The following is a 72,089-nucleotide window of genomic DNA, read 5'->3' as shown; positions in this document are numbered from 1 at the left end:
AATAGCCTACCTATAAAAAATCAAGTCATTGACTACATCTTAGATTTCTTCGCCTGTCTCTTGTACAGCTGTTCGGGAGCATCTCTGAGGAGTGTCCAGCAGTAGTCAGCCAGCATTGTAGTGGACCATTTTCCCTGGTATCTTTGTTCCATTGTTGCGATATCTTGATGAAAACGTTCGCTGTGTTCATCACTAACAATACCACAGTTGCTAGGAAAGAAATCCAAATGGGAATGAAGGAAGTGAATCTTTAGAGACATATTGCAGCCAAGTTTCTTATACTTCATCAACATGTCTTCTACTAGTTCCTTATAGTTTTCTGCCCTAACATTTCCGAGGAAGTTTGTAGAAACTAGGCGAAAAGCATTCCATGCTTGTTTCGCGTCACCTTCCAGCAAGTTGTTGAACCGGTCATCTTTGAAAAGCTCTCGAATCTGAGGACCCACAAAAACTCCCTCTTTAATCTTTGCTTCGCTGAGTCGAGGGAATTTTTCATGCAGGTATCGGAATGCTGGCAAAGTCCGGTCAATGGCTTTCACGAAGTTCTTCATCAAACCTAGTTTGATGTGAAGGGGTGGTAGCAAGATTTTCTGAGCCTCAACCAGAGCTGGGTGTTGGATATTCTTCTCTCCAATGGCTACATTCTGCCTGTGAGTCCATTCCTTCCTCATGTAGTGCATTTCCCTTGCTCGGCTATCCAACTCGCATAAGAAACACATGTATTTTGTATATCCTTGCTGCAGTCCCATTAAAAGGGCAACTACCTTCAAATCACCACAGAGGTGCCAGCTGTACTTGTTATACTCAATGGAATTCAGTAGCTGCCTTAAGTTATCGTATGTCTCTTTCATGTGGACAGCATACGCTACTGGAATAGATGGAAGAATGTTTCCATTGTGCAAAAGCACAGCCTTGAGACTCAGTTTCGAAGAGTCCACAAATAGTATCCATTCTTGTGGGTCATGAGTGATTTTTAAAGCATTCATGAGGCCCTCAATATCGGAACAGAATATCAGATTACTTTCCTTTCTGAAGAAAGGCTCCAATTGCTGGTGGCGCTTTCGATATGCAGTAATTGTGACATCTTCTTCTAGAAGATTCCATTGTTGGAGTCTTGATCCTAGCAATTCTGCCTTGTTCTTTGATAAGTCCAAATCACGAATCAGGTCATTTAGTTCTTCCTGTGTTATTCTGTGTGGGGTTGATGATGCACCACAGTGAAAATCTGGATCACTGCATGCTGATGGACCAGGAGAAGAACAGGTCGACTCACCTTTGTCTTCGTCAGATGAATCAAGAGAATATTCTGCTGGAGGTTCTGGAATAGGAAGTCCCTCACCATGTGGAACTGGTCTCAATGCAGACGGAATGTTTGGGTAGACTATTCTCGACTTCTTTCACTTCGTTATTCCGCCGGAAAGAGGAGGAACCAAGCAGAAGTAACAGTCATTTAGGTGGTTGCTTGGCTCTCTCCACACCATTGGGACTGCAAACGGCATTGATGACCTTTTGCAATTCAACCACTGTGATAGCTGTGTTGTACATGTAGCACAGCATATATGCGGAGCCCAAGGCTTGTCTTGGTCACCAACCTTGCATCCGAAGTAAAGATGATATGCCTTCTTCACTTGAGAATTGATACTTTTCTTCTGGTTGGCAAATGTCACTTCCCCAGAAATATAGCAAAAATTGTCCGCGGTATTAACACACTTTCGAGGCATTACTGTTCTTTATTGTACGTAAATGGATAAAATAATAAGTTTTATGTAACAGTAGCTTGAACTGTCTCGCACAACGTCTAAAATATTTTAAATGCTGAACCTATCTGATTGGGCTTTATATAGTACACTGCTTACGTCAGCTTCAGCAGCCGCCTGGCATTAGTATAATAGGCCTACACATGTATAGTACACTGCTGACGTCAACTTACTTCAGCAGCCGCATGGCATTAGTATTGCATTGCATCAGAAAATGATGCAATCAACTGTGGATGATGTGAGCATGATGGTATTATGCAATGTTACATCATTATTCCGGATGTTGCTGCAGTCCTACTGGAGAAATTTACACAGTGAAACATAGAAAATGAGGTATATGAATATCTTCAAAACGAGAGCCAATACAAATTTTTCACGGTTATATTCGTGTTCGGCACACCAAAATACTACAGATTAGGGCCTTTTCAAGTCAGTAATGATTTCACTGTTGACCAGTGATACCTAATTAGCTCTTCTCCCAGGAGAATGCTATGGTAATTCCCCTAGTCCGCAAATTCAGAATGCGACCCCTTTTTCCCCAAAGGCAGCGAATAATATCTTAGGTCCGTGCTTTAATTTCTTACAATCCTATTATGACAACATAAAAGAAATGGCAAGAAAATTCCATGCACTTATCATATAAAATGCACAGTCAAGGGTGAATCTCACTCGAATCGATATTTTCTTCACGAACGCTAAGAAATTATTAATGTTGGAGAGATCACATTTTATTTTATACTTGCTCAAATTTTTCACTTAAATAAATTGTCTTAAATCGACGGACAAGCACCAACGTTGTGACTCGGTAGTGGTGGTGGTTAACGTTATCTAGAGGATGACGGACCACGGTGATATTGCCTGGAGCAAGTGGATAACAAAATGTATGTAATTAATGGATCGAATAAATAGTGATATGAGAAAGATATGGGGTATAAAAATAAGAGCCCACTTATATAAAATATATCACTTTAAAGCCACAATGCCGACAAATCTAACTAATGTTTATAAGAATGGAGCTAGTTTGATTTTAAAAAAGCTACCTGACATGCACCGTTCTTTGAAATAATCAAAATATTAGGTTTAAACGATATTCAAATAAGAATTAAGAGGTGCCAATTAAGTCAATTAAGTCGCTAGTAATTATGGTCTTTTTCGGGATTGCTTCAAAAGTAAGGATGTGACACAGTCGATAAATTCCGTTAGTGATTACTTTCATAACAACAACATTCAGACGTAGCGCACAAACTGATTCAAGAGAGAATGGAGAGAGATAGAATCGTATAGTTTGCTGTATACCTAACTGTGTTCAATCACATACGCAAATAGTTTATCGTAAACCGGCGCGTACCGACCAGTAGCTTGATTTTGACTCGTACAATACATTAGATCAGAAATTCAGGGTGGTCTGAAAATTGTGTCAAACAGCGAACGTCGTTATATCTGACCCAAACGATTTAAGACAAGAACTAGATCGTGTCAATGCTGCCCTCAAGAGGTCTCATTATCCGGAATCGGCGATTAATCGTCTTATGACGGTTTCCAACAAGCTCAGCCCTAGTCCCAATGACACTACGTGGAAGCGTAGACTAACTGGGAGAATATATTCGAAAGGTAACATCATTCTACCATATGTAAAAGAGACTTCCGAATTCCTGAAGCGCGTTTTTCAACGACACAATTAATGTGTGTTTTACACCGTACCTGACACTAGGACAGATGCTAGTTCACCCAAAGGATAAGTTTGTTAAGAGAGATATTGGTGGACCTATCTATCACAATCAGTGTGACGTACAGGGTGAAAGTCAGTGCCATCACGTCTATTTTGGGCAAACGGAAAGTACATGAAAGCGAGATTTAATGAACATAGAACGCCAAGTTCAAGCTCGTTTGAAGTATCAAGGCACATCTACAATGTTTGTCCTGGCCATACTGTAAGTTGGAACTCAGTGAAATCCTTAGATCGAGAACAAACCTGTTTGAGCGGGGGGTTAAAGACTCGATCTACATCCGTGCGCACATTACAGCCTGCCGAATATCTGGGACAATATGTTAACGTCGCCCAAGATAATCCGACGTATCATAGTGTTAGCTTCTTATGTTTACATGGGTGATGTTGACAAACGGATACCCCTGTTCAACATAGGAATAATTCCTGCACATATGAAAAATGGCCGGGTATCTCATTTTGAGGAAGATACTACAACGCTCATAATGTGATGAAACGTCGATATGATCTTGTTTTAATGGAACCGAACGATGTTTTGAACTAATATCAAGATTCTGTATTATTCAGACTATTTGGCGTATACTTAAATAATAACCAAAACGTTTCTACAAAATGCAATTGACAGTTCCGCTTACACACATATGACTGTTTGCGGGTCACTCCAGATTCAACACCGTTAGTTGGTTGGGGTTGATTTATCACTCTGACTCCTCATGTGATGCGGCCCACAATGTTCTCTTTCTTGCATCCAGCTTCGTAGTGGTCTCAGCTACAACATGGCTCCCGTCTACTCTTTCCCTTGTTCTATTTTTCCCATTTTTCAGAATCATCTTTGAAGACTTCCAAGACTCGTCCCTTGGACTTTTATTTAACTAGACAAAATACATGGTATTTTCCATGAATCACGGTCCGAGCTAGACTGGCTGATTTCGGGATGAATAACATTTATAAAACATGAAATTTCAGCCGGGAAACCTACCCCTTATTTAGCTTAGTCAGGCAAAATTAGATTTGTCTAACGGCACTTATTTAATTCACACCCATCGAGATCTGAGTAATTCCTCAGATTTCTGCGCTTTCTGAATGAACCGATTTCTGCATTGTTTCGTCTTACGAAACCTATTTGAACAGTTACAATAGTTGTCTCAGCGTCATTTCAACTCGTGGCATTTCCCGATGCTTAAAACCAAATTCACCTCGCCCCGGCGAATCATCCTGACCGTTATCAACTGAAAATATATAAAATGTTAGTAAGATTTTTGTCATTTGTTATTTATATTTAATTTGTATTGTTTGTTTGTAATGTTTGAATGATTGTATGCTTTGCAAATCTGTATTTTGTATATGTCCTTGTCCAAAACAATATTTCACACATAATCGTCATCAAACAGTCAATTAAAGTTATGTACGTCTGCGTGTGCCTGCCTGAATACTGTGTAACGAATGGTTTAGGATTTCAGTTTTGGCATTGTACTTTGTGGATGGGGGAAGGTGTTATGGCTAGATGAATACTTGTACTAATACCGTAACCTTACTTTATATTAACTAGTGCATCTCCCTTTTCCTAACTTATATTCTCTCTTTACTCAGACCAGTTGGAGATCAGAGCAAAACGATGATATCATTGAACTCTTGTTATACTTTAGACACGTGAAGATTGAGGCGCAATAAAAATCACGCATCTGCTCAGAGATCCAGAGCATGTTATTCAATATGACAAAAAGTTAAACAAAACCTATGTTGGAACTCAGAACTAATCTCGATATAAAAGTGAAGTTTCTTTTAATCTCTGTCAAGATGAAGGTCATTGGGAAATACAATGTTAATAACGCATAAAAAGAAATTAGTTATTGTAAGAACTGAAAACCGAGGCCCAGAAGCAAAAGCCACAAGTGTTATGCGTATCAAGAGCAAGGACAGCGAAAGAGATGAAGGAGGAAAAGGAGAAATAGAAGATTCTAGAAATAGAAAAAGAGAAGAATACTCTTTCAAAGAAAAAAAGAGAAGTGATTGACATGTATTATTATTATTATTATTATTATTATTATTATTATTATTATTATTATTTATAGTAGAAGTAGTAATAGTAGTAGTAGTAGTAAGAAGACAAAGAAGAAGAAGAAGAAGAAGACACACTCCCTTTCTTTTGTGGGGTTTGGTTTTCAGTTTAGATATGATTAGGAATCACCTTTTGCTGAGTGATATTAGTGACCATAAATAGTAGCTTTTGATTAGAAACGATTACTTCAACTTTCTCTCATCAGAGTCACACTGCTGCTGTTCCTGCTGCTAGCTTATTTAGTAGTAGTAGTAGTTGCTTTCATGGAATGTCTCTTGTGAGTGATGAAATATGCTTCCTTCAACGATCATATATGCTTCAGTTCATCAAGAACTATGTATCAGACTCGCGGGTTCAGACTTTTCAGGTACCTTCACTCTCTTCACCATTCTTGTACAAAAGAATGTTCTTATCCACATATAAATCTCACTGACTGTTCTTTCTTGTTCTTTTAAATGTCTTATACTGGCTAAGGTTGTGCAGTAGGATGAGCTGTCAAAACTCATGCGATGACAGAACATCTTCAGAAATCCAAATCCAATAGATTCTTAGGAGCATAAGATATTATCGAGTGCGTAATCGTAGCAGCAGGTATAACGGTACCAATTGCGCAAGTCCATGTGGGTGGAGCTTAAAGTGTAGGGAACATTGCATTCAGAAATAAAGAAAAATGATAGCTGTGATTGGTGCATTAAGTAAGAGTTGTACTTTCTGTTAGGCTTAAAAAAAAACGTTGCGCCTCTTGGCAACATGTGAGATTATGTTAGTTCATATCTAGATCATATTTTGTATTTTTTACTATTTTTTTAAAATATGGTATACATGGCTGAAACTCAGTCTGTTGTGACGAGATAACTCTTACCCCTGTCTAGTTCCAGCAGAGTTATCTCTCTTAAATGCAATGGAGTACCTGGTTTTGTCCTTGTCAAATTGACAATCTAGCATTGGTCTCTATGACAGTGTGTGACATGCATGCTGATGTAGGACAGAAAGTATATTTATTTCACAAAACATTAGTATTGAGGTATATGGAAAAACAATTGGTACCGTGATACCTAAAGGGAAGAACAGGCTCACATTGTATCCATAGAAACGGATACATGTGGGCGGCAATTATGAACTGTACTAGTTGTGATGTAGGAAAACAAATGGATGCTGAACAGTTCTGGTAAAATATTAAAAGTCTTTTAAGAATAACATGTATGAAATCTTCAGAAAATAGCACAAGTTGGCTTTGGATGGGGACTTTTGATAACTATAGCTATGACAGATATAGACTTGTGTTGCCTGATGCCTTTATGTCTGTGTTGTCTGCTTCTAGACTGGAATACATGCAACAAAATAAGCTATGTAAACATAATATAGTTCCTTTGGCCAAATATTGAATATTTTACATGCAAAAAATGAAAAATCATGTGTACGAAACAACTATCTTGTTCCTTGTAAGGCATGCCATAAACCAGGATAGAGAACATTCAAAGTACACCTGTAGATAGATCACTTGTACCATGTAGGATGTTCTGGCATGAATAATGTTAGGCAATTTATTAAAGATATGGTATTCCTTCCCACTTTGATTTTAATTGTCCTTCTCTAATTGTCAATTTTTTGTACACTTTCCTGCCTTGAAATTGTTCATGCAGTTTATTTAGAGTTCTTCTGCATTCCCTTTTGTTGAAGAAGCAGGGAATGCCAACAGACAAGAGCAGTTTCTTTAAGTCACCATTTCCCATTGACACTTTTATAAGCCCAATTATAACTTACTATTGACTTTCAATTAATTCTATTTATCTCTGTCCAGCTGTTCTTGTGGAATTTCCATATTAGGTTAACATTCCTGATAACCATATTAGTCACAGATGACCCATTCCTTCTATTCAAGTCCACACTGTTTTTCAAACTTTCCATCCCATCGCAAGAACCTTTCATGGGACCATATCTACGGCACTGTAGAAAACAGTAAATATGTGATACAATAAAGTCACATCATATCACAAAGCATAATTACATCAATCTTGAGGTCTCCGCTACATACAGAAGCCTGAATGTTAGGTTCTCACTTTATCAGTAATGTATTTTTGGATAATTTAATTGCATTGAAGTTAATACATGTTTTCATGAACTTATCTATATTACATGTATAATATTTTGGAGTAATTAAAAATATCACACCCTATGTATACTATTCAATTATCTCTCTTACACCAGACATAACATTTCAAGAAATAAAAACTCACATTTTCAGTGATTGGTCATGAAAATAAAGAGAAGATTTGTGAAGTATTGTATTAGCCCTCAGTCTTGATGCAAATAAAAGTAGAAGCAACTTAATAATTTCTTACAGTAAAGTTTACAAGTTAACAAATCTGATAAAGCATGTTTTGTTTGGTTTAGGTATTTTTTTTTGCATATTATTATTTATTTCTTATGTATGAGAAAGATAAATCGTATGCATCTATATTATCTACATTATTCACCCTTTTATATTAGATCGGAATGAACACCACTTCATCTGAAATGTTGGTGCCTGTAAAGGATGTTTTAGTACAGGGGCGTTCGCGCTGTCCTTTGATCTATGGGGCACTGCCTCCATATATTGTCCAAGGTAAGGTCATCAAACTTTCACTTCTAATTTTTCTAATTGCTGCTTTTGTCTCCTTTAATTCCTTTATCATCAGCTATATCTCCCTTTTACATACACACTTTCCTGTTTTTAACTCTATTTGACGCGCTGTACTTATTGTTTAGATTTGGCATTTTTCTGTATTTTATTCCCCATATTTTACCCCCAATCCAACCTAACCACTTAGAAGCTGTGATCTACTAAATTTGGTGACTGATTGGCTTACTGAATCAATTTTATTCACAACACAAAGGGGGTAAGCTTTCTATTTGTGTTAAAAGAAGATAGGTAGGTAGACCTTTGCGTGAGGACTGGGGATTAGGGACCTCATGTATCTGCAGACAGTGTAAAGTGTTCAAAGCTTATACTTTATAATAAGATTGGGTCATGTCCATCAGTCTCTAATGTTAAGTTCTGCATCCACGAAACAAATATAAAATCCTTTCTTTTAGGTGAATTGCACTTTTTGAAGTAGGAAAGGTAAATACTATTTGGTACATTGACCTTTGACCTAGTTATTACATAATATGATATAATGTGATTTATTCCATATCACCCATGTGAAGTTCAAAAAGAGCTGATATGAATTAGACACAACGCATAGTTAAAAGAATTCATTTTATTTCAAAAGGTGATTTTGCTAGTGAAGCAAAAGTATGAAAACAAGAGTTCAAACAGCTCAATGACATTTCTATACACATTCATATAAGACATAGCATAGTACTTCAAAAAATTGTTTTTCACGAGTGAGACTAAGTACATTTGTTACTTATCCGGTCCTGAACTATTTCACCGATTATTGGAAACTGTAAGGTTTTCTTTAGGTATAACTGTTCCAATTACGCAAGTCCAGGTGGGTGGAGCTGAAAGTTTAGGGAACATTGCATTCAGAAATAAAGAAAAACACTAGCTGTAATTGGTGGATTATGTATGAGTTGTATTTTCTGTTAGGCTTATAAAAAAAGTTGTGCCTCTTGGCAACATGTGAGATTATGTTAATTCATATCTAGATCATATTTTTATGATTTTTGTTTTAAATGTGGTAGACATGGCTGAAACTATGTCTGTTGTGACTAGATAACTCTCACCCATGTCTTGTTCCAGCAGAGTTATCTCTCTTAAATGCAATGGAGTACCTGGATTTGTCCTTGTCAAATTGATAATCTAGCATTGTTCTCTATGACTGTGTGACATGCATGATGAGGTTGGATAGAAAGTATATGTATTTCTCAAAGCATTAGCATTGTGGTAAATGGAAAAACAATTGGTACCGTGATACTGTTTGGCCATCTATATGAATATACTGCTTGCGAATTCAAACACAACAGATTGGTCTTTAACTCAGCAGTGTGTGTTGTGCTTTAGCTGTAAATCGCTTTTACAATGTTGATGGTATAAATGCTCTTTTATTCATCCTGAGTAAGCAACACCACATATCCTCCAACGTTCCCATTGATTGACGCAAAACACCCGATAAATTCATTGTGTAATACTTGTTCGGATTGAGTGAGTCCAAAACTCTGTCGATTAGTGTTCCACTGAAGACCATTTCTTCGTCGGTCTTGTCATCCGTTCTCAAGACAACCATAAAGAGGTGGAATGACGTGGACTCATCAAAAATTTATATTTTGACTGAGTTCATGTGAAGTTATCTATCGTTCTATCTATCTATATAACTATCTATCTATCTATCTATCTATCTATCTATCTATCTTTATATCTAACTATTTATCTATCTACCTACCTATCTATCTATCTGTAATAAACTGACTACGAACAGTGCAAAGCTAGTATCTAGCTAGCCTAGGCGCTTTCGACTCTTAATGAGTATTTTCCAAAGGCAAATACAAAACATGGACAAGATAAACAAATAAAACTGACAAACCGTTGTCTTTGTAAAACTTTATATGACTTCTGGGGTTTAAACTATCGGAACAGGTTATGATGACCTTTGACAAGGTCATATTTAACCTATCATGCTGAAATATGTCATTATACCCATAAAACCAACAACAAATCTATGAAGTTCATAATTAGAGACACTTCACATTCAAGACACCTTAAATTATGCAAGAGTATGTTCCCAATTAATGTTCACATTACCTCAATATTTCAAATAGGTTAATAATAGGAAACAGAATAGTACACTGACACCATGAAATTAAACTTTTCATAGAATATTGTAGTATTTAAATGTGTCATATTGAAAAAGAGGCTTTTCAGACTGTCTTTCCTTTAGCTAGACGTCAAAATGTTTTAACATTAAAATTTGTTGAAAACATGCTTCAGTCTGGCGCGTAATCGTATGTACGACCGAATACGTATATGGACCAACGTGATAAGTATGTCAAGCTTATATTATCTCAGGCTCGATATAACCATGCATTATAAAGCTCGTTGAATTGAAAACAACAAAAGTAAATATGCCATTTTACAGTTAACTTGATACACAAACTCCCCTAATACTTAATCACCAGTATTGCATTCCATCCTAGTGACAAAACGAAAACAATAGTAAAATTTGTGTAGTTAGGAAAGAACGGCAATGGTTATTATTTTATAATATACGCAAACCTTACTCAAAAGTCACATTAGCGATGAAAAATAACGAACAGCAAAACAATTTAGTTCATTGTGTCATGTTACATGAATACTGAGTTCCAAATATAAATTATTTTAAAACTAAATTAGATTGCGTGTCGCGTACATCTTAATCTGTATTTCCTTGTATATATGTCGTGAAATATAATTAAAGGAGGAAAGAGTGTATAATTTGCAACAGTCTCGTTCAAAAGTATCTAAAGCTCCACATATACCCACGATAAACAGATAATATATAAATAAGCATACAACGATAGCTGATCCTTATTAAGGAAGCAATACATGTGTATAAAGTTAATGGCATGTTATTTATTCAAGACGGTCTAACAATGACAGCTTACGGTGTTTTCGTTCTGATTGAGATCAAACGAATAATGAAAGACGGTTCATTTCATCCATAAGCATCATTACTTGTTTTCGATGCGTCTCTCAGGCCCTGTTTCTCTTACCATTTCATGCGTTAGATAATAGTTCCATTGCAAGAGAGAGACAGCCCCTTCATTCATGTAGCAACCATTAACTTCGAATCGCCTCTCATTCACACTAGAACATTGTTTTTCGTAGTTTTTTTAAGTGGATCTACCTATTCGATTTAATAATCTACTGCCTCAGTTAGTGATTGTAATATTCTTTTCACTTTATTCTCTGAGAGAGCTAGAAATATATCATCATTATATCATTCGTTCAGCATTTATTATGATTGTTGTTTAGAATGTTTTTGATACAAAGAAATGATTGAAAATAGATCGAATGTTGATAGCAACTCACCTTCTGCTATTCAAATCGTTTAGAGTATGCAATGACTAATTTTGTTAGAATTCTTAATAATTTAGAAAATGAAGATGGAAATGAGATGAGAAAGCAAATTGTTAATGAATCAATCAACCTTATCAGTAAATAGTCTCTTTGGTATATTATCCTAAAATAGTTTACTGGGCAATACTTATTTCCGTAGTGTTGTAATACATTCGTTCTATAAAGATGGTCACGTGAAGGAAATACACAATATAAGATTTAAATAAAGACATTGACTTTGGTGTAATCGTTACGATGACATTCAGATCATTCCACATTACAATCATATTAAATAAGCTAATGGTTATTGACAACATAATGTCTCTTCACCATACAGTTTAAAACCGCCAGCTGAGGCGGACGGTGGGAGACACATCGACTAATCAGATCTTTGCACTCTTTTCCCCAGTTGCCTATCATTTTATATTGTGTCGTCCGATGTTTTGATTCGTCTATACAAATATACAAGCAGATGTAGCATTGACCGTGAAGTCCCGTATGATAACGTATACTGTATGAATCTTTGTATTGTTCAATAAATCGTATTAGCAGCGGAAAATGCTCCTTATAGAAGGGATTCGTTTATTATCTCAGATTAGTTTCGGTCATTTAGTTACTTGTATGTTTGTCATGGGCTACATAGAAAGTAGGTCATACTTTTATGTTTGTCATGGGATACATAGAAAGTAGATCAAAGGGAATGTGTAAGCCTATCAATGGTGTCTTTACAGTGTTCATGATGGCGTTTAAATGTGAAGAGTCAATATAGTGGATTTTCTTTATGAGTAAGGAAATTCTTCATACATTTTGAGAACTGCATCTCACAAATTATCATTATATAACGGTTAGGTTAACGTTAACGTTATATGTGTCTTTGTGTGCGTGGATGAGTGTAACAAATGATTTTAATTCAGTTCTGGCATTATATGTGGTGGTGGCATGATATTGCTGGTGGAGTGATAATTGTATATATAAAAAAATCCTTGATTCAATATCGGATTGCTGCTTATTCTATATTCATTAACTCCTCGTCCTATTTTCTCCTGCTAACTCCGTTCGATCCAGGCAATTTTCTTCATATGCAGTACAGCGGGTTGCGGTACGTGATATATTGACGTCTGCTGGTAAAACATTTTAGGCTGAATTTGTGAAATTGGCTGGTGGAGATGGAAAGAGTACGCATACTATATTGTACGTAAGCTGTGATCAGTTAAGTTGTCGAAGCATGTTTTTTATTTATATCAAAATATATATTCATCAGCTTATGATGTTTGGTAATGTGGGTCAATCAAACTCACAACAGTTAGTATTGATATATATAACTGGCAACTTCAGTTTGGATAGTTACAAAGGCCAAACATTCATTCCAGTTAGGATCAGGAACAATTTTCCCTAACAGCAGCTACATTTAAATTGAGCCCTGTTGAAATCGTCTTTCCTTTCCATTGCAGTATTATGTATATACGTATTGTGTTTTTACGTTGTGGCCATGAGTTTTGATTGTAATAATCATTTGTAAATAGCATATTACATATATATTTTTGTATATAATTGTATATTTTATTTTAAGATAATGTTTTTATTTTGTACGCATCACACGTACTTAGATTTAAGTTTAGGACATTGATTTTTCCCTTGGAAGAAAACAAAACACGGTTTACATGGTGTATTTTATGCCATTTACAAACATTTCAGTAAACAAACCTGACTTTGTTAACAAATTTGATGGAAAATCCCATTTAAAACGATCCATTTGCAGTGCAATTTTTTGTTACGTACGTCGAGTGACAATCTGTATATAGGTTTGAAGGAATCAGTATTATTTCATTTCTTTTTTAACACTAGTCTTTGTTCAAAAATGTTTAGTTATTTTCAGTTATAATTTGACAGAAATTAGTTTTTACAAGTTATTGTTTGAAATTACAAAGTACTCGTTGACAGTTTGGTCTAAATTCATTATATTTTGGTGCATTCATTGAAGAACATTCTGGATTATATTAAGACTATTGCCACATCAGCACATTCAAATCTGGAATTAATTCTGAACTTTTGAACGTGTGATAGAATGTTTGTGATTATTTGGGATTTTATTCCAAATAATATACTTTCCTTTTTAAATTTTAATTTTGCATTCGTTGAAAATAAATTATGTGTTTAATGTTACTAAATTTGTTAGTTTTGGTTTTAATGTTACTTAATTTAAGATCCTAGAGTCGTACATCTCTGGTGGCCTAGTGGTTAGAGCTTCCGCCTCAGATGCGGTACGTCGCGGGTTCGAACACCGGCCGAGGTATACCAAAAACTTATACTAACAGCTGCCTCGCTAGGCGCTCAGCATTAAGGGGTTAGTGTTAGGACTGGTTGGCCTGGTGTCGGGATAGTGTGACTTGGTGGGGCATGGTGCTATATGTCTGTGGCATGATTCCCCAGTGTTAAACATCACTATAAACTGCTATGCTGCAGACATCGTATGTGACTGAAACATTGTTAACGCTACGTTAAAAGTCCAAATCACACAAACAAACACACACATACGCACGCACGCACACGCACCCGCATACACATACACACACCATAGAGTCGTAACAGCAGTCGCGATCTTTAACATATATTGGGTTCATGTTGTCTGTCCATCGTCCATGTACCTTCTGTAACACCGTACTGTAACAATTATATGTATGTACATATGTACAACAAGACCTAATTGGATATGTATATTCCCAGATAGGGATTTAAAGATTTGATCGAGTTCCGACCTAGTTTTTAGGACTTCTTTCTTTTTACCAAGGAAAGCATGTTTGGATGTAAGAAAGGTGTCTTTATTACTGTATGTAAACAGGACTAAATTTGAAGTACCTGTCTACTGAGGTTTCATAGGCCTGAATAGGGTCTGATGACCTTTATCCAGTTTTAAATCAACGACACGCATTATGAAGGGAGTGGGGGTGAGTGCTCTGCAAATATTATTGATGTTATTGTGTCGGATTATGTTGACTTTAATCATTGAAGGTAAACAGAAGATGAGACAATGGCTATTTAAATCGCCTCTTCAAATTAAGGAATGCAGACTAATGAGATTAGTTAACACCTACCAAATGACTTTGATACAAACAGTATGGATCTTTAGACAAGAAATTCGGATGCGTGGGATGATTAAAACCTGTTTGCTTGAGTATCAATTTGAAATTGGAAATTCTAGAATGACCTGGAACATTGCAGATATATATATATATATATATATATATATATATATATATATATATATATATATATATATATATATATATATATATATATACAGAAACACCACAAAGATTTTGGCCCAGATTTTAAAAGTTTAATGGAATTACAACAATAATGTAAAAATGGTTTGAAAACGTGCAACTTCATCTTATACTCTAAATTTAAGAATTAACTTCTTAAAACTGTCAAAGGAAACAAACCAATAAACATTCATATCATGTGTTTTCGGACATCCGGAGCCACATATGATTTTGGTTTTCAACCTCGCTTTGAAAGATATTCTATCATCAGCTTTAGGAGAAAAGGAAACCATTATGTTAATATAACACGACATTAATAACAATAAAACAAGTGTGTTGAATAATGGACAATAATTACAAACGATAGAGGTCATAATGACATCCATTTCGTATTAAACAGGCCGTTATATAAAAACAACAAAATTCCCAATACATTTCCATATCACCGCATACGTTTAACTATATTGAAAAAGTAAAAACATCATCGACACTTCTCACGTTCATATGCAACATACAATGGGTTCCAAGCTTGCAGAACACTGCACAGACAACAAAATATTACTATAATACAACATATATTCCTGAATATTAGAGACACCAGCAAATTAAAGGGTTAATTGAAAGTTATTTTCCTGAAAATGTAATGCAACAAAAAAAAAACAAACTGAACCAGTCCTTCACGACAGTAATGAAATCTTTCTAAATTTCAATTCATGATATGTAAAATGAACTATAAGAAAATGACCTATTACGTCATGTTATATATAATATTTTTACCATGAAAATACTCGTTAATATATTAAAACATCGAATTATTACATGTAACATACATACATGCATGCATACATACATACATACATACATACATACATACATACATGCATGCATGCATGCATACATACATACATACATATATACATACATACATACATACATGCATGCATGCATACATACATACATACATACATACATACATACATACATATATATATACATGCATACATTCAAAAAGATTACAGGCAATTAAAAGTGCCCAAACAAATATTCTCATGGTTTTATAATATCTGAGTACATTTAAATTTATAAAGCAAAACAAAATTATTAACTTTTCATTGCGTTTTGACATTAGGACATTTCTTATGAAATAAAATATACCAAAAGTTAAACCACATGGATAGTACGTCATATAAAAGTTAAGAGAAAACTTGTCTACATAGAAAATGATAGGACTTTTGTACATCGCAAAAAACACAAATCAACAAGAAAATCTTTTCTTGTCGAGACGCTCTATCTTAACATTGCGGTATTGACTGAAGTAAAGACGCAAACACAAACCAACGCCAAATTGATTACTATATTAAACATCAGTCAACAATGTCTCCACAAAATGCAAGCCATGTAAACTCATTAAAGAAAACATGTTACAAAAATATATATCATGCTACGAATAGCTTCATATACAACATATCTAAATATTAAAAAACGTCACCCGTATGTTCCTGTAGATCTTACTATATACCAGTACAAAGCTTTAGTAAAATGTACATGTGTATAGAAAATGTAAGGGTTTTTATTTTATTACATCACGTTTAATCCTTTAAAAATAGCATGTCACATAATCGGCGTTAAATAAAGAACAACAACATCTCTTTCCGTTCCTTAAGTTATATATATATATATATATATATATATATATATATATATATATATATATATATATATATATATATATATATATATATATGAACGAGAAAATCAGCCATTGTACAAAGATCGCAACCGTTTGAACCTCATATTTTGTCCTCTTTTATTCATCTCAGTGGCTGATTCCGAGGAATATTTTCTCGTTTAAATGGGACCTGGATACCGACTGAGTTAATCTGAGTAATTATATAATGGACAAAACATATACTTGGTCCAGAAAGCCTTATCTCTATGAGGGTCCCCATACTCCTGAAAATCCGCTTCCATAAACGTCACGATGGGAAACTTGGCTGCATATAGGGGTCAGTGACGTTAGGACAAACAGACAGGTGTGACTGAAGCTGCCTCCAAAGAATTTCCTTTTCTTTCCTTAGCTCTCGTATTTGATTTTTCAAGGATGTGTTGTTAGATTCAAGTGTCTGTGTTTCCTGAAAGGAATGGTGTAAATATATATATTGGATTGCATTCTACTACTACTGCTACTACTACTACTACTACTAATAATAATAATAATAATAATAATAATAATAATAAAATCAGCAGCATCAGCACAGACAGATTCAGAAGCATCAGGATTATGCGCTGTTAGCAAATGGTATTTCAGGGCCCCGAGTCGCCGAGTGGTCTAAAGCGCTCTCTGTTACGGATCACTGCCATCTCACCTCTGTATGCGTGGGTTCGTGTCTAGGATTCGGCCAATGTGGGTATGCGAGAAAGCTTGCCAGTAGCTTCTCGTGGGTCGGTGGTTCTTCCCGGGGTTTTCCAGGGTTCTTCCTCCACCATTAATACTCGCCGCCATGCATAGCATATCTAGTGCTGAAAAAAGCGTTAAACCCAACAACAACATCCACAAGCTTTTGTCTATAGAGGTAAATCTCTGCTTAACTTGCTTAATGTTGAGCTTTGTTTCTGCAATCCTAGTCGGCGTACATGTTTCAACAAATGTTTCCCTTACAAATTTGGATCATACCCAAATTCGAGTTTATGTTACCTGCTTTTCTTTTCCCTTATGTCCATTAAAGACTCCACAAAGACTATCCAAGAAATCCTATGTTTTTTGTTTGTTTATTTAAATTTTGTTTTAGTTTACCTTCTGCAGTTTCGTGCCCAGTGTATTCTGCTTCTCGCGGAATCTTCTTGCCGCCATTCTGTTCTGTTCTCGTCTCCTTTGAACTTTCTCCTTCTCTTCGACTGTCAACTGATAATAAGATTAATACTAATATCAACTATTCAAATAAAATATTTCCATATGCCGACATCAGGAACGGACTTAGAAAACGCTGATCCCGATTACATCCTTTTGGCTGGGCTCCCTGGATTTGCGCGTGGGCCATGATCACGCCATTTACAAATAAAATTTAAAGAATTGTTATATGATATTGAATTAAAAATGTTCTTCCTTCGCTTTAAAATTACATGCTCTCTCTATATATAGTTTTACAAATTCCTAACGCGCGCGGTCTCTGTGAGCCCGGGGCCCGATTTGTCAAAATCGGTCCAATCTGCCTAAGGGCGGCCCTGGTCGACATTACTTGTGCGAAGTTGTCCTTAAACCCTTCATTTAAAAGAGATTTGTAAACAAATGTTGAACACTCAGACAATAATGGAGAAAATTTAACCTGAACCCATATACACTCAACAGAAGCAAAAGGCTCAACTGTGTAATTGTATCAGAATGTATTTCGATTACCGCTGCTGTACATTCGTGCTCTATGGACAGTTTATGTTCTGAAATGCGGTCCCGTAATGTTTGAAAATTCATAGCTGAGTTTTTCAAACCACTGTATCAGAGGATGTAATATGGTGAAGGAGATGATCTGTTGATATATGTAAATGTTTATATTAAAAATTGGTATCAAAACTTAAAACTTAAAACGGTCATAAATGTGCAGTGCAGTGATAACTTTGTAACTAAATGTTAAATAGAACGGAAACATAAAATACCATAATATCGTAATCAGAACAATAATTATTTGATTAACATTGTACAAAAGTTGAGGTACCTCAGCTTTGGGCTTTTCGGTGAAATCATCCATCAGTTCTTCTCTCCCTCCTGTCATCCTCTTAAACTGAATTTTGTTTTTTAATTCCTCTTTTATAATTGGCAACATATTGTTGCTTTCTATCGCCTTGACTGCTGCGAGACTTAGACGGGGATCAATAGTGCTGAACCCCGAAAACTCGGGGAATTCGTGCAATGTTAAGGTCAGTGCACTTGCTGCCGATGCTTCGCAATCAGTCCTACCGTCCATATAAAGGGTCACGTTGACAACGGAATTAGATCTTTCGTACATAGTTCAGACTGAAATATATAAATAAAACATTATATATGACAATCCACCAAGAAAAATATAATTTGTCACTACAATCACTACTATTACTACAATTAATACATCTGCAACTACTACTACTACTACTACTAATAATAATAATAATAATAATAATGATAATAATATAATAATAATAATAATAATAATAATAATAATAATTATTATTATTATTATTATTATTATTATTTTATTACTGTTTTTATTGTTAATATTTTTTAAATTATTATTATGATTAGTAGGAGTAGTAGTACATTATTTTTAGGGACCCCGAGTGGCCGAGTATTCTAAAGCTCTCACCGTTACGGATCACTGCCATCTCAACACTGTCTGCATGGGTTCGAGACACGGGCTTGGCCAATGTGGGTATGTGAGAAAGCTTGCCGGTAACTTCTCGTGGGTCGGTGGTTCTTTCCGGGGTTTTCCCGGGTTCATCCTCCACCATTAATACTCGCCGCCATGCATAGCATATCTAGTGCTGAAAAATAGTGTTAAACCCAACAACCTGTCATGTATAGCCAATCTTGTGCTGAAAAAGAAAGCGCTAAACCATATAACAACAACAACAACACTGTTTTATTCTTTTCCCATTTCCTCCTTTTCCGTATTCTTGATTGTTTCCTCTATTGCATCCCAACCGCTATGTACATACATGTACAAAATTAATCTCTACCTATAGTGTTTTACCTACAATAGAAACTGCAATCATGTTGATTCCCCATGCATGTTTTAACTCAGACAATTCGTAATAGATATTTAAAATAGATCTCTTCTCACAGGCACATTAGGTGGCAGGGGGCAGTTTCACATATTGGCCCATGGCGAATTTCTTAAGTTAAGGGTAAGGTTTTTTAGCTATTTTTGTGTAATAATTAAAGAGGTGGATATATTTATGAATTAGGTGTTTCAGGCTTGTTTTGTTCTTGAAAATGATGTGAGGCATGTCCACCTCTCATAGTCACTGCACAGTATGTAACCAATGTAATACCAATAGTCGGCTAGAAAGCAGAGCTAGCCAACTATAGCAGTAGACGCGTGGGTTCAATTCAATTAGAATGTCTCAATAACGGCGTGGATTACAACTATTCTGAATTGAATAAAACTCTTTAGTAGACAATGTTGTTCAAAAGTATCACCCAGGAAAAGAGCTTGCGTTTGCACTGTCAGCACAACATGCTGTCAAAAATTACCTTCGGATCTGAAAAATGCATTTATACAAAAGGAGGTGGGTGGGATAAACATTTTATTCTAAGAACTTCACTAGACTTGTCAGGTCAAGTGTGTGATATGATTATATTGTGCTTCATAATGCCTGTCCAAACATATTGACCTTTATGACCTCACTGATGTATTATTTTCTTATGAATTTTTATATTAGGCAGGTGGATGCGATATTAAATTTGTACATAAAATATGGCTCCTGCCCCCTTAAATAATAATTTTTTAACATGCAGCGTTATGATCATTATTATATTTTTGTGATGTGTACATTGTGTATACTCTCATTCACACTCTCTGATTTTTTGTATATCTCTATATTTGTTCAACATAAACACTCTTCGGATTAATTCTACAAAAGTCAAAGTCTAGATGAATAAATTTACAAAATTGATCTCATAAGATTTATTGTAACATTCACCTTTTTCTGAATTTTTTCTTGCTGTAGTTTTTTTCTAATAGGTCTCAGTTCGCCTGAAACAGATTTTTGCCGAGAAAGCACCAAGTGTTTATAGCTGTTGTGAATTACTGTCTAAACTACGTACATAAAATACAAATACAAAGTGTAACAAGGGTAGTGCTCTATTCCTCTTAGAAAAGCAATCCACAACGATGAAAGGTATTAAAGTAACAATAATTATATACATATCTAGAAACATATGTAACTTTTTTTGCACTAAGTATGCTTTCTGGCCTGAATTCGAGTATAATCTGTATAAGCCCTACTAGACGGACTTAACATGTCTGTTTTGCAGTCTAGTCTTTTTACTTAAGTTTAACTTTTATTCCTCTTTGTCCGATGTGTACTCATTGATTTAACACTATTTTCATCAGTCCAGTGAAGTGCTACATAAAAATGAACACTCTGCAGCACCTGTGAATAAAACACAACCTTCTTTGAATTTTGTTTTGAATTTAAAATTATATATATATATATATAGTGTAACAAAGAGTATATACAACAAGTCCAGTATTGTTTTGTCATGCAACAATTACGGTGACGATATTGGTGGCATCACACCATTTCTAGAGAGACAATGAAAGGGTATGGGTTTTGACGGGCAAAAATGAACATAGTATTCCACAATTCATACCAGCTAGCAACTTCTCCTTGTCCGTGTAAATAAACACGTGGATTATACCTGACTTCTTTTCCATCTTCACCGTAGAGATGTACACAAATAAATAAATAAATATATGTTCCTTATTAATAAACGAAAGTATATATAACTGTTCACACTTAACTGCCCAAGTATATACAACTGACCCTAAATATATCAGTAAATTATTACAAAATATCCCCATTTATAAAAGAGTTTACGTCATACGGGTTATTCAAACTCTGAACAATGAATAAACCCACTAAATTAATCCTTGATTTGATCTGATTAGTTCCAAGTAAAAAGAGTCAAAAGAGCATTGTTCATCACAATTATCTGTTTTAATCGGATGAGTCACGCGAGCTTATTATTTAGTTTGTCATTGAGAAAGGTTCAGTTGAACAGCGAGGCCAGCACATTATCATTCATTTCCTATCTCCTATCATCATTTTTAGATTGTTTGATTGTTTTTAAGTTGACCTAGATACTCTTTTAATTTTCAACTTACTATGGTGCTTATGCTGTTGCTCCACAGAACCAGAACTATATATACAACTAACATATCATTTGCTTGGCAATTGTCACAATAGATGCAAACACATGAATGTTTAATGTAACGATTCGAAAATTTCAGTTTCCATTTATTTCGAGTATATAAATATCAAAATGGGTAACGTGCCCAAGTTTATTAAAACTATTATCAATTTAAGAAAGAAAGAAAGAAAGAAAGAAAGAAAGAAAGAAAGAAAGAAAGAAAGAAAGAAAGAAAAATGATTGACAAATTGACCAACCAACTTACCAATCAACTTACCAAACAACAATCAAATCAATCAGTCAGACATTGAATAAATCAATTAATAAATTACTGTATCATATATTAGTAGTCTAGCTGGCAAATTAATTGATAACAATAAGTATTTCTATAGTTTTATAATTCATCGTATTTCGAGGACGGTTACATGAATAAAATGCGCAGGGCAGGATTAAAAACTACACTATGGACTTAGAAGAAAGCACTGTTATAATTTTGACATAGCAGTCTATATCAGTACAATACTGATGCATGTGGACAGTGCTCTATGGTCCTGATTTTTTCATTTCTATGCTCCAAGGACTGAAAGTGAGAGCCTCTTCAACTAATCGGTGTTCCATTATAGAGTAGACTACATCTGACTGTTCAGAATGGTTTTCAGTATGGCCCAATATTTTGACTTATACCACATTAATGTTTGTATCGTTCATTCACGACACTCGTATTAGCGGAGAAAGCTCGCATTTTCTAAGGTCAGTTCAGGGACATTTCAATATATGTAACGTGGTCAAGCTCTACAGATGTATTACAAAATATTGAAGTGTACAGTTCTAAAAATGCGGTCCAGCGCTTAACATTGTTTTAGAATGTGTAAACAATGTGAAGTATCAAAGAAGTGGACTTTTCTTTGTGTGTAAGGAAATGTTTAATACAATTTGACAAGTACAAATAAGGGTCATTGAGTAAAGATCATAGCTGTGTGCAATCCCGAGGTAGAGTGTCGGCCCTCCCCTTATTCTGTATTTAGTAGATCTTGTCCAAACCCTCTATTCAGAAACCCGGCCTGTCCATTAGTCTTCTCTGTATCACGCGGGGGAGGGGTTGTGCGTGATACATTCATAAACTCTGGTAAATCCCTAATAAACATCCGTGGGAATAAACCCTAATGTGTATTAAGTATGTATAGTCTCTATCAGTGAGGAGAGAGAGAGACAGACAGACAGACAGAGTGAGAGAGAGAGAGAGAATGAGAGACATAGGGTGAGAGACAGAGAGAGGGAGGGAGAAAGAGCGAGAGAGAGACAAAGAGAGAGAGAGAGAGAGAGAGAGAGAGATAGAGAAGGAGCGAGATAGCGGATTATAAGCAATAATACATTTAAAGATGAAGACCAGCTCCAGTAAATCGGTTAAACACTCGAGATACTAACAATTCATCGAGAGTCAACATTCAATTCCACGACACTGTTGGACAATCTATTTGCCGGCTATAATGCCGGTGAGAACATATGGCGTGTAAGAATTGAAGACGTACGCGATCACCTACCTTAACAGTGTTACCTCCAGTTAATTGTAGGCAAAGAGATTACGCGATGTACAGTATTGCATGCAGATAAATAAATCCCACCTGTGAACTTTAACAATCTTTTTAGTGAACATACATGTAAAAGGTATTACCCCGCTTGATTTTCTTTCTTTATTTCTCGCCGAATATTATAACTCGAAACTAATATTTCCTGTTTAATTGTAGCCAACTATGTTTTAAAGCACCACCTGGCAGATTTGCAAACAAATTTGACCTCTTTGTTTGAATTGTTCTTTACAATTGTAATGCGGTTGTATTCCTTTTCAAGTTTGACATGGTTTCTTTTGAACTTCCTGGCAAACGATTTAGGGGACCAAGTGAACAAGGTTAAGAGAACAAATGTATGTGCTTTTCTTGGAAAATTAGTAATGTCTCCCATCTGTCCTCTAAAATATCGCATTTATCAAATCAGGAATATTTATTGAAAGATTAATTTCCTTCCCCACCATATAAATAAACATCTCTCTCTCTCTCTCTCTCTCTCTCTCTCTATATATATATATATATATATATATATATATATATATATATATATATATATAGAGAGAGAGAGAGAGAGAGAGAGAGAGAGAGAGAGAGAGAGAGAGAGAGAGAATGAGTTAGATAGAGAGAGAGAGAGAGATAATGAGTTAGAGAGAGAGAGAGATAGTGCACGGCAAAAACAGTGGTATTTTTTAAGGTGATACGTACATCGATTCCTTTTCATACTGGTACTTCAATAGTTTCCATTAGCAACTAATGTTCGGAAATTCCTTAGTAATCGTGTAACGAAATTAATGGTAATAACAGCATGATATTGTTCGTGACACAATGTTTAAAAAAAATGTCGGATTTAGCTAGTGTCGTGTTTTAGATATTTTCTCGCGTATGCTAATATGTAAAATACAAATATTCCTTTCTAAGGCTGCGAATTATCCTAAGACATCTAAGATTTTCCATTTGAAATTTAAATAATTTCTCAAGTCCTCAGAATATGTTCCCGTCTGTTGATTAAGTGATATATGTTAACTAGCCCTTTATGATAAATATCTTGTCAAGTTCCTGGCATCCCACTCAAAGTTTCCATGCCTATTATATCCAGAGTATAGCTAGTGAATTGTAAGCTTAAGTGTCAACACTTGATAAACAAGCTCTTAAATGTCAACACAGTGTCCTGTGCAAGTTTAATCATCCCACATTATTTAGTTTTAGTTTAATGATTACAACTTATACAATAATTAATACACACTTAGTAAATTAATTCAACTACAAAAAGGAACATTTGGAGGAGGAAAGGAAGAAACCACGAATATGAAGTTAACACGGACAGGTAGTTTCTTTGTTTCAGAATCGGTCTAAAGCCGTATTATTATATAACACGTATTGACATTACCCAAAGTACTTTGAATTACGAATTCTATCGGAAGACATTTATAAACCTGAAAAGGAATTGTTAACAAATTTCTTCACACAACGTGACACACACACACACACACACACACACACACACACACACATATATATATGTATATATATATATATATATATATATATATATATATATATATATATATATATATATATATATATATATATATATATATATATATATTCTTTAAGTTATCTCAAACACGGATATTAGAAAATGTAAATGGCCCATTCTATATTGCGCTCTCATTCCTTGTTAATTTCTGATGGCTTCGAAAGCCATGTGTATTGGCCAATGTTATTTCAACTTTAGGTTGTAATTTTTCTGGAACTTGATAATAAAAAAAATTGGGGAGCGGGGGCACCAGACAGATTCCCTCCCAATTTTTCCCCAAAAATAAAAGTGTTTTTATGTGTTCATGTATCCCGCTAAGGTGTGTGTGTTTGGAATTTTTATTCACAAAGAATATTGATCAAAAATTTAGTTAAAACTAAAAGTTTTGATGGGGTATTTTTGTCCCTAGTGTATTCTAAAGGGTTGTTCATCCGATTCTGGATTCAATCTCCAAGAACGGAATCTCTTCCCTTTTATAACTGAGTAATCTTTGCTAAGGATCTCCTATGTCCTGTGCATGCTACGTGTGTCTTTGCTATATTGTTTATGTGCTATAGACGTGTATGTAAAGACAGAAATAATACCAAGGTTACTCTCCAGTTGTCTTACCACTGAATACATTTTTCTGTTATTTGGACATTATCAATTCCTTAATTTGTCCAAAATTTAATTTCCTGTAATTTGGTTATTTATTTTTGAATTTGAATGAGAAACAGTTGCATTCTACAAAAGAAAAGAAATAAAAATTCCTTTTTCTTATATGTGTGTGCATTGTGAGACGTTTCTCATTTTTCCTCAACATGTTTCAAGGGTGAGATGACTATGCCCTATTTAAGAAGCCGGATTTCCGTTTTCTTTTTTTTAGTGTTTTTTTTTTTTTAAATCATGCTTCTCTTACTCTTCGGGCATAGCCTTGCCTGTCGTCTTCAAAGTTATATTTAGTTTAGATTTATTTTCTAAAGCAAGAATGGCCCGAAAGGGCCTGAAATCAAAACAATTTTAAAAAATACGTTAGTTATCAACTAACAGATTAATCTGGGTAACCCTTTATTGTTGAGGTTAATATATATATATATATATATATATATATATATATATATATATATATATATATATATATGTGTGTGTGTGTGTGTGTGTGTGTGTGTGTGTGTGTGTGTGTGTGTGTGTTCTGTTCGTCCATTTCCTGTATATGAGTTTTTCTTAGACTCTTTTGCAGGCCTGTTCACTTCGCGTAGCGCCTTGTGTTTGTGCCTCATACTTCACCCATATGCAGAGTCCCTGTTTTCCTCAAACATTTCAAGGGAAGAAAAAAAAAACACAAGGGGAAAGAAGAATAATGTTAATTTATTAGTATATTAATATTAGTTAAGTTACCGATTTTTCCTATAGTTTGTTACGTTTGTTTAGTTTTGTTATTTTAGAGGCACCGGAGGACTCGCTTTTATAAATATATTGTGCTTAGATGAATGGTCAAACATTCCCATGAGGTGAGAGATGAGGGCAAGGCTCGAGCTCATGCTCAGGCCGGTGCATAGCAATAATGGACTGTAAACCGAAGTCATCCCCCATCCCCCATCTACCCCCCTTAGTTATGATATCTTGTTTATCAGGTCACTTCTTAATAACAATATTATTCCACATGTGTGTATCTGACCTGTATTTACCGCCTGGTCAAACACGATATGGCGTAAAGTGGAGAGAAGGAAACTAATGAGCATCAGAAAGAAAATTTGTAAAAATATACCAAACTGAAAACAAAGTTCACTGAAATGTGGAATGAGTAAAAGAAAAAAAGACACCTCAAAAATAAAAATAAAAAGATTTTAAAAAAAAGAAAAAGGAGATTAGTATTGAGTACAAAAAGGGTTTCTAAAATGGTGGTAGGTCTATATCACGAGGTTATATAAAATCAGCAATGCTATTAGGAAAAGATAAACCCCGTGAATTCATAAGTTTTGAAGTGACAAAAGTGTTGCTGAAATCAGTCGTGTCTAATTCGCAGTCTCTACATTGCTAGCGTAATTTCGCGCTCCCAAGTTCTTTTCTCATCTTGCAATCTGGCTAAATTGAGCTCTTTCTCCTTTTTCCCGCTCTGCTGCCTGTTTTGTCTATCTCTCGCTCCGTCGCTTCTTGTTCCTTGTGTTTTCTAACACTTGGCTCATCAAATTCAGCTAAATGGGCCACTTCATCTCCTAACTCTTTCTTCCCAATCGACTTAAATTCCCAAACTAGTTATTTGTCAGTATCCATCCTGGTTTACTTGTACGGGGTCACATAAACTAAGTTCTCAGCCTACGCTCTGGTCTTACTATAAACGGGCAGTACACAGCCTGACTTTCTTCCCAAATTCAGCTTAACGCTTGCACACCAAAACAAGGTGCAATTACTATCACATGAGATACCTAATTAGATCTTTTCCCAGGAGAACGCTAAGGTAATTCCCCTAGTCCGCAAATTCAGAATACGACCCCATTTCCCCCAAACGCAGATAATAATATTTCATAGGTCCGTACTTTAATTTCTTGCAATCCTATTATGGCAACATTAAAGAAATGGCAAGAAAATTGCATGCACTTATCATATAAAATGTACAGACAAGGGTGAATCTCACTCGGATCGATATTTTCTTCACGAGCGCTAAGAAATTATTAATGTTTGGAGAGATCACATTCTATTGTATACTTGCTCAAATTTTCCGCTCAAATAAATCGTCTTAAATCGACGGAAAAGCATCAACGTTGTGACGTGGTAGCGGCGGTGGTTAACGTTATCTAGAAGATGACGGACCACGGTGATATTTCAAAACAATTCAGTTTATTTTGTCATGCTACATGAACCTTGAGTTAGAAATATCAACTATTCCAAACCTAAATTAGATTGCGTGTCGCGTGCATCTTGATTTGTATTTCCTTGTATAATTAAAGGAGGCAAGAGTGTATAATTTGCAACAGTCTCGTTCAAAATTAACTAAAGCTCCACATATACCGACAATAAACAGATAATATATAAATAAACAGACATCGATAGCTAATCCTTATTAAGGAAACAATAAATGTTTATAACATTAATGGCATGTTATTTATTCAAGACTGTCTAACAATGACACCAGCTTACAGTCTTTTTGTTCTGATTATATGAGATCAAATGAATAATGAAAGACGGCTCATTTCATCCATAAGCATCAATACCTGTTTTCGATGCGTCACTCAGGCCTTGTTTCTCTTGCCATATCATGCCTTAGTTAACAGTTCCATTGCAAGAGAGAGACGTCTCTTCATTCCTGTAGCAACCATTAACTTCGAAACGCCTCTCACCCACACTAGAACACATTGTTTTTTGTAGTTCTTAAAGTAGATCTACCTACTCGATTTAATAATCTACTGCCTCAGTTAGTAATTGTAATATTCTTTTCACTTTATTATTCTCTGAGAGAGCTAGAGAGATATCACTATTATATCATTCGCTCAACATTTATTATGATTCTTGTTTAGAATGTTTTTGAATCAAAGAAATGACTCTTAGTGAAATAGATCGATATTGATAACAACTCACCTTTTGATTTATTTCTGCTATTCATATCATTTAGAGTATGCAATGACTAATTTTGTTAGAATTCTTAATAATTTAGAAAATTAAGATGGAAAGGAGATGAGAAAGAAAATTGTTACACCATCTAACCAAGGAAAAAATAAGCGAACAAGTTAATCAATCAATCAACCTTTTCAGTAGATAGTCTGTTTGGTATATTATCCTATAATAGTTTACTGGGCAATACTTATTTCCGTAGTGTTGTAATACATTCGTTCTATAAAGATGGTCACGTGAAGGAAATACACAATATAAGATTTAAATAAAGACATGGAATTTGGTGTAATCGTTACGATGACATTCAGATCATTCCACATTACAATCATATTAAATAAGCTAATGGTTATTGACAACATAATGTCTCTTGACCATACAATTTACAACCGCCAGCTGAGGCGGACGGTGGGAGACACATCGACTAATCAGATCTTTGCACTCTGTCCCCCAGTTGCCTATCATTTTATATTGTGTCGTCCGACTGTTTTGTTACGTCAATACAAATATACAAGCAGATGCAGCATTGACCGTAAAGTCTCATATTATAATTTATACTGCATTAATCATTGTATTGTTCAATCAATGGTATTAGCAGCGGAAAATGATCATTATAGAAAGGATTCTTTTATTATCTCTGATCAGTTTCGGTCATTTAGTTACTTGTATGTTTGTCATGGGCTACATAGAAAGTAAATCATACTTGTATGTTTGTCATGGGATAGATAGAAAGTAGATCAAAGGGAATGCAAAGGCCTAACAATGGGGTTTTTACATTGTTCATGATGGCGTTTAAATGTGAAGAGTCAATGTAGTGGATTTTCTTTATGAATAAGGAAATGCATCATACATTTTGAGAACTGCATCTCACAAATTATCATTATATAACAGTTAGGTTAACGTTAACGTTATATGTGTCTTTGTGTGCGTACATGAGTGTGATGTGTAACGAATGATTTTAATTCAGTTCTGGCATTATATTTGGTGGTGGTATGATATTACTGGCGGAGTGATAATTGTATATAACAAAATCCTTGATTCAATATCGGTTAGCTCCTTATTCTATATTCATTAACTCCACGTCCTATCTTCTCCTGCTAACTCCGTTCGATCCAGGCATTTTTCTTCGTATGCATTACAGCGGGTTGCAGTACGTTATATATTGACGTCTGCTGGTAAAACAGTTTAGGCTGAGTTTGTAAAATTGGCCGGTGGAGCTGGAAAGGGTACGCATACTACATTGGACGTAAGCTGTGATCAGTTAAGTTGTCGAAGCATGCTATTTTTTTATATAAATAAATAAATAAATAAATAAATATATATATATATATATATATATATATATATATATATATATATATATATATTCACATTCCTGTGCTTATGATGTTTGGTAATGTGGGTCAATCAACCTCACGCCATAAACAGTTATGATAGATATAACTGGCAACTTCAGTTTGGATAGTTACAAAGGCCAAACATTCATTCCAGTTAGGATCAGGAACAATTTTCCCTAACAGCAGCTACATTTAAATTGAGCCCTGTTGAAATCGTCTTTCCTTACCATTGCAGTATTATGTATATATGTATTGTGTGTTTACGTTGTGTCCATGAGTTTTGGTTGCAATAATCATTTGTAAATAGCATATTACATATCTTATTTTTGTCTATAATTGTATATTTTATTTTAAGATAATGATTTTTATACGCATCATACTCACGTAGATTTGAGTTCAGGACATTGATTTTCCCATTGGAAGAAAACAAACACGGTTTACATGGTGTAGTTCATGTTATTTACTAAAATTGCAATATAAACAAACCTGACCTTGTCAACAAATTTGATGGAAAAATCCATTTTAAATGATCCAGTTGCAGTGCAATTTATTGTTACGTACGTCGAGTGGCAATCTGTAAATAGGTTTGAAGGAATCACTATTATTTCATTTCTATTTTAACACTAGTCTTTGTTGAATCAATTTTAGTTATTTTCAGTTATAATTTGAGAGAAATTAGTTTTAAAAAGTTATTTATTGAAATTACAAAGTACTCGTTGACAGTTTGGTCTAAATCACTATATTTTGGTGCATTCATTGAAGGATGTTCTTGTATATTAAGACTATTGCCACATCAGCACATTCAAATTTGGAATTCATTCGGAACTTTTGAACGTGTGATAGAACGATTGTGATTGTTTGTGATTTTATTCAAAATAATGTACTTTCCTTTTTAAAATTTCATTTTGCATTCGTTGGAAATAAATTATGTGTTTAATTTTACTAAATTTGTCAGCTTTGGTTTTTCTGTTACTTAGTTTAAGATCCTAGAGTCGTACAGCCCCGGTGGCCTAATGGTTAGAGTTTCCGCCTCAGATGCGGTACGTCGTGGGTTAGAACCTCGGCCGAGATATACCAAAACTTATAAAACTGATATTAACAGCTGCCTCGCTAGGCATCAAGGGGTTGGTGTTAGGACCGGTCGGCCCGATGTCAGGATAATGTGACTTGGTGGGGCATGGTGCTATATGTCTGTGGCATGATTCCCCAGTGCTAAACAACACTATAAACTGCTACACTGCAGACATCGTATGTGACTGAAACATTCTTAAAGCTAAGTTAAAAGTCCAAATCACACAAACACACACACACGGACACGCACACACATACACACACCATAGAGTCGTAACAGCAGTCGCGATCTTTAACATATATTGGGTTCATGTTGTCTGTCCATCCGCCCATGTACCTTCTGTAACACCGTACTGTAACAATTATATGTATATACAAATGTACATCTCACCTGTCATCTCATTGACATCACCATCCATCACAAGGAGTGGAGCAAATTTTCCTCCAATTGTGGCTTGGAATGCCTTGCAGATGTTAGGGTCCTTCAGTTGTTCATGGTTAAATTTGAGCCTGATGTTCTTTGGCTTGTTAATTTTCTTCAGCCTCACTCGGAAGTTCATAATCACGAGGTAATGATCACTCCCAACATCAGCACCTGGGAATGTCCTTGTTTTGGCTCTGTTGATGCCAGATCGGTAACGGTTTTGAACCAGCATGTAGTCGATCTGGTTGTGATGGGTTCCATTTGGTGAGTGCCATGTCCAGCATCGTGAAGCTTTATGTTGTCCCAGGGTGCTGGCTAGTACCAAGTTGTTGTAGCTTGCGAACTCGAGCAACCGTCTCCCTCTTTCATTGGTAAGCTCATTGCAAGAAGGTCCACAATGTATTTCCCAGTCTTTTAGAGCATCTTTGCCAACTTTGGCATTCCAGTCTCCTTGGACAATGAGGATATCTTTCTTACTGACCATGTTTAGAATACCCTGTAGTTTGTTGTAAAACTCCTCTATTTCTTCATCATCATGATCGGTAGTTGTAGCATAGACTTGGATAATTGTGATGTTAAAGGGAGATGCTTTCAGACGAATGGAAATGATTCTGCTAGATATGGGGCAGCATTCAAGCACAGATCTCTTGATGGCTTTGTTTACAAGGAAGCCTACTCCATTTATGGACTTGTCACACTCTCCACTATAGTATAATATATGCCCATCTTCGGTTTGGTGTTCTCCTAGGGATTTCCATCTAACTTCACAGAGTCCCAGAATGTGCCATGTGTAGTGTTCCAGCTCATGTGTCAACTCTTGGAGTCTTCCAATTTGCGCCAGAGTTCTAATGTTCCAGGTGGCGATGGCAATGTTGTCTCTCGCTCTGATTGTATGCATAGTACCAGTAGCACACTTGTCACCTCCGTCCTGGTGGACAACGGCAGGCGCGGTCCTTGTTGACCCTGGCGACGACCGATCCGGTATTGTAAGCTCAGATTTGTCCAGCATTATCAGTGTGTCTTGGGCAAAAGTCGTCTGGCGGAGCCCATCCCTCTCCAGACCAAAGAATTGCCAGAAGGGGATGTAATACATCGTCCAGCTGCCTTAGGGTCTCCACTCCGGATTTTCTTTTAGGATTTACTCCCTTAGCCTTTGGCTAACCAAAGTCGACCTGCAAGGCCGCAGGAGACTCGTGGATGGGCGGGTGCGTCCATTTCCCGAGCAGATAAAGCATCTGCCACTGCCCAATGACAGACACCTTCAACACAGTCATGACAGCAGCTGCCAAGGACATCATTGGCCTCCATCGCCCGAAGAAAAAACCCTGGGTTACAGAAGAGATTCTGAAGTTGTGTGACGCCCGAAGAGAACTAAAAAGCACCAGACACACAACAGGGGCATTGAAGTACCGAGAAATAAACAAGAATATCAGAAAAAACTTGAGCAAAGCAAAAGAAAATTGGATTGGACAAAAGTGCACAGAAATGGAGAACAGTCTGATAAAGAATAACAGCAAAAAGGCATTCCAAATTGTGAAAGACCTCACCAGACAGAAACAATCAAGGGTCAGTACCATTCAAGACAAAAATGGAAAATGCCTCACAGAAGCGAGTGACATTGCAGAAAGATGGACTGAGTATTGCAAAGAACTCTACAACCATCATTCCACAGGAGACCCAGAGGTGCTTGAAGTTCCAAACTCCTCAAATGATGATGACTTCCCAATTCTCAAAGAAGAGGTGGAGTCAGCAATAAGAGCACTGAAGAATGGGAAGGCAGCTGGAGTAGACAACATCCCAGCTGAACTTATCAAGAATGGGGGAGAATCAGTGAAAGAGCTATTAACAGAAATCTGCAACAAGATCTGGCAGACAGGTGAATGGCCAACACAATGGACCCAGTCACTGATTATAACATTTCCATAAAAAGGCAATCTCCAGCTGTGCCAAAATTACAGAACTATCAGTTTGATCAGCCATGCTAGTAAGGTAATGCTGAAGATCATCTTGAACAGACTGAAACCACAAGCAGAAGAAATAATTGCTGAAGAACAGGCCGGGTTCCGGAGTGGAAGAAGCACAACAGAACAAATATTCAATCTCAGGGTTCTGTGCGAAAAGTACTCGCAGCACCAACAAGACATCTATCATGTGTTCATAAATTTCAAAAAGGCCTTTGACAGAGTGTGGCATGAGGCATTGTGGACCACAATGAAGAAGTATAACATGGGTCAAAAGTTAACCAATACCATCAAGCAGCTGTATGCCAAGGCTACCAGTGCAGTAATTGCCCAAAGTGCTGTGGGGGACTGGTTCCAGACAACAGTGGGAGTGCGTCAAGGCTGTCTCCTGTCACCCACGCTTTTCAACATCTACTTAGAGCGCATCATGAGCGAAGCCCTGGGAAACCACTGTGGGACAGTCAGCATTGAAGGGCGTAACATCACCAACCTCCGCTTTGCAGACGACATTGATGGGCTGGCAGGCAGTGAAGACGAGCTAGCCACCTTAGTGAAGAACCTGGATGAAACATCTTCCAGATTTGACATGGAGATAAGCGCTGAGAAGACAAAACTGATGACAAATAGTGGCAAACAAATCTCAGCCAAGATTAAAGTCAGAGGACATGAACTGGAAACAGTGAGCCAGTTCAAATATATTGGTTCCATAATCACTGAAGAGGGATCAAGAGCAGAAATTTTGTCAAGAGCAGCACAAACAATGGCAGCTATGTCAAAGCTAAGACCCATCTGGAGAGACAAGAATATCTGTCTGAAACTAAAATCAGACTATTGCGAGCTCTAGTCATCTCAGTCTTTTTGTACTCATGTGAGGCATGGACCCTGACAGCAGAATTACAACCAAGAATCCAGTCACTTGAAATGAGATGCTACAGAACTATCCTTGGCATCTCTTACATGGACCACATCACAAATGAAGAAGTGCGTAACACCATCAGGCGCGAAGTAGGCCAATATGAGGACCTCCTCACCACCGTCAAAAAGAGAAAGCTGAAATGGTATGACCATGTCACTAAAGCCAACAGTCTATCCACAACAGTCCTGCAGGGCAGCGTCCAGGGTGGCAGAAGGACAGGTAGACAGAGAAAAAAGTGGACTGACAACATCACAGAATCGACCAGGAAAGGTTTTGCGGAGACACAGGCATTGGCACATGATCGAGACAAGTGGAGGGAACTGGTCAGATGTTCAGCAACACAGTGCCTCAACGACCACATTAGGTCGTGAGACTGATGATGATGATGACATATGTACAACAAGACCTAATTCGATATGTTCATTCCCAGATAGGGATTTAAAGATTTGTTCGAGTTCTGACCTAATTTTTAAGGACTTCTTCCCTTTTACCAAGAAAAGCATGTTTGCATGTAAGAAAGTTATTTTTATTACTGTATGAGAACATGACTAAATATGACGTACCTGTCTACTAAGGTTTCCAAGGCCTGAATAGGAGCTGATGTCCTTTATCCAGTTTCAAATCAACGACACGCATTACGACGGGAGTGGGGGTGAGTGCGCTGCAACTATTACTGATGTTATTGTGTCGGATTATGTTGTCTTTAATCATTGAAGGTAAACAGAAGATTAGACAAAGGCTATTTAAATTGCCTCCTCAGATGAAGGAATGCAGACTAATGAGATTAGTTAACACCTACCAAATGACGTTGATACAAATAGTATGGATCTTTAGACATCAAAGTCGGATGCGTGGGATGATTAAAACCTGTTTGCATGAGTATCAGTTAGAAACTGGAAATTCTAGAATGACCTGGAACATTGTATATATATATATATATATATATATATATATATATATATATATATATATATATATATATATATATATATATATATATATACAGAAACAACACAAATTATTTTGGCCCAGATTTTAAAAGTTTAATGTAATTACAAAAATAATGTAAAATGGTTTGAAATACTAGAGAAAACGTGCAACTTTATCATATACTCTAAATTTAAGAATTAACTTCTTAAAACTGTCAAAGGAAACAAACCAATAAACAATCATATCATGTGTTTTCGAACATCCGGGGCCACATAAGATTGTGGTTTTCAACCTCGCTTTGAACGATATTCTATTATCAGCTTTAGGAGAAAAGGAAAACATTATGTTAATATAACAAGACATCAATAAAATTAAAACAAGTGTGTTGAATAATTGACAATAATTACAAACGATAGAGGTCATAATGACATCCCTTTCGTATCAAACAGGCCGTTATATAAAAACAACAAAATTCCCAATACATTTCCATATCATCGCATACGTTTAACTATATTGAAAAAGTAGAAACATTATCGACTCTTCTCACCTTTTCATGCATCATACAATGGATTCCAAGCAAGCAGAACACTGCACAGACAACACAGTATTATTATAATACAACAGACATTCCTGAATACTAGAGACACCAGCAAATTAAAGGGTTAATTGAAAGTTATTTTCCTGAAAATTTGATGTAACAAAAAACAAAACAAACTGAACCAGTGTTTCACGTTAGTAATGAAATCTTTCTAAATTTCAATTCATGATATGCAAAATGAACTATAAGAAAATGACCTATTACGTCATGTTATATATTATATTTTTACCATGAAAATACTCGTGAATATGTTAAATCATCGAATTATTACATGTAACATACATACGTACATACATACATACATACATACATACATACCTACATACATACATACATACATACATACATAAAGATCACACGCAATCAGAAGTGCAAATAAAAATATTCTCATGGTTTTATATTATCTGAGTACACCTAAATTTATAAAACAAAACAAAAATTATTAATTTTTCATTGCGTTTGGACATTAGGACATTTATTATCAAATAAAATATACCAAAAGTTAAACCACGTGGATCGTACATCTTATAAAAGTTAAAAGAAAACAAGAACTGAAACAGCAATTGTCTGTATAGAAAGTTATAGGATTTATGTATATCGTAAAACACAGATCAACAAGAAAATCACTTCTTGTCGAGACGCTCTATCCTAACATTGCGGTATTGACTGAAGTAAAGACGGAAAGACATACCAACGCCAAATTGATTACTATATCAAACATCAGTCAACAATGTCTCAACAAAATGTAAGCCATATAAACTCATTAAAGACAACATGTTACAAAAATAAATATCATGCTACGAATAGCTTCATAAACAACATATCTAAATATTAAAAAACGTCACCCGTATGTTCCTGTAGATCTTACTATATACCAGTACAAAGCTTTAGTAAAATATACATGTGTATAGAAAATGTAAGGGATTTTACTCTATTATATCACGTTTAATCCTTTAAAAATATCATGCCACATAATCGGCATTAAATAAAGTACAACAACATCTCTTTCATATCCTTAAGTTATATATATGGCATGGAAACGCTATCTTTAGGACTACCATATTATTTGTTTTTAATCTCACGTACGAAAAAAGCAACAATGTACAAAAATGTCAACCGTATGAACCTCATATTTTGTCCTCTTTTGTTCAATAGTTGCGTCTCAGTGACGGATCCGGAGGAATATTTTGTCGGATCGCTCGTTTAAATGGGACCCTGTATACCGACTGAGTTAACCTGAGTAATTATACAATGGAGAACAAAACAATACTTGGTCCAGAATGCCTTATCTCTCTAAGGGTCCTCATACAACTGTAAATCGGCTTTTACTACCGTCACGATGGGAAACTTGGCTGCATATAGGGGCCAGTGACGTTAGGACAAACAGACAGGTGTGACTGAAGCTGCCTCCAAAGAATTTCCTTTTCTTTCCTTAGCTCTCGTATTTGATTTTTCAAGGATGTGTTGTTAGATTCAAGTTCCTGTGTCTTCTGAAAGGAATGGTGTAAATATGAATAAATAAATTGTATATATATATTGGATTATATGCTATTACTACTGCTATTAATAATAATAATAATAATAATAATAATAAAATCAGCAGCATCAGCACAGACACAATCAGAAGCATCAGGATTATGCACTGTTAGCAAATGGTCTTTCGGCAGTCATCAAAACACGAGAAGGAAATTTATATATACGAATCCGATTACTTTATACGTAATCGCTACTGTATAGTTAATGGTATTTATTTCCTCTACTTTACCCCAATACAATAATTTTTGAATATTCTAAAAGTGTTTCATCTTTCATTCTATAGCGTTTGTTCAAGCTAAATCTTACATTTCAAGCATTTGTCTATAGAGGTAAATTTCTGCTTAACTTGCTTAATCTCGAGCTTTGTTTCTCCAATCCTAGTCGGCGTGCATATTTCAACAAATCTTTCTCTTACAAATTTGGATCATACCCAAATTGGAGTTTACGTTACCTGCTTTTCTTTTCCTTATGTCCATTAAAGACACTACAAAGAATATCCAAGAAAACCTATCTGGCTTTTTTCTGTTTTTTTTTTGTTTGTTTGTTTTTTTTACTTTGTTGTTTTTTTTGTTTGTTTTTTTTTTAAAATTTTAAGTGCAAAAGCTTACCTTCTGCAGTTGCGTACCCAGTGTATTCTGCTTCTCGCGGAATCTTCTTGCCGCCATTCTGTTCTGTTCTCGTCTCCTTTGAACCTTCTCCTTTTCTTCGGCTGTCAACTGATAATAAGATTAATACTAATATCAACTATTCAAATAAAATATTTATATATGTCCACATGAGGAACGGACTTAGAAAACGCTGGTCCCGATTTGGATCCTTTTGGCTGAGCCCCCTTGATTTACGCGCGGGGCCCCCTCTGATCACGGGATTTAGAAATAAACTTTTAAACAAGTTTTATATGATATTAAATTTAAAATTTTCTTCCATCGCTTTAGTTTTACAAATTCATAACGCTCATGGCCCCTGTGAGCGCTTTGCCCGATTGGTCCAAATCGGAACAATCGGCCAAAGACCGGCTCTGGTCGACATTACTTGTGCGAACTTGTCCTTAAACCCTTCATTTAAAAGAGATTGTAAACAATGTTGAAAACTCTGACAATAATGGAGAAAATTGAAACTGAACCCATATACACCCCACAGAAGCTCAAGGCACAACTGTGTGATTGTGTCAGAATGTATTTCGATTACTACTGCTGTATATTCATGCTCTATGGACAATGTATTTTAGAAATGCGGTCCCGTTATGTTTGAAAATTCATAGTTGGGGTTTTTCGGACTATTATATCAGATGATGTAAAATGCTGAACGAATTGATCTGTTGATATAGGTAAATGTTCTTATTAGAAATTGGTATCAAAACTTAAAACAGTCATTAAATGTGCAGTGCATAGGCAAGTTTGTAACTAAAAGCTAAAAAGAACGGAAACATAAAATAACATAATATCGTAATCAGAATAATTATTTGATTAACATTGTACAAAAGTTGAGGTACCTCAGCTTTGGGCTTTTCAGTGAAATCAACCATCAGTTCTTCTCTTCCCCCTGTCATCCTCTTAAACTGAATTTTGTTTTTTAATTCCTCTTTTATAATTGGCAACATATTGATGCTTTCTATCGCCTTGACTGCTGCGAGATTTAGACGGGGATCAATAGTGCTGAACCCCGAAAACTCGGGGAATTCGTACCACGCTGAAGGCAGTGCACTTGCTGCCGATGCTTCGCAATCAGCCCTACCGTCCATACAAAGAGTCACATTGAAAACGGAATTAGATCGTTCGTACATAGTTCAGACTGAAATAAAGAGATATTATATGCGTCAATTCATCCACGAAACAATCAGTAAGATAATAATAATAATAATAATAATAATAATAATAATAATAATAATAATGATGATGATAATTGTAATTATTATTATTGTTAGTATTATTATTATTATTAATTTATTATTAATGTATTATTATTATTGTTGTTGTTGTTATTTTCGTAATTATTATTATGATTATTACTATTAGTACTAATAGTTGTAGTAGTACACTGATTTCAGGGACCCCGAGTGGCGGAGTGTTCTAAAGCGCTCACCGTTACGGATCACTGCCATCTCACCTCTGCCTGCACGGGTTCGAGACACGGGCTCGGCTAGTGTGGGTATGTGAGAAAGCTTGGCGGTAACTTCTCGTGGGTCGGTGGTTCTTTCCGGGGTTTTCCCGGGTTCTTCCTCTTCCATTAATACTGGCCGCGATGTATAGCCTATATATATATATATATATATATATATATATATATATATATATATATATATATATATATATATATATATATATATATATATATATATATATAACGGAACTTTGATACTGAATCTCATCTGTAGCTAAAACCTGAAATCAATTAAACTAATGGAAAAACAAGGAAACAAAAATTACAGGAGGGTGTGCCTGAGTCCATCTCTTTTCACAGGCACTTTTGGTGGCAGCGGGCAGTTTCGCATATTGGCCCATGGCAAATTTCTTAAGTTAAGGGTATGGTGTGGGATTTTGAGCTATTATTGTGTAATAATTAAAGAGATGGGTATATTTGTGACCAGGTGTTTCAGGCTTGTGTTGTTCTTGAAACCGATGTGAGGCATGTCTACCTCCCATAGTCACTGCACATTATGTAACAACTGAAATACCAATGGTCGGCTGGAAAGCAGAGCTAGCCAACCATAGCTAGTTGGTTGTTCTAGGGTTTAACGCCATTTTTCAGCACAAGATAGGCTATACATGGCGGCCAGTATAACTGGTGGAAGAAGAACCCTGGAAAACCCAGGGAAAAACCACTGACCCACGAGAAGCTACTGGCAGCCTTTCCCACGTACCCACGCTAGCCGAGCCTTGGACTTGAACCCACGCAGACAGAGGTGAGATGGCAATGATCCGGAACGGTGAGCGCTTTAGACCACTCGGCCACTTGGGGCCCGCCAACCATAGCAGTAGACAACTGAGTTCAAGGCAATTAGAATATCTCAATAACGGCTTGGATGACAACTATTCTGAATTGTGTCAAACGCTTTAGTAGACAATGTTTTTCAAAAGTATCACCCAGGGAAAGGGCTTGCGTTTGCACAGTGAGCACGACATGCTGTCAAAAATTACCTTCGGATGTGAACAATGCATGCATACAATAGGGGTTGGGGTGAATAAACATTTTATTCTAAGAACTTCACTAGACTTGTCAGGTCAAGTGTGTGATATGATTATGATGTGCTTCATAATACCTATCCAAAAATATTGACCTTTTTTACCTCACTGATGTATTATTTTTTTATGACTTTTTATATCAGGCAGGTGGAAGCGATATTAAATTTGTACATAAAATCTGGCCCCTGGCCCCTTAAATAATAATTATTTAACATGTAGCATTACGATCAATATTATATATGTGTGGTGTGTACATAGTTTATACTCTCATTCACTCTCTCTGGTTTTTTTATGTCTCTATCTATATTTTTGTCAACATAAACACTCTTTGGATTTATGCTTAAAAAGTCAAAATCTAGATGAATAAATTTATAAAATTGATCTCATAGGATTTATTGTAACATTCACCTGGTTGTTTTTTTTTTGTGTTTTGTTTTGTTTTCGGGTTTTTTTCTAATAGGTCTAAGTTCGCGTGAATCAGATTTTTGCCGACAAAGCACCAAGTGTTTATTGCTGTTGTGAATTACTGTCTGAACTACGTACAGATAATAGAAATACAAAGTGTGACAAGGATAGCGCTCTATTCATCACAGAAAAGCAATCCAGAACGATGAAACGGTTAAGACTGAATACACATATTAAAATAACAATAAATATATACATATCTAGAAACATATGCAACTCTTTTTGCACTAAGTATGCTTTCTGGCCTGAATTCGAGGACCACCTGTATAAGCCTTACTAGACGGACTTAAAATGTCTGTTTTGCAGTCTGGTCTTTTTACTTACATTTTACTTTTATTCTTCTTTGTCCGATGTGTGCTCATTGATTTAACACTATTTTCATCTGTCCAGTGAAGTGCTACATAAAAATGAACACTCTGCAGCACCTGTGAATAAAATACAACCTTCTTTGAATTTTGTTTTGGATTTAAAACAAATATATATGTGGTATAATATACAGTATATACAACAAGTCCAGTATTGTTTTGTAGATGTTATGCAACAATTACGGTGACGATATTGGTGGCATCACACCATTTCTAGAGAGACAATGAAAGGGTATGGGTTTTGACGGGCAAAACTGAACATATTAATCCAAAATTCATACCAGCTAGCAACTCCTCTTTGTCCGTGTAAATAAACACGTGGATTATACCTAACTTCTTTTCTATCTTCACTATACAGATGTCCACAACTAAATAAAAAAAATATATGTTCCTTATTAAGAAACGAAAGGACTCAGTCCAAGTATATATAACTGTTCACACTGAACTGCCCAAGTATATACAACTGACCCTAATATATCAGTAAATTATTACAAATATCCCCATTCATGAAAGAGTTTACGTCATACGAGTTATTCAAACTCTAAACAATGACTAAACCCACTAAATTAATCTTTGATTTAATCTGATTAGTTCCAAGTAAAAAGAGTCAAAAGAGTATTGTTCATCACAATTATCTGTTTTAATCGGATGAGTCACGCGACATTATTATTTAGTTTGTCATTGAGAAGGGCTCAGCTGAAGGGCGAGGTCAGCACATTATCATTCATTTCCTATTTCCTCTCGTCTTTCTTAGATTGTTTGATTGTTTTTAAGTTGACCTAGATACTCTTTTAATTTTCAACTTTCTATGGTACTTATGTTTTTGCTCCACAGAACCAGAACTGTATATACAACTAACATATCATTCGCTCGGCAATTGTCACAATGGTACAAACACATGATTATTTAATTTAACGATTGGAATATTTCAGTTTCCATTTACTTCGACTATAGAAATCTCAAAATGGGTAAAGTGCCCAAGTTTATTAAAATTATTATAAATTTAAGAAAGAAAGAAAGGAAAAAGAAAGAAAGCAAGAAAGAACGAAAAGAAAGAAAGAAGAAAGAAAGAAAGATAGAAAAATGATAGACAAATTGACCAACCAACTTATCAAACAACAATCAAATCAATCATTCAGACATTGAATAAATCAATTAATAAATTGCTGTATTATATATTAGTAGTCTAGCAGGCAAATTAATTGATAACAAGTATTCCTATAGTTTTATAATTCATCGTATTTCGAGAACGGTTACATGAATAAAATGCGCATGGCAGGATTAAAAACTACACTATGGACTTAGAAGAAAGCACTGTTATAATTTTGACGTAGCAATCTATATCAGTACAATACTGATGCATGTGGACAGTGCTATGTGGTCCTGATATTTTCATTTCTGTGCGCCAAGGGCTGAAAGTGAGAGCCTCGTCAACTAATCAGAGTTTTGCACTCTATCCTCTAGTTCCATTATAGAGTAGACTCCATCTGACTGTTCAGAATAGCTTTCGGTATGGTCCAATAGTATAACTTATACCATATTAATCTTTTTATTGTTCATTCAAGACAATCGTATTAGCGGAAAAAGCCCGGTACAGAAAAGGATTACTTCATTTCCTAAGGTCATTTCAGGGACATTTCAATATCCGTAACCTGGTCAAGCTCTACAGATGTATTACAAAAGACTGAAGTGTACAGTTCTAAAAATGCCGTCCAGCGCTTAACATTGTTTTAGAATGTGCAAACAATGTGAAGTATCAAAGAAGTGGACTTTTCTTTGTGTGTAAGGAAATGTTTAATGCTATTTGACAAGTACAAATAAAGGTCATTGAGTAAAGATAGCTGTGTGCAATTCCTAGATAGAGTGTTGGTCTTCCCCTTATTCTGTATTTAGTAGATCTTGTCCATATCCTCTATTCAGAAGCCAGGCCTGTCCATTCGTCCCCCTTTGGATCACGGCGGGGGAGGGGTTGTGCGTGATACATTCATAAACTCTGGTAAATCCCTAATAAACATCCGTTGGAATAAACCCTACTGTGTAATAAGTATGTATATTCTCTATCAGTGAGGAGAGAAAGAGAGAGAGAGAGAGAGAGAGAGAGACAGAATGAGAGAGAGAGAGAGAGAGAGAGAGAGAGAGAGAGAGAGAGGGAGGGAGGGAGATAGAGACAGAATGAGAGACAGGGAGAGAGAGAGAAGGAGCGAGATAGCGGATTATAGGCAATAATACATTTAAAGATGAATACCAGCTCCAGTAAATCGGTTAAACACTCGAGATACTAACAATTCATCGAGAGTCAACATTCAATTCCACGACACTGTCGGACAATCTATTTGGAAGGCATAATGCCGGTGAGAAAATATAGCTTGTAAGCACTGAAGACGTACGCGATAACCTACCTTAACAGTGTTACATCCTGTTAGTTGTAGGCAAAGAGATTACGCGCTTTACCTACGTAGACAGCATTGCATGCAGATAAAAAATCCCACGTGTGAACATTAACAATCTTTTTAGTGAACATAAATGTAAAAGGTATTAGTTTTCTAGCTATTTATGTTGCCCCGCTTGATTTTCTTTATTTCTCGCCGAATATAATAACTCGAAACTAATATATCCTGTTCAATTTTAGCCAACTATGTTTCAAAGCACCACCTGGCAGATTTACCAATTTTTTTTTACCTCTTTGTTTGAATTGTTCTTTACAATTGTAATGCGGTTGTATTCCTTTTCAAGTTTGACATGGTTTCTTTTGAACTTCCTGGCAAACGATTTAGGGGACCAAGGGAACGATGTTAAGAGAACAAATGTATTGCTTTTCTTGGAAAATTAGTAATGTCTCCCATCTGTCCTTTAAAATATCGCATTTATCAAATCAGGAATATTTATTGAAAGATTAATTTCCTTCCCCACCATATAAATAAACAAAGATATATATATATATATATATATATATATATATATATATATAGAGAGAGAGAGAGAGAGAGAGAGAGAGAGAGAGAGAGAGAGAGAGAGAGAGAGAATGAGTAAGATAGATAGAGAAATAGTGCACGGGAAAAACAACGGTATTTTGTTAGGGTGATACGTACGTCGATTCCTTTTCATACTGGTACTTCAATAGTTTCCATTAGCAACTAATGTTCGGATATTCCCTAGTAATCTTGTTACGAAATTATTGGTAATAACAGTATGCTATTGTTCGTGACGCAATGTTGAAAGAAATGTCGATTTAACTAGTGTCGTGTTTTAGATATTTACTCGCGTATGCTAATATGTAAAGTACAAATATTCCTTTCTAAGACTGAATTATCCTAAGACGTCTAAGATTTTCCATTTGAAATCTACATAATTTCTCAAGTCCTCAAAATATGTTCTCTTTTGTTGATTAAGTGATATCTGTTAACTAGCCCTTTATCATAAATATCTTGTCAAGTTCCTGGCATCCCACTCAAAGTTTCCATGCCTGTTATATCCAGAGTATAGCTAGTGAATTGTAAGCTTAAGTGTCAACACTTAATAAACAAGCTCTTAAATGTCAACACAGTGTCCTTTGCAAGTTTAATCATCCCACATTATTTAGTTTCAGTTTAATGATTACAACTTATACAATAATTAATACACACTTAGTATTAATAGGCTGTAAACCGAAGTCATCCCCCATCTTACCCCCATAGTTATGATATCTTGTTTATCAGGTCACTTCTTGATAACAATATTATTAGTCCGGTACCTCTCTATTTTACATATTTCCGTGATTAAGTTAATTCTTTCAGGTTGTTCTTTTTTACATTTCACTATTGCATGTACTTTTGTGAAATTTACTGTCTTGCACATCGGACATTTTGGCATTACTTTAATCATATGCATTATCATGGCTACTTCCCCTGTTAGCCATGAGTTGTGCATATATTTAAATATAAGGCTTTGCATCTTTAGCGATCTTATGTTTGATCAGTGCTCCAATGCCCTGTCCTAATTTACATCCCAATTTTCCTGCTCAGCTTTGCTCCGCATACTTTTTTCTTATATCCTCCCTCAACCGTTCATAAGTCTTATATATATCCACTCCCCATAAGTTTCTTCTGTCTCTATATTTAACGAAAAGCTATTTGATGTTCTTAAATTTTCTGGGTACTTCCAGTGGTTTTGCTAGGGTTTTATTTTTGTATATATCTTATCTATTTCTGATTGCAAACCCATACCAGTATACGTACAGGGCATCCCATAATGTTTTAGATTCGGTATTTATTCTTTTTATTCTATTTATATTGTTGGTACATTTCAATAGTATTGGGCTGGGTAATGCTAGTCCCCCCCCCCATTTGTTCGCCATATATAAGGTTTTCTTCTTTATATAGCGTGTCTTGTATCACCATATATATTTAATAATTTCGTTGTCTAGTTTATTTAGTTTCTTGTTTTCAATATCTATTGATTTTAGTATGTAGTTTATGTTTGAGCACAAATATGTCCTGGCCACTTATGCCCGCTCCATTATGCAAAGAGGCGTAAGTGCCCAGATACTAGTGTTTTCTTTGATTTTCTTTATTATGTTCTTGTAGTGTTCCAACTCGTCTTCTTTTCCATAAAAAACTCCTAATGCTTTTTACGTGATCTTATATCAGATAGGATGGGGGAGTTCAGGATGATTTTCCCGCCAGTTTCCTATTTTTAGTATCTCAGTTTTATCATGATTTATTTTTGCCTCGAAAGCGTTTCCTAAATGCTCAGATTATTTTACCAGGTGCTTAAAGGATATTGGATCCCGTATGAAGTTAGCACAATCATCTGCACGTTGAAGCATTTTGACTTCTTCTTTTAAATTGGGAATTTTTATCACCTCAATGTTTTGGTTTTTCCTTATATTTGTACTTAGGTTTTCAATTGATATCACGTATAATAGCATTGACAGTGGGCATCGTTGCCTCACTGACCTCTGTATCTCAAATTTCTCCGTGATTGCACCATTTACCAGTACTCTTAAAGTTATCGTTTTGTACAGGATTTTAGTCCATCTTCGGAAATAATTTCCAAATCCCAATTTTTCTAGAACGTTCTGTACGTAGTTATATTCCAATTCATTAAAAGCCTTTTCTTGGTCGACAAAAACCATGGGACCCTTCTGACATGTTTCCTGTATAAAATATATCACTGTTTTTATGCTTAATATATTATCTTGAATATCCCTCCCTTTTGCCCCACATGTTTGGTTTATATTTATTATGTTATACATTCCCATCTTTACTCTATTTGCTAGGATTCTACATATAATCTTATAATATATGTCTAGGAGGAAGATGGGCCTCCAATTTTTGAAGTCTGCCCTATCTCGCTTTCCTTTGTAGATTAATGTGATGAACCCCTCCCTCATTGACGGCGACATTGTTTCATTATTTTAAAAATATATTACTGTACAATGATTCAAAGATCGGCGATAACTCACCTTGGAATGTTTGATAGAATTCCGCAGTGAGTACGCCTCTGTCTGGGGTTTCCCTTTCGGTAGTTGTTTCTTTGTATTCTGTATTTCTTCTTTTGAACTCGGCACATTTGTCTCTATGTTTTGACGATATTCTCTCACATCTTATTCCATTTAAATATTCATTTATGATTTTTGTATCAATATTTTGAGTTTTATATAATCCAGTATAATATTCTCTAATGTGATCCTTGATTTCCGTTTTCTCTGTTAACATTTTGTTGTTATTCCTTAATTGTTCTAGATGATTTTCCCCACCCATTCTCAGATCTGCTTGCCTATACAATCCTTCTGCTTTTTGATAGAACTTTGTAAACTTCCCTGTCCTTATTTCCCTTCCTTTATTTTCTTCTTCTAAAATTTTATTGAATCTTTCTCTTAGTTTGCTTTTATTTTCCTATGCATTTGTTTTCCCTAGTAGTTTTTTTTTTAAATTTCCTCCTCCTCCATTTTCTGCAGTTCTCTTCTTTTCTCGAAAACTTCTTGGCAATATTCTGAAATATATTTTTTAAACTATCCCATTTTCTAACAATGTCTCTGTTTCCTCGTTTGATGAATTATCCAGTTTCTTTATTAATTGTCTCTATAAATTCATTTTCCTCTAACATTATATTATTGATTTTTCATACCCCCTTTCCCCATTTAACCATATTTTTTAAACAAATTTCTATATTTATTAACTTATGATCCGATTTTTAATCTTCTGTTATTTCAGCACTTTATAGATATCCTCTCCATAATTGGTTTCATAAAATGTATCCAGCCTACTGGCTTGTTTATCATTATATTCATCAATGTATTTCCTTCTAATAATATTTTTCTTCTTATATATATCAACTTATGCCTTTATAAAAGATTTTACATTTCTTGTTTAAAAATTATATCATGTGGTGTGAGTTCTAATGTTCTATCGTTATTTGCTCCAACCCAGTTAAAATCACCTCCCACTATTAAGTTTTCCATTGAGTTATTATTTAGGTATTTATGCATATTATCCATTAAAACTTGCTTTTTTACATATTTATTTGCTGGAAAATAAACATTTATTATATGAAAATTTGATACTAATCTATGTGGCATTCTCCCTACAAAAAATACCTTTTCATTTACAGTATCTCAATTTAAATACCTTATATTTCTGTTTATTGTTGCCACCCCGACCCCTCTCGTATCATCCTTTTTGTAATTATTAAGAATCACTATAGCATTCAGTTTATCTTCTATCATTGCTGCTAGTTCTTTTGAAAACTTATTATGAGTTTCGAGTACTAAAATGATATCATATTCAGTTTATTTAATTAATTTAAATATTTTATCCCTATCAAGTCCATTTGTATTTATTGAAGCTAAACTGAAGTTTTTTCCTTCCATTATTTTCCACACCAGGTTCCCGCATCTCCCGATACTATTCCTTACTAATGTTTATAAGTGTATGATTATGACTATTAACAATTTAATGATTTTTTTGTTTGTAGGCCTACTGTCTATTTTGCCGGGGGCACCGCCCACGCAGCCCCACCATTATTTCTACTGTTAGAATTATCGTTTAGTTCGTCTTTGTTATCTGTCTCTGTGTTCTCTGTCTTGCAGTTCCGTTTCTTCTATTTCCATGTCAACTTTAGTATTGTCTTCGTCCTCTTCTTCGCTTTCACTTCCTTTGTCCTTGTCTATTTGCACTTTCCGTGTCGCTTTCCGTGTCCTGTCCTTTTGTCTCATTTTGAGGTTTATCCGCCATCTTTTCTTACAACTGTTGTCATCCTTCGCTTTGTGTGTTTTGTGAGTCTTTGTCCTCCGGCAGTGTATTATCACTGCCTGCTAGGAGCTGAATAGAGATTGTACCATTTTTTCTTTTTTGAATCTTATTTTAGTCATCGGTGTTGGCGTTAATGGCTTTAGTCCAATGAGGTCCACCGGCCCTGTTTCTACTGAACGGGGCTCACCATACAGTGAGCTCTCCTCCTCTGTCAGCACATTAAATCTGTTTTTAAGCAGTATGTGCTCTTCCTTGCTAGGGGTTAGCAATCTACCCGTTTTGTTCGGGCTTAAATCTTTGTCCCACTCTTGACTTTTCTGAGAGTTATCATCCACCATTATGGCTGTAACGTCAATGTTGGAGAATCTTGTGTTGTACGTTATTTCTTATGGCTCTTTCTCTGCTTACTCTGCATTAGTTGTCATTACAGAACTTCCTGTTTCTTTAGGGTTTTCTAGCACTTCTCAGTTGAGTACATATTTATCCTGGGGTATACTGTCTTTTCTTACTTGTTCAATCAATTTCCTTATTTCTGTTTGTAATTCATCATTCTCCTCTAGGTTTAGGTTCATTTGAGCTATATGTAATCTAGTAGAGTTGCAGTCTAGGGACGCATTAATGCATCGAACTTTGCTTAGAAGGCCAAAAAGTCTCATTTGCGTTTGACATCCGGATAGCGAATATTGAATTACAACTATATGGCGGCCAGTATTAATGGTGGAGGAAGAACAAGGGAAAGAACCACCTACCCACGAGAAAGCTATTGGCAAACTTTCTCACATACCCACATTGGCCGACCCCGTGTCTCGAACCCATGCAGACAGAGGTGAGATGGCAGTGATCCGTAGCGGTGAGCGCTTTAGAACACTCCTCCACTCGGGGTCCCTCAACTATATATATATATATATATATATATATATATATATATATATATATATATATATATATATATATATATATATATATATATATATATATATATATGTATGTATGTATGCATGTATTAGTTAAACAACTAGCGGCACCGAGAAGGTACCACAATATAAAGCAAGTCTTACTAAATTATAGGGACAAAACAACTACGGTGGGAGGTAAGTTATGATAAAGAAATACACAACTTGATTAGAAAAGACCTCAGCAGGTACACCACCATTAACGTGGAAGAAAGGAACAGACAAGTTAACTGGAAAGAAGTATGGAAGGCATGCGCAGGGATTAAATCCTAAAAAAGCAGAATATGTTAATGAAACACTTGCACGATGTGTGGCATACAGGGTTAGGGACCATAAGACTCCACATGATTAGAAAAAAAGAAAAAAAATACCCCCCTGTGTAATACTGCCGATTTCACGAAAAATCGCGTGTGATCTCTCAATGAAAATCAGAAAAGGACCGAAAGGAATACTTTAAAAAACCGAATTCAACAGAAAAGGGAGATGTCATGAAAATAACCTGTTTTATTTGGATCGGATACCGGATAAAGTCACAAACATATAAAATTCTTGTAAACTTTCTGCCATGGGCGGGGTGGGGGATGGGGGAGCACCTCAAATGTTACCAGTTGGAAGCTTGCGAGGGGCACACATATAAAGAATTACAACCGGATACTCACTTCTAAGCGAGATATAATTTCCGTAAATCTGTTGATCTGAATATGTTAGAAATATATATTTTCTTGATCTCAATGCTTTAAGACATTTTGTACCACATTCTTATTGTGCAAAATTTATAAAGCTCAATGAGATAGGTTTCTGACTGACGAGGCTATGACGGTCAATACTACTACTGCTACTAATAATAATAATAATAATAATATTATTATTATTATTCATTATCATCATCATCATCATCATCAACACCATCATCATGTCTGATTGTTAAAGTGATTGCAAATACGACATTTATATTGACCATAAAAATATGACATTTTAATGAAAGCACAATCGTTTTCATACATAATTTCCTATACTGCATAGTTGTACTTTATTATCTATGTATTCGCATACTATATTAGTGAAACTTACATGAAATCAGGAAGATGCAAATTCTACAATGGGAAAATCCTACTGAAATTAAATATTACATTAATTTACTGACGCACACAAAATTCAAGTGCATCTACTGATATGGACGTACAGAGAATTCGAATAAATGCAGAGTTGAATCCTACTGAAGTTTAATATTGCAAGCATTATTTGATGTACACAGTGTTCCAGTACATGCATTTATATTTGTTTGCTATTACAGCGGGTTGTGTACAAGGTAAGCACACTTGTACCTTCTGACTACAACATATTATCAAACATTTCACTTTTTGAGACTTACATGATGCCCGGTACATACATCCAAAACAATCGGAACATCTTGTGCCTTTTCTGTCAAGTCCAGAAAGAAATCTTATGTGTATTTCGCTATTTAATGTGTATTTCGCCACCATTAGCAATACTGTTAGGAACTACTTTGTTCACATGACGTGTGTGGCGGAGAAAGGAGACAATGTTAAAAATGGAATATTCGACTTTTTAATATGTGGTACACTCCGCCGAAAGTGAATCAACAATTTCATAAATTTTATATGTATTCCCACTACTGTTTCTGAGGTTCTTTTATCGACTTGACAGAAAAGGCCGAACAATGTCCCAGTCGACACTCATTAGTGAGGGAGAGACATGAAAGATATGTATCTTGTTTTCGTTACAGACAAAGGATCAAGAAACAGAAATAGAAAACAATTCAAGTGAATATCAGAAAAACTTTACATGAAAGATTTAAGACGAATTAATTAAGGATGTGTTAAAATGAGCCCCACTGTATAAGCCCAACACTCGGCAGACTTTCATGCCACAAAGTGTGCAAAAGTTATGGATGATTACGATTAAAATATTGGAATAGCATCCTTATGATGTATAAACGATTCTAAGACGACTAAGATGAAGGATTGACAACAAAACTACAGATATAAGGATCAAATAATTAAGCGCTGAAACAAACATTGCCTGATTTCCAATGTATATCCATGTTTCACAGCTTTTTAAAGCACCATTATGTTTCACACTATCTAAATTTATTTATAAACATTTTCCTGATTACGTGTACAAATAATGATCACAACTCACGAAATGCATTGTAAAGGCTTTACAGGTAGCGAATATATTATTGACCTTAACTTTTGTAAAAAATTTGTTTTTGTAATATCTGCACCTATATGTGCTTTGGTTAGAAGTTTTGTTTACTTTTCTATTATGGGTATAGACCAACACGAATTAATTTATAATGCGTTCTTTACTTTCCTGTAGCGCTGGCCTCGTACACATTCTATTATTTCGTTTAGTTCAGACACTAAATAGTTGCCCTTTAACAATATGGCGTCTTAAAGTATATCTTGGAGAGCTGTGGTAGCTCCTTTGGTAAAGCATTTGACTCGTGATACAAAAGCCGCGTGTTCGATACCAGCCAGGATTTTAATAGCAAACGAACGCGAACGAATAGAGAGACTAATGAGTGACACGTTTGAGAGACCAGACTCCGAGTAATAGGTAAAATGAAAGAGATGAAAAGGTTACGAGATTACAAGGATTTCAGATTTTAAAATATTTCAGTTGCTTTATCAACTATTATACGACGGAGGAGTAATAACAAATGGTAAACATCATACAACTTATATTCTGCAAATCAGCCGACTTATAAGTGTAGCCAATATATATGCATTTAGGGCGACTTGGCCAATTAACTGATGGTGGTATGACTATTATTTGATGTTTATCTTCCTTGACGTGACACATTTCGTTTTGCAACAAAGTGACCGGCAACACTGTTGGTGACAATAATTACAATCGAGGCATTACTCAAATAACTTCCAGTTTCAGCATCGACTAGGGAAGAAAGCGGCAACAAGTGATTCATACTATCTAGTAAATGATTTTAAAAAAACTTGTATTCTCATACAATTAAGCAACAATTATCCTTGGTTTTGTACATGCTTGTATTGAGTTTGAAAGATAGAAAATATGATAACAGCTGAACTTGTTGGATAACTTTAATAGAGATGTGAACGAGCCTTAAATTGGCTTAAAAGCAGAAAGAGCACGAAAGCCTCGCTGCAATTGTTGGAAGTTTTACCTGTCATTAGTTACGTGATGAGTTCGTTATGATGTCTAAGAACGTTAATTTATTGACAAATAACAATAATTTCATCAAAAATCTCTAAACTTTCTCGAAAATGTTCAGAACGTCTTCAAGTATATGCTGAAGTTTTGTAACTGTAATTGCAGCAATTTCCAGCTTTATATGCTCTTCTTATCAAGTTCATTTGTTGATGAATTCACAGGGGACATTTCTCCTTTACCTTAGTAGATCTTAATACTCATGGAGATCAAACCAAATACTTAAATTTTAACAGTTTAATGGGTTAAACAGTCAGTTAGGCAACACTGTAGTTCACCACGTACGCTTGCTTAGACTCAATCACTATCGTAGGATATAGTTTGAAATAGAATCATGCAGACAATGTTGTACATCTTTACTTTGAATTCGTACCCTACAATAATCAAGCAAGCGAGGAAACAAAGAAAAGAAGAATATTCTAACCCATATGACATTATGATTAAAAGCTGCAAATACCTATATTTCAACATCGCAAGCCAATGTTATCATATGCTAACCGTATTTACATCTAGGCGGATCGAGTAGATATTTTAGTGCTTTGTCCTAGCGACATCTATTTGATTTCATGAGTCGCCTCCCGTAGTATGTAATGCCATCTAACCAACATCGTGGAGGCAATTGACTTCAAAAGGATACTTTGAAAGTTTAACATAGAAAGCATGAATACGTACCAAAGAAGAAGGCATTACAGGTGTATTTGAGCGAAAGGTATTTGAACCAACACGGACCAGCAGTGGAAAATTGCTTATTTATGAATCCATTCAAGTAGTGTGTTCCCCTTGTCGCGATCATGCAGGTGTTGGCCTCCGATCGGCCACGGGAGAGGATGGTGTAGTTGTTGTTTCGCCTTCTTCATGTTTCTCGTTTCAGCGTGTTTTATTTTCCTGTCTTCCTCGGGTTTTTGAATGGCCTGTCTAACAGCTAGGCGTCAGGTGGAGCGGTTGTTAGCACAGCTCTCTCAGTTGCTGACGTTGATGTTGGTTATCTTCATTTCCTTCTTTTGGATATCTTTGTAACGCAGATGTGGTGGTACGGTCAGTCGTGCGCCTTCTGCTAGCTCCCCGTATAGCAGATCATTGGGAATGCGGCCTGGATTCATTCTCTTGACGTGGCTGAACCAGAGAATGCGCTACTCGCTGAGAATGGAGAACAGCATGTTCATGTTGGTACGTTCCAGAACCTCTGTGGTGGATACCTTGCCCTGCCACTGGATGTGCAGCATGCGCGTATGGATCTCAGGTGGAAGCTGTTGAGTTTCTTCTCATGTCTCGCATAGACGGTACATGTATAGCTACAGTATGGAAGTGTGCTGAGGACGCAGGCCTGGTTGACGCACAGTTTGGTTTTTTCAGCGAGGTTGAGGTTGTTCAAGAACCGTGGATGCAGTCTGACTATCACTACTGCTGCCTTGGCAATCCTGCTGTTCACCTCAGAATCAGTGGAGAGCGAGCAGGAGATGGTAGACCAGAGGTATGTGATTTTCTCAACAACTTCCAAATTGTACCCGTCGATGGTGACGGATGTAGAGGAGTCTGAATCCTGCGCCATGACGTTCGTTTTCTTCCAACTGATGGTCAGTCCAAACTTGTTACAAGCGTGGGAGAGGTGGCATACGAGCTGCCGAAGTCCATGTTCCACGTGTGATGTTAAGGCTGCATCGTCGGCGAAGAGCAAGTCACAAATGAGGACCTCTGTGACTTTAGTCCTAGCACGGAAACGAGCGAAGATGAATAGCTTGCCGTCAGCCCTGGTATGGATGTAGACCCCTCGCTGAAGTCTTTCAGTACGTACTGGGGAAGAAGAAGAAGATGGCAAAGAGCTTATCAGCAATGATGCAGCTTTGCTTAACTCCGCTGATAACTGGGAAGTCCTCCGATGTTGCGCCATTGAAGCACACTGTGCTGTGCATATTCTCATAGAACGACTTGACGACAGCGAGCAATTGGTGGGTGGGTGTGTGTCAGCCGATCTTCTTCAGCAGCCTGAAGAGGCCGCTCAGACTGACCAGGTCAAACGCCTTCATCAGGCACATGAAGGCGATGTAAAGGGGCATCTGCTGATCTCGACACTTCCCCTGCAACTGGTGTAGTGAGAAGTTCATGTCTCCAGTTGACCGGCCGGCTCGAAAGCTACACTCTGACTCGGGTAGACGTGGATTATAAGGGTCTGCAAGCGTGCCAAGGCGACACGGTCGAAGCCTTTCCGACGCTGCTGAAGAGAGAGATTCCACGGTAGTTCTTGAAGTCACTACGGTCTCTTTTGTTCTTGTACAAATTGACGATGTTGGCGTCACGTATGTTCATGGGAATGTGTCCGTGTTTTCAGCAGAAGCAGAGGAGTACGGGCAGGAGCTGGAACAGTGCTGATTTCCCGACTTCAGGCAGAATGCCGTCGCTTCCAGGAGTCTTCCCACAGGAGACGCATTTGATGGCTTTTCCAAGCTCTTCCAGGGTTGGTGGTATGTCTTGTTCCTCCATGACTAGCATGTCTTGGATGGCGTCCAGGGCGGTGTCAGTGACAACGTTTTGGGCTGCATACAGCTAGCAATAGTGCTCAATCCATCGCTTCAACTGTCTTACCTGCTTTTTGATGACTTCGCTGGTTTTGGACTCGAGGAAGGCGGTCTTGAAGGTGGGGGTGAGGTCGCCTTCTTGATACCCTCGTACATGCATCATGCATCCCCAGTTTCGTCAGTTGTTTGTATACTGGTGCAGAAGTTCAGTCAGTAAGTGTTAACTCAGCGGCGGCCGGTCTGCTGGGCGTTGTTCCTGACAGTCCTGAGGGCGTGTAGTGTACTAGGGTTAGGTGCAGCCTTGTATGCCAGGAGGGCTTTCCTCTTCGCCTCAGTTACGGACTCCATCTTCTCCTAGTTGGCCTCATACCAATCGGCATTTGTGCGCTCCAACTTCCCGTAGGCAGTGGTGGATAAATGGTACACCGCGTCACTGAGGTGGGAACACTTGGAGTCGATGGTGTCATCAGGTGTCGCTTTGGTGAGAGCTTCCTAAAGTTTGCTGATGAACTGCTGTGTTTTCTCTGGGTCGCTTGTAAATCAGGTGTCGATGCGTAGGCGACCCTTCTTCTTTGCGTGGTGCAGCTTCTTGGATATTGTTCGAATCTTGCTGGACACATGGGAATGGTCGACACTGTAGTAGCTAAGGATGAAGAGGACACTGGCCAGTTCCGCATGCTTGGTGATGACGAAGTCTAGCTGTTGTCAGTGGCGGGAACGTGGGGGTCTCCATGAAACCTGGTGGACCTTCTTGCATTTGAAGAATATGTTGGTCACATAGGCTGTGGGAGGAGCACATTTTCAGCAGTCGCTGAACATTGTCGTTGATCTTGCCCCTTTCGCGGGAACCGATAAAGGTGGACCAGGCCTCGTTGTCAGCTCCCACTCTAGCATTGAAATTTCCTATTAGGTAGAGGCCTTCAGTGATGGGGATACTGGATATTGCCTGATCCAGAGCTTCATGGAACGTGTCTTTCTTCTCGTGGGTGAAGCAGAGGTAGGGGGAGTAAACGCTCAAGATGTTGGCTGGGCCTGAGGATGTTGACAACCGGAGGCCAAAGATTCTTTCAGTACCTGATGACGGAGGTTCAATGAAACCGACACCGTGCTGCCTAGGTTCATCCGAGGGATTCCCTTGACAAAAGAAGGTGTAGTTAGCTTTCTTGATGGTGCCGCTGTCGGCCAGTCGGGTATCCTGGAGGCAGGTAATGTTGACGTTCATTCGGGGGAGTTCTCTGTCTATGACGGCAGTCTTCCGTGCGTCGTCCATCTGCTGAAGGTCAGCGGAGAATCCAGTAGACATGGTCCTGATATCCAAGCTTGCGAAACAAAGAGATGAAGTCTTCTTATTTCTTCTTTTGAGTCGTACTTTGTGTGAACTTTGTATCCCACTTGTCGAGATGGTTCTCTAAGGTTCACGCACCTAATGAAACAGGTAGGCCATGGCGGGCAGCACCTTACTGACTGCGGGCTGCCCAGCTTGAGGCGGACGGTTGTTGTCGAGTGAGATATGGTGATCTCTCCCACCGTCGGAAGCGATCTCTGGACCCAGGCTCTACACCAATCGAGCTTTGACTTAGAACCGGTAAACTGCTACTTCATGTGTTGTGCCGACGCCTTACGACGACGCTGGAGTGTCCTCTCCAGTGGAGCTACAACGGCTGGGTAGGGTGGTATGGAGAATCAGATGTTGCCCATTCAGCAGATCCCCCCTCTCCGCACAGCTAGTGGACCAAAGGGAGCGACGAATGTAGATACAGCTTGGATATTCCGGAATGACGTTGAAGTCGATGTCAGACCGCCTTCGGGACTCCGTCTCCGGATTTTCTCTCGGGGTTTGCTCCTTTAACCTTTCCCGTGAGTGGGTATAACCGCAAGGCAGCGTAGGTTTAGAATCGCAGTTTTCCTTCTCCTAGATGAGCTACCATCCAAGGTTTACAAGTCTCATCTACCCGATGAGACTGGTTTTAAAGCGCCAATGGCCCGCCTTTATCCCTTCTCCTGTTAGTGGAAACATAATCCTAATCGGTTGGATTTTGAAGCTAAGCCACTCGCGATGGCCGGAACTGGATTTTAGCTGACAGAGACACAAGCGTATGGGAAATTTCTGGATGAGTGGAGCGCTTGTCTCCCACCCCCACCCCGGCAATGTCAACCGTGGACAATGATCATGCAGGTAAGGTCTTCAAATCTGGACAACTTAATTTTGATTCGATGCGATGGCTTACCGCCTAATCCAATGAAACTCACAGATCCGAAGCACACAAATATCAGCTTGATCCACCAAGGTGTATATAGGGTTAACATAATGGAACATGTTGGAACCTTGGCTATCGAAGCTGACTACATTTCTTGCCAGTGCAAATCTCGTTGTTTTGGTCTTTGGGTATGGGTAAGAGTAAAGAGAGGATGAATCAGATAAAAATGAATCGATTTCTCTTTGATGGGGGTGGGTGTTCTTCGTTTTATTTATCTACATAAGAATCTCTTAAAGTCTGTTCCTTTGAACTTAATATATTATGATTTGTTTCTCAAACATAATGATTTGTAGCCAGTCATTGACAAAAACGATAAGGCGTAAATAAATAAACTTTAAAATCTTCAGCTGTAAATTCTAATCCTATTTTGAAAGTTCATTATAAACTATGCATATCATATTCATTAATTGCTGAATATTGTAAAAGTTAATTCATTTCTCTCACACCCTTTTGTCAGCAACATGTTTCATTTTTGTATTAAAAAAAATTTTGTAATTCTTTTAACCCTGCAAGCAACCATTTCCAGGAGATATATATGATGATTTTAAAATACAGCCAATGAGTATAAATGTTAAAATATCATATGCAAACAAGAAGAGATCAAAATCGTATGATGATTTTAAATAGTTTGTACCAGTGAAGGATACAAATCAAGCCGAATGCAGTTCAAAAACAAACATAATGTGCAGAGTTATACTGTTTGGAATACAGTCTTTGCAGACATAACTGGAGCGTGTAGAAATCATCTATTGTCAAAGGAAAGGAACGTAAGATCCTATTGTCACTGGTCTTGAAGCTTTCGTTATTTTATGTGCATTGCACGGAAATAATAGGAATAGCCCTCAATTAATACAAAATAAATGGATAGTTACTTACTTGCAAGTAATGGCAAAAATCAGCTGATAGAGGAAGTAAAAACAGTAATATTTACCCATACTGTATATCTTGAAATAAAGGGTATCTTTACCTGGAGATTGCACACTATCTCACAATATAGTAGCTAATGAGAGAGAGAGAGAGAGAGAGAGAGAGAGAGAGAGAGAGAGAGAAAGAGAGAGAGAGAGAGAAATAAGTGCTTACAAGATGTTGCCAATATTAAGACTGTAGCTCGTTAAGACTCCCATTTTAAAGTTTAAAACTGACGTTGAAATTTCTCTCCATGAAATATTTTAAAAAACGAAGTTACGTGGAAATCTTTCATAAAAGTGAACCCCAGTGAGGATCATTCTTACGATCTTTCCCTCTAGCATTCGACAGAATTTCTAATTATATGGATTCTTCTACCCATTCGTTATTTTTTACTAAAGTGTAAAAATTGACTTTGTTACAACTCTGTACGTATTTTTTTTATCGTTCCAATATCTTCAAGAGTAACGTTGTTACAGTTATATATATATATATGAAAGCTACTAAATTGTTTTACTGTTTATTAGAGCCTAAACACGTAGCAATATATATATATATATATATATATATATATATATATATATATATATATATATATATATATATATATATATATATATGAAAGCTAATAAATTGAGAATAAGAATAAGATATCAGCTTCTAATATTGTTTGATATTTTAAAATGTTGAATGTCAGTTGTTGAGTCAACAGGGCGTATAAACAAATGAATACAGATATAAAGAAACAAACAAATGAAAGAAAATAAGTAAAACACAAACAATAGGAAAGGAATTCGGCCAGTTCAAATGTTAGTGTATTTTTCTACTCGAAATCAGTTAGGTCGTGATATCTCATAACTTAAAGAAAGAAACTATTTTCATCAAAGTGTTCAGCTCTTGAAACAGGATTTGAATAGCTTGTGTGTGTGTGTGTGATTTTGATTTTTAACGTAGCTTTAACAAGTGTTCAGTCATATTGCTACGTTGTCTGCAATGTGGCATGTAGCATGATGTCCCATTTAGTCACATTATCCTGACAATAACTCTTAATGCTGAAGCCGTAGCAAGGCAGCTGTTAGTACCATGTTTATAAGTCTTTAGCATGATTCGGACTTGGATCGAACCCACGACCTCCCGCATCCGAGGCGGACGCTCTAACCACTAGGCCACCGGAGCTTGTAAAATGTATAATATTAAATGTAGTAACACTCTATCCCATTCTTTAAACTGGATGAGTAATATGTATGTATGTATGTATGTATGTATGTATGCATGTATGTATGTATGTATGTTCAAATACTATTAATGACGATATAAGCTACAAATTACGACGACATCGATTATGATGTAGAAGACTAAGAATTCTTTATGAAAGTGTTCACGTTTTCCGTTGATTTTCAGTAGTACCTACTACTACAGTGTTTTACTACTTGAGAGTTGTGTTTCATTCAAATCATTGACACATTTTGTCTAAATTAAGTATTCTAAATTTTATGTTAAACATTGGTTGACGTAATTATAAGTATATCATTTAAATTCTATTTTACATCGACAACTTAAACTAAATAAAGGACTAGTACCTTACCGAATATTTTAACATGAGCTAAATAGAGTTCTAGTACCCGACTGACTATTTTAACTCGAACTAAATAGAGTTCTTTCACCCGACTGACTATGTTAACTACATTGAGTACTACTACCCGACTGAATACTTCAGTTACACAGATTAACAGTATCTAATTGACTGGTTCACCGGTCCAAAGTATTAGTGCCCTATTACTAATCAACACAGAGTACTACAGCCATAATGACTGGTTCATCTGCACAGGGATAGTTTTCATTAGGAATATATTATAGTAGTAAAAGCTACTAGCTATTTAACAACACAAAACTGCTGATATGGTACGTGTTGCGTTTGTTATCATAAAGAAGCAAATCAGGTTTAGTTTTACATGATTCGGATGGTCAGAGGTCAATTCATTCGGCAACGTCTGCTTCACCTTTGACAATATTGTTTCGTCTTTCGTCTTGTCAAAATAACTCTGCATTATGTTTTATTTTTTATGATGGTAACCAAAACAGTATTTATAAAAGATTCTTGTAGATTAGGGTCATAAGGGTCATTATTTTCGTTTCACTTTAGAACTTTAAGTATTCTTATATAGATCTAAAATTAATGATTATCGAAAATCAGGTTACATAACTATCAAAATTTATCCATTAGACACCCTGATTAACAAAATCGTTGAAAAATATGATGCCTTTCTGAAAGCTTGTTTTGTAATACACACGTTTTCCATATAAAGTTATATCAGGAATAAACCATATTTTAACAATCATCTGTTTAATGTATGTATTAGTGACAGTAACAAAGGATGAAGTTTAGTTTTCAGATAAAACTTTTATCACTGTAATTTTTCCAAACTGAGGGAAACACCATTTGTTCCATTTAATTAACAGGTTGTTAATTTCCTTTATATGTTACAAATATGTAAGAGTTTAGATTTTGTTTCTAAATTGATTTAAAACTTTGTACTTAAGACAGCAAAGTTGGTATAACTCCAATTAAGTTTATACGCCTTGTAAAATATTTCTTGCTGCTACATTTTGTTCAATTGAAATTACCTTTGTTGCTTTCGATATGTATTCTAAAACCAGAAAAGTTAAGAATAGTAATTACAAAGATGCAAGAAGACGCCAGATAATTCTATAAACCATCAAGGGCAAGTATAGACTCATCTGCATCCTGTGAAAGAACATACGTTCATGGCTCATGTATATTCCCTTAATAAGTTGACTTTTTCTTATCACATAGGCTATGCTTTCTGAATGCTGAACAAAATCAACGAAGAAGGTTTTTGTCGTTCATTTTTATTGATCATAATTCATCAGAATCTTTTACATGTTCCCCAACATCACTACCTGATCATATGTACGGGGTATTACCTTATACTTATTTTCCTTCCTAAAGTTTATTAATGTTCCGTTATTTAGACACCACACAAAACATACTCACATTCACAATTAGACACGTACACTCACAACGTTTGTAGAAAAAGAACTAATCAATTGCAAGCCTGAAGGTGAGTTGCATTGCCTATTTGTTTGTTTGAAGTGAAAGGAACAAAAAACTAAGAAATCAAACCAAACGCCGACAAAACGGTCCACTTGTTCTTAAACTCATCACTTCTGTTATTCATTTTGGCAACATATTTTTCCAAACTATTCCATGATAAAACACGATTTTCATAATAGGTGAGATTTGGAATGTTTGATGCACTATCTGATCTGTATATCTATTTTTTTGCAAGAAAAAATTATAAAGTTGATAATATCATCAATGTTTTTATTTCCGATAATGACATATTGTCGTCTAACTTTAAATCAGGGTCGTACCTTTAGATCCATTCCAAAAATAATTACCAAAATTGTCCAGTAATTGAATAGTCATAGAATAAGTGCTTAACGTGTTCTGTTACCTTCTTCCAGAAAGTGCATTAATCATTATCACTTAAATTAATCTTTATCAAAATAAGGTTTGTGGCAATATGTCTAAGCCGAAATCTAAAGTTAAAGCTAATCAGATTTGTGTCTTTTGCACAAAGTTGCTATGAAGAAAGTTAATCTTCTTGTCTCGTTCCTCGTTCAATACCAATTTTTGAGTCTTGAATATTAAACATACCACACAACGTGATGTTGCGACAAAAATATAAGCTGTACTGTTTTATTATTGGTTTTTCAATTAAAAAAAAATGAATAATGCATATTTTTAAGAAAGGTTATACATTTGATTCAAATACATTTTCAAAATCAAGCAAAAGATGCACGACTATTGTGCTTTCTGGTGTATGACGATAAAACATCGGAATTTTGTATGATACATTTTGGAGTGATATGTGTCTCCAATTTGAAATACACAATTTTAAGTTTGCTACACTGTCCATTTGCATTATAGTTATCCATGCAATGTTTGTCTAAATGTAAATCATCTCTTGCACTAATGTCTCTCATTTTAGGAGTATGCATCTCTAATTAGAAAAATTAATATGCGTATAACAACCTAAATGGGCAGTTCATCTAATTAAAATCTTTTAGCCTTGCAATACGCTTACACTCATGCTAAAATGTGACCACTGTCTTTCGCTGTGGCTTCAATGCTCAATCTGCGCACTGATTGCACATTTTGCTTTTTGTACCGATCCCACATTTAGAGCAAGCGAATGTTCCTCTGCCCTTCGTTTTTTAAAAAAAAAATGTTTTATTACAAATCTTTACCATACAGATCATACCACGCGAGTCCCCCTCCTAATTAATGGCCACCAATCGTTATTGCCCTTTCGCACCATGTATATATTGTAAAGAATACTTTTCTTTAGTTGACAAAAAATATTTTGTCGATAGCAGTAAAGCTTTTTAAATGTTCCTTAATAGTTTGTACGCACCAGCTCTCTATGTTGTTGGGGTGAAGATGGGTATACGTGTGTCACCTGAAACAATCTGCCCATTGTACATCTGTGCATGTATAAATGTATGCATGGATGCATGCAGATCTTGCAAATGATGTAAACAATGCATGAGGAAGATATATTGAAATTCTTTACAGACAGAAACCTAACATGGCGTCGAACATTCTCGCAAGTATGACCAGGAAGTTGACCGAGATAAAATATTCGGTCACTGGATAGTCTTCTTGCACGCAAATGTCACTCAACAATGGGACCCTTTATCTATTTCACTTCAAAATGTAAACAATAACACCGCAAATTAAGTCAAGATAGCACAAGCGGTAAAGCCATATGAATCAACTTATAACAATTGAGTTCCCATTTCTTGTACGAAACATTCCCTAACTGTTAGTAGAGGGTCGTCGGTGGATGAAAAGTGTGAAGTTTAAACCAGACACTGGTATTAGCTTCGATAATTTTCAGTCCGATTTGACAGCCTTGGTTATTATTTAATGGCATTATTATACTGAGATACGTGGAATCAAATCTTTGCATGGCTCATTGCCAAAAAGCAGATCTATGATTATTACTTAGTAAAGTAGAATCTTTTTTTATCCCAGTAGAATCTTTCTTGATCCCAATTGACAAGACACATGTTATGTAAAACACGATGCAACAAAATGCCAATTTTACCAGTAAACGAATATGTTATTGCAGATTATTTAGACAACAAGAATATACAACTTGATGCATATGACAAATACGAAGAAAATAAGATGCATGTGTGTATATGTATGTATGTATGTATGTATGTATGTATGTATGTATGTATGTATGTATGTAACTTACCTTTAAACGCCTCTGCATGTATGTGTGTGTTTTCTTGATCTACATTTTCCCTTATCACATAAATTCGACTTTGTCAAAGCCTTTGTCCACGCGTGAGGTGTTCAGGACCTTTCTACTATTTATGTGTATTTAGCAAATCTGCCTATAAGTGGGGAAACAAGGAAGGTAAGTCCTTAACTATTAATACGGCTTGTTTCGATACAGTTGATAATAATTTAGATAAATAATTAGATGACCATACAATTCATTTTGTTCACATGTACGTATGTCGATAAATGGATTCATAAATCCACACAAGAACATTGTTTGTTTAGATGATGTCGATGTTAATAATAATAATAATAATAATAATAATAATAATAATGATAATTATTATTATTATTATTGACATAAATACTTAAATAAATTATATATATATATATATATATATATATATATATATATATATATATATATATATATATATATATATAAGTCCTCATTGATTCCCACCATGTACACCCTTCAACCTCAAGAGTAAGAGAGTTACGTACACATATACCACTGAACAATATCAATACATGAAGCAATTTGATATACATATTTAGTCCATAGAAAAAGGAAAAAAATGTCAGGACAATTTATCCAACCATTATGCAGTCGGAAGGTTCCTAGATCTGGAAGACAGCATTTGACATATCTGATCATCGTGATAAATGTTGACTTGCTATGTTTGATTTAAACAAAGCTATAGAGTGCACAAATTGAAACATTAATGTCGGGCTGTTTATAGTATGTCAGCCTGTATGTTACTCTGTCTGGATGCATGCGAGTCTGTAAATTAAGTCTGCCTGTCTTTATGAATGTTTTACATGAATGCATCTATGTGCGTTTGTTCTCCCTCTTAGTTGCTTCCTTGTTTAATCAATTAGTTACAGAATTTTGCAAAACTCTTGAAAATATACAAAAAAAGGAGCCAGACGTTACCGCTGTCATGATCGTTATTTAAGTGGTCACTATATTAGTCATTGTCAAGAACACCAACAACAAAAACGACTATCACAACTAATTTTCCTGCTATTACAACTGCTATTGCTACTCTAAATACTCCTACGAATGATACTATTACTGTTACTATTAATACTTTTGCTACTACTGCTACTGCTACTGCAACTACTGCAGTTACTGTTGCTGCTGCTACTAATACTGCAACTATTACTACTGCTGCTAGTTCTACTACTAATGCAACTAACCCTACTGCAACTACTACTGACACTGCTGCTGCTACTATTACTGCAACTAATGTTACTGCAACTACTACGACTACTGACGCTGCTGCTACTACTACTGCAACTAATGGTACTGCAACTACTACTGTTACCGCTGCTGATGCTGCTACTACTATTGCAACTAATGTTACTGCAACTACTACTGTTACTGCTGCTACTACTGCTTCTGCTACTACCGCTGATACTACCACTACTAATACTGCTACAAATACTGCTACCATTGTTAATACTACTATTGCTACAACTGCTAATGCTACTGTTGCTACCGCCACCGCTACCACAGCTATACTACTACTGCAACTCCTGCTACCACTACTAATATTACTGATAACACTACTACTAACACTACTACTGCTGCACTGCTAATACTACAACTGTTACTGTTGCTACTACTGCTGAAACCACTGCTACTACTATTACTGCTACTCCCACTACAAATACTAATACTACTACCACTGTTGATACTACTACTACTGCTACTCATTCTACAAATACTGCTATAACTGCTACCACTGATAATACTACTACTACTGCTAGTGTTACTACTACTACTATTGCTGCTACTACTGCTGCTACTACTACTACTAGTGCTGCTATAATAATAACTCAAGAATAATAATAATCTTTAATAGTTGTTTTATATACCTTTACGTTAAATTTTAAATTCAACTAGTCCTAAGTGTTCTCTCGATTTGAAATTATCAGGCACATTTTTGTGGCGCCAACTCATCAATCATCATGCCGCCTCATTCTCCGTTTCTAAAAGATGAATTTCACTCTCTAAAATGTTTGTTTCTTAAAATCATACTTTACAAGCAGGAAAAAATTCTTTGATTAAAAGTATTTTACCATACAAAGATTGGTTTGTTTCTTCAATTATGCATCTTGAAATTATATTATTCTTATTTCCAGAGGGAAAACAAGGTACGTTATTAATTGAATCTATAAAACATCATCCCGATTATATAGCCAGAGACATAAGGCATTAAAAGTCTTTTTCTTTATTAAAAAACTCTCTCTAATAAAACATCGCTGAATTTCAAATCCCTTTTCGGGCATTTGTTCTGTACCATGTTTAAGCAAACAGATACATGATTTTGTGCAAACGACTACCCCCCCCCACACACACACAAAACAACAAACCCCCCAAAATAACCCCAAAAAATAAATAAAATAAAAAATAAAATTAAATCTCGATTACATTTTGGTCCAAAGAATGTTACAAGAAAATGTTCAAAGTCACCAAAGCACCAGAGCGATTACCAATATTTAAAAACAACGTTTATGCACTAACGATTCGAAAACACAGCCATATTTATTTTACAGGACATTTTGCAATTTAAGTTATAACAGGGACGAGTTTTGCATCTAAGTAAATAAAAGTTACCGCTGTGTTGTGTCTGGGGGAGCTCATATAAATGCACGAAGCTGCTTAGTTTCTTATTCGGTACTGAACATAATCATATCAATCATGGAAAAACAAACGATTGTCCAGTTGGCACTGCTGACATGTAGGAGTTCACATGATATCATACAACAATTGCGAGAAGCATCGTATCTGACCTGAAGGGTAGATAGGTCACGTTTTAATGCAATTAATATTGCAAATATATTTTAACAGCACAGAAAAGAGTCCGTCAACATAAGGAGCATCCACGAAATTGAGGGCTGAAATTATTGAGCGCACGATTTGAAAGTCATAAGAAAGGGACGAAAGATAAGATACCCATTATTAAGCATTTACAAATTGGGGCCTAACCGACTTCTGTTAAGGAATGACAAAGTTTCCGTATGGGCAAGTCTGTGGAGTCTAGCATAGATAATTCCTTTGTTTAACTCTTCCATTTACTCTGTATATTGAAAATGACAACATTTATATTGCTGTCACCTGTGAATTCGTAACTCAGATGGATACAATCCTATGATATATCCACCTTTGATGAAGAGTAATTCATGATGCACATGCAACTGTTCGCCGTGGTTTTGGTTATTCGTAACGGTGTGTGTTGGATTTTATTATAACAATTCCTTTTAACCGCTTCAGTGGTCTAAGTGGTCAGATCATCCACCTCTAGTGCATGAGGCTGCGGGTTCGAATATCGGATGAGTCAAACCAAAGACATTCGTTTTCGATTGCAGGAGATTAACTGAATATGTTTGACACACTCACACACACACACACACACACACACACACACACAGACACACACACACACACACACACACACATATATATATATATATATATATATATATATATATATATATATATATATATATATATATATATATATATATATATATATATATATAACTGCAAGATCTCATGAAATCATGTATAAATTTTATTGGATAGTAACTAAATTGATGATAAAGATACACACTGATTCGAGCTGGAAGAATGCACATAAAGAAGTAAAAAGACGAACTTGGCGTACAATATTTTACGAACATAGATTCATTTGGAAAAGTGTCACAGTCAATTTGATAACAAACAAACAGATCGATCTACCCAACAGCAATATGAGCAGCATTCATCTCATTAATATTCGTCTTCTTCTTTTTCTCTTCATTATTATTATTATTATTATTATTATTATTTTAAATTATTATTATTATTATTATTATTATTATTATTATTATTATTATTCTTGTTATCACGTACCTTGCGTCTAGAGGCACATGCTGCGAAGAAGAGATCCTTTGCTGTGTCATTTATTGCCTATTAGTTTCGGCTACAGTTAATGTTTAATGAAACTATCCAATGGAATTAAAAATAAAGAGTTTAGTATAGTTTCATTATCAAATGCATGCACTGAATGCTACTTCTTGAAAGGCGGCGGGCATATATTTTCCGAAAAGTTCATGCCCTATACTTTGAAATTCTATGACTAAAGTAGACCACTCAATCTTAAACAAATGTTTACGAGCAGCAGACCAGCTGTGGAGCAAGTCTATTTTGAAAATAAAGCTTCCAACGAAAACAAAAAGAAAATACAATGTCAATAATGTCAAACCGAAGCCTCGAACAGACCGAGATTTTCTCTAATCGGGTTGACCCATTTTGCTACTTTATTTTTATCGCTCGTGTTTTCAAATTTTTATGCGTGTTCTTTTACCCACCAGGACACTCATTGTTGGTCGTCACCCTCCCTGCTGTCGTTTCTTAACCAAAAATGTTATCAAGACCTACACGATATCGCGAACGAGGATCATGTAAATGTATCGTGATAAATCCTTGTTGGGTAGCTTGTGCACGTGAAAAGAAGTTTCTGAAATTAGTCATATCCGTATCCCCTGAACATCAATTCTGATGAATATTTCGCAGAGTATGTGTATCGACTCCCTTAAACACAACTAAAATATTGCAGTTATCTCTAATCAGTTTAGGTATTTGTGTATTGCGCTATGTAACATATTTAACATCGGTGCTTTTGTGTCTGCCTCGAGAAAATATCCGAGCTGGATTTGATTCTTTGTCCAGCATCACATCATCGTATACTACGAGGTTATTAATCAATCCATCGAGGTCATCGACAGATTGGGTTTCATCATTATCGGTGATAAAATCAATAATATAATTACCATCCTGGTCCAACAATTTTGGATTTTCATTAAAATCTGTAAGCATATCGTAGCATTGCTGATCATCTACGGATAATGTCACTAAAAATAACTTATCCCACTTGAGCAATCTCGTTATCAGATTAAAAATCAGTTGCGTCTCACCAGACCTAGATGGACCAATGATAATTGCTCTGACAGAATTAGCGCTGGATGATAATTTACGTGTCGCTGAGAAATCAATGACATCCATGTTGCACAAATATAATAAATGTTATGAATTTATATTATGTTCGGTACAGAGCATCCTCCCCTACAAGTGGATTAACAACAATAATAACAAAACATAAAAGTGTGCGCTTACAGGTAAGTGTGTAAAATGTGGTAAAAAATACAAATTTATCTCCCTTGACAAATCAAGGAAAACAGGTGGAGATATCGCTACCTCATTAGGAAAATTACCAGAAGCTCCATGGGCTAAGTATCCAGGAGAAAAACATCTTCCTGGATATAATTTTGTGGTCATGGAACCCGACTTGATATCCGACTTGACGAGCGAGATCAACGATAACCTGGAGAGTATCCAATTAATTGCCATTGATCAAGCATGTCACGTTGATGATGTTGCGTATAAAAATAAGGATTTACAACAACGACATATTGCAGATGTGTAGTTGATTCACTCGTTAAATTCCATTAAACATAAATCTCTCAGAGAAAAACTTGCTAACTTCTTGGCAAAATTTGCAATGAAAGGTAAACTAATATTAGGGGCCGGTAATTAATCAACCGATTATTATTATTATTATTATTATTATTGACTCGATTTATTATTATCCAAAAGTATGGAGGGGTAGAGCAGCGATTAGTAAACTTGCTGATACAGAAAATGTTACACGTTATGTTGCTGCAATAATGTTAGCACGACAGGCAATATGGCAAATTTATTTACCACCCCCTAAATAAATTCAGTACGCACATTCGGATATCAGCGCTCGCAACGAAATTCATCAAACATATATTCTATTTTTACTACACGATACTATTAAGACAAGTAGACGTCAATCACGCACATACAATACGCGTTAACTGTCGTTGTCGTTGCAAGTTGATAAAATCAAGCAGAACCACTATCAACTAAAACAGCAATTGAAGTTGCATCTGCTTTTAAACGAATTTATCCACCGTTCCGATGGCCACAGTTGCTACAGGTTGATCCTGGCAAGGAATTCCTAGCAGCAGTATCATCTCTGATGAAAAAAAAAAAAACATAACGTCAAAATCAGACGAATACATACCGCAATTCATCGCGATTAGGCAATTGGTGAACGATTTAATCGAACACTTTCTTAGCGGTTATTGGGATATTAGTATGCGCAGAAAATATCCCTGAAAAAAATTAATAAAGATATGAGATCTCATGAGTAGGCTGCAAGATTAACAAGTGCGATAGCTGCGTTAAGTAATGAAATTACTCGTGCAATTTATATGAAACCCATTAATGCGATCACAAAAAAATCATATACCAATACAACGACATGACTCCTTCTCAAAACAACCAGTACCGTGACTGTGAGGTATTTATATGAAAATGGTGAACTTGAAGGGGTATAAAAGAGTAACTGGACATATTTGGAGTGAGATGACACATAAAATTTCCAGCGTGGCAAGATCTACGGATAGACCTGCAATCTACAGATTAGATTAAACTGCTTTTACGCATGGATTTGTACGTAAACAATTACAAATAACTCCTGAAGACAAACAATTACCACCGCGTTCACTTTTGTGAAATAGCGCCTTGAGGTCGATTACAATCAAGACAGCTAAGTATCACATTTTCATGTGTGTGACCAGGATTATTATTAATTCTATCCACGGTAAACTGTCTTGGATTTTTATTTGAATACTGCCACAACTTTACCTTGTCACAGCTCACACGATTATCATTTTGTCGTTGTTTAAATGTCATGATACATTCAGCGTCGAAATCAAAGTATCGCTTATATTTTTTGTCAAACCGTTTTAACTATTTTTCTTTTCACATCATCTTTGGTTTCCTGAGTTTGATTATTATTTTCTGTGAAGTTTATGGTAACCCTCCGCAACTGAGATATTCTTCTGACTCGAGACACGTCGAGATAAACTAAGTTTGACCATTCGATGCGATCATCAACAATCCAAATATTAGTATCCGAAATAGTTAATCCTTCTTACGAATGAATCGTTACAGTATATACTAGTGTCCATGGAGTTTTGTCCATTGTTAACGCGCTCTCAAAAACACTGACAGGAACCAGAACAATATCATTTCATACAAGATTTTGTTTACTACCACAACCTGGAAGTTCAACGCCTATATTTCGCCATGAAGTATCTGCTGGGCGATAACAAAAGGGTACGGGTAGATTAGAAATGTTTTCTTAATGTAATATTAATACTTTTTGTTGAAGTGTATCACGAAATACATTTATATTCATAACTATAAAGTCACCCGGTCCCCATTAATTAAAAAATGGTCCATAAGAGTTTCTGAAATTATCTCACGCATTATTTTACACTACAAATTATTTGATTGTAGTCTGATTGATTTCTTAATCTCTCTTAATTCTGGATCAAACGTTCTATGATCATCAGTAATCTCCTTATAATAATCCACAAACGTTTTCAGCCATTCAAGTGGAGACAATCCATCAAAAGCTGGCGGTTGGTCATGATCACCAGACATTATCACAGCAGTATTTGTTGTCAACAACCAATCATGATATATTTTAATGTCTCGAGTAACACTGTACATATTTCATCCCATATAATAATCTTTGGAATATATTTTTCACAATTCGTTCAGGAGTCTATGTATCTCCCTTCCATCGGAAGAAGTTATGATAAATATGAGATCCAACGCTTCGTTGGTTCATTTCTCTAGCGAGTCTATGTGTAGGGGTTAATACAGTTATATCAAGTCCACGAAATAATTTGATCATATGTGTTGTTTTACCAGAACACCCTGGTCCATTAAGACAAACAGTCTTATGTCTGGTCACAGGGCCATATACAGATTGTATTGATGATAATTCTGATATTTGATTATATTTATATTTTTATTATATTTGTAAAAATATCCTTCATTTCACCGTCGGCAGATTCATAAAAGGGTCAAGCTTGTCAGGAATAATCCAAGTATCGTTTACTTACGCGGTATTTACCGCTGCTATAAAGTTTATTCTAAAAAATATCTTTGATTGTCGAGATAATTAATAATTGTCATTCATTGCAGCATCGTTAACACCTTCGGTGTCGAGCATGATTCTGAATGCTGACCACACATGAGATGCACCATCGCTGCCAAATTCTTTCTTGGCATCATGAATACTTTTAATCAGTGTTTTCGTCGGGTCAACCGTAGCTCACCTCGACAAGTCAGGGGTTCTTCTGTCAAGATCGAATCTAGTCTTAGAAGATTCGATTGTAGATAATCTCTCAAACTCTTCCCTATTATAATTAAGACAAATATATATTTAAATTCAAGTAAGTGCACACACATACACAGACACGCACACACACACACACACACATACATATATACATATATAATGATTCAAACCAAAAATTACTGTAAATGTCTAATGATCGGTTCTTCATTTCCTTGTAACAAAGCTTGCGTAGAGGAATTATGTGGGCTTCATATGCAAAGTGTGCGAAGAGGGAGTCT

At 35.9% G+C, this 72,089-nt stretch overlaps 2 protein-coding genes and 1 long non-coding RNA gene across 4 annotated transcripts; all 3 read right to left on the bottom strand.

Moving 5' to 3' along the window:
* Positions 1 to 16,731: 16,731 nt before the first annotated feature.
* Positions 16,732 to 17,719, bottom strand: LOC149781610 (uncharacterized). Its single transcript, XR_016414516.1, has 2 exons — positions 17,619 to 17,719; positions 16,732 to 16,956 (listed from the first exon to the last, which is right to left on the bottom strand). It is a non-coding gene; the product is annotated as an uncharacterized LOC149781610 (long non-coding RNA).
* A 17,413-nt stretch (positions 17,720 to 35,132) lies between these two features.
* On the bottom strand, positions 35,133 to 67,612 carry LOC149781608 (cyclic AMP-dependent transcription factor ATF-3-like). 2 transcript variants are annotated; one of them, XM_089935654.1, is made up of 5 exons: positions 67,479 to 67,612; positions 41,139 to 41,239; positions 38,660 to 38,958; positions 37,776 to 37,883; positions 35,133 to 37,121 (listed from the first exon to the last, which is right to left on the bottom strand). In XM_089935654.1, exons 3-5 carry the CDS (start codon positions 38,948 to 38,950, stop codon positions 36,966 to 36,968), a joined length of 555 nt encoding a protein of 184 aa, XP_089791780.1. In that variant the 5' UTR covers positions 38,951 to 38,958; positions 41,139 to 41,239; positions 67,479 to 67,612; the 3' UTR covers positions 35,133 to 36,965. The 2 variants fall into 2 exon arrangements, with proteins under 2 accessions (XP_089791780.1, XP_089791781.1); XM_089935655.1 differs by lacking the exon at positions 67,479 to 67,612 and adding an exon at positions 63,546 to 63,666.
* Positions 55,731 to 56,390, bottom strand: LOC149781609 (uncharacterized). The gene has a single exon (XM_089934991.1). The coding sequence runs from the start codon at positions 56,388 to 56,390 to the stop codon at positions 55,731 to 55,733; it is 660 nt and encodes a 219-aa protein (XP_089791117.1).
* Positions 67,613 to 72,089: the final 4,477 nt, after the last annotated feature.

Source organism: Sinohyriopsis cumingii, chromosome 15, assembly GCF_028554795.1.
Source record: "Sinohyriopsis cumingii isolate HCF-2022 chromosome 15, ASM2855479v2, whole genome shotgun sequence".
Classification (NCBI taxonomy): Eukaryota; Metazoa; Mollusca; class Bivalvia; order Unionida; family Unionidae; genus Sinohyriopsis; species Sinohyriopsis cumingii.
Note: the sequence above shows the minus strand (reverse complement) of the source record. Positions and strands in the feature narration are given on the sequence as shown.

Bases quoted from the DNA above. Each gene is read 5' to 3' on its own strand.
- LOC149781608 (XM_089935654.1), bottom strand. From the start codon at position 38,950: ATGTACGAACGATCTAATTCCGTTTTCAATGTGACTCTTTGTATGGAC. The intron at 37,884-38,659 runs GTACCTCAACTT...TCTTATTATCAG, and splicing joins CTGAAAAGCCCAAAGCTGAG to TTGACAGCCGAAGAAAAGGA. The intron at 37,122-37,775 runs GTAAGCTTTTGC...CATTCCTTTCAG, and splicing joins TGGGTACGCAACTGCAGAAG to AAGACACAGGAACTTGAATC.
- LOC149781609 (XM_089934991.1), bottom strand. From the start codon at position 56,390: ATGTCTACTGGATTCTCCGCTGACCTTCAGCAGATGGACGACGCACGG.